Raw genomic sequence first — 72089 nt, forward strand, 5'->3', positions numbered from 1 at the left:
TCATAAATAATAATAATAGTCTATTGCATCTTCTTTCTTCATAGTCAAGATGTCCTCGAGCAAAGTCAAAAAAAAAAGTATCAAACTAAATACAAGTCCATTGTCACCAAAAGTCAGCAAAAGAAGAAGAAGAAAAAATGAAAAATCAAAAGTAATCCACAATCGAGTTCTTGAAGTGTCTATAAGATCCAAAGACTAAGGATAGTTCATGTTCAGTGAGCCTCAGCCTCCTGCAGCATACAGACTTTCGTAATAGGCCGATCCAGGCAGCTGGTCCGGGTTTTAATACGTACTCTGCGTACAAGTCCTCTCCTGTCTGGATAGGTTTCAACAACTCTTCCCATTGGCCATGAGTTTCTAGGCGCTGTGCTATCCACGATGAGCACAAGATCTCCGACATCGATGTTCCTCCTCACTCCTGTCCATCTCTGCCTCGCCTGCAGCTGGGGTAAGTATTCTTTTACCCATCTTTTCCAAAACAGATTGGACATGTATTGGACTTGTTTCCATCTTCTGTGTGTATACGTGTCTGCCGGTTGGAACACTCCTGGTGGTAAGGATGGTGAGGTTTTCAACAACAGCAGGTGATTAGGAGTCAATGCTTCCAGGTCATTCACATCCATAGAGGCCTTAGTGATAGGCCGGCCATTAATAATAGCCTCAGCCTCGCAAAGCACTGTATGCAAGCCATCTTCATCCAGGTTTTGTGCCCTTAAAGTGGAATTCAGTACCTTGCGGACAGATCTTATAAGACGTTCCCATGGTCCTCCATGGTGTGAGCCAGCAGGGGGATTAAAGTTCCACGTTATTCCTTTCTGCAGCATGACATCCATAATCTGCTTTCTGTTCCACTGCTCAATAGCAGTCCTCAGTTCACGCCCTGCTCCAATGAAGTTGGTGCCATTATCGGAGCGGAGTTCCCGAACTTGGCCTCTTCTGGGAATAAAACGTCTGAGTGCATTAATAAAAGAGTCAGTATCCAGTGATGGTGCGATTTCAAGATGGATTGCTCTGATGGCCACTGGCCAGGCAGGTAAAAATCACTCCATACCTCTTAACCACACTTCTTCTGCTCTTTACTTCAAAAGGCCCGAAGTAGTCTACACCAACACGGCTGAATGGTGGTTCATCAGGCACGATTCTTTCAAGTGGTAAGTCAGCCATCTGCTGGTGAACGGGCACAGCATTCAGGCGGCGACAAGTAGTACATTTAGATATCACCTTCCGTATAGCTGTCGTTACACCAATTATCCAGTATCTTTCTCTTAGTTTTGACAACATGTAGTTACGACCACCATGTCCTACTTGTTGATGTATATGTCGAAGGAGAAGCTCTGAAACGTGAAGATCCTTTGACAAAATCACAGGATGCTTCACCTCCATTGGCATAGATGATCTGCTGAGTCGACCACCAACTCTGAGGACTCCATCTTGAAGTTGTGGGCAGAGCTTGCGAAGATGACTGGACATCTTAATTGACTGACCTTTTTCCAAACTGGATATCTCCTCAGGGAACCGTTTCCACTGGCAGTATTTGACCATAGCCAGCTCAGCCTGGTCCATCTCTTCCACAGTGAGACTCTTGGCTGGAGTGCTCCTTTTAAACATGATCATCTCCTCATCCAGTTGCTTCCTGAGGAGATCTGACTGTGCCAGGGTCAGAAGTAATAGTCTCCTCTTCTTCACACAGGACAAAATCCAGTCTTTTATTCTCAGGATCCAAGCCACGGCTCTCTTGAGGCGTGTCCAAGAAGAAAAACATTGTAGCAGGTACAAAACCGGCTCCTCATTGGCCTGAATTAGACTGATTATGGCCGTTTTCTTAACCTCAGGATCTTCGGGGGAAAGGTGACTGCTTTGTGAGCTGACAGGCCACTCATTCTCAGGCTTCAACAAGAAGTGTGGTCCGGAAAACCATGTAGTATGTTTAATGAAGGCCTCAACTTTCACCCCTCTGGAGGCGATGTCTGCTGGGTTGTTTGCAGTGTTGACATACCTCCACTGTGTGGTACAGGAAGCCTTGAGGATTTGTGAGACCCGATTAGCCACAAATACTTTATAGCGTGAGGTCTCATTCGTGATGTACTTGAGTACGGATTCACTGTCTGTCCAAAATACAGAATCCACAAGGTCCATCTGTAGCTCCCTTCTCCAAAGTACATCCATGCGACTGGCCATAGTTGCAGCTATCAGTTCCATCCTAGGAATAGTCACAGGTTTTAAAGGAGCAACTCGAGATTTTCCCATCACAAACGCACAATGTGCCTCAGCGTTCTTGTTCTTTGAAACCAGATAGGTAACTGTTCCATACCCATGCTCGCTTGCGTCACAAAAGTGGTGCAGCTGGGCTGCACAGGTTTCTCCAAACTGACTTGGCTTCATACACCTGCTAACCTCCAACTTGTCCAGCATATGGAGTTCCTGGGTTAGCTTCAACCATGCCCTGGCAACTGATTCCGGTACGGGTTTGTCCCAGCCTATCTCTCTCCTGCACAAGTCTCTCAGGATTATTTTTTTGCTGTCAAAATCACAGGGCTGAGCATACCAAGAGGATCATAGAGGCTATGGTGGATAGCATTCCTCTTCTGGTGAGTGGCCTGTCTTTAAGCTTAACCCTGAACCGAAATGAGTCGGATTGAATAGACCATTCAAGTCCAAGCACTCTTTCCATAGGCAGGTCATCTAATGCCATGTCCAGCTGCTCAATCCCCTTTGCTCTCAGTGTCACAGGGATGGTTTCCAACACACTTGCTTTATTGCTCATCCATTTTGTGAGAGTAAATCCTCCCTTGGAGCATAAAGAGACCAGTTCCTGATGTAATGACGCAGCCTCTTCCTCTGTGGATACGGAAACAAGACAGTCATCAACGTAAAAACAGTGAAGGATCTTGTGTACCGTTTTCTGATCATAGTGATGTCCGTAGTCATCTGCACACTTTCGAAGGGCAAAGTTGGCACAACTAGGAGATGATGTGGCCCCGAATATGTGCACTTTCATTCGGTACTCAACAGGTTGCGTTTCCAAATTTCCATCTTGCCACCAGAGGAATCTGAGCAAATCTCTGTCATCAGGGGTTACTCTTACTTGGTGAAACATTGACTCAATGTCTGCCATCATCACCACAGGTTCCTTCCTGAAGCGTGTCACCACACCAATCAAGGAACTTGTCAAATCAGGGCCTTGGAGAAGTTGTGCATTCAGTGATGTTCCTTGGTAACTTGCTCCGCAGTCAAACACAACCCTGAGTTTTGCTTTGGTGGGATGGTAGACTCCGTGGTGTGGAACATGCCACACCTTTCCATCCGCACGGTCCAGGTCCTCCTCAGGCACCTTCTCAGCATAGCCTTTTGCAAAAAGAGTGTTTATAAAGGTGACATAGTCGTCGTAGAATGTTGCGTTCTTCTGAAACCTCCGTTTCAGATATTGTAGACGCTGCTCCACCACCTTTCTATTATCAGGCATGCAGATGGCGTCTCGTTTCAATGGAAGGCTAAGCTGGTAGTGGCCATTTACATGTTTTACAGTGTTGTTCACTGAATCCAGAAAACGCTGATCTTCTCTTGACATGGAAGGTTGTTCATCTACAGTGCACTCTGGGAAGTCATTCTTGAATTGTTGTTGCCAAAGCTCCTCTAGAGTCACAACAGCGATCCTGTTGACAGAAACCTGTGGTTGTTTACTGTGGTTTTCAATGCTGCGTCCTAGAGGTCCATTCACTGTCCATCCCAGCATAGTCCTTGTGGCAAACGGTCCTCCATCTACACTAGACACCACTTCCAATGGCTCCAGGGCTCTTGGGACATTAGTTCCAATCAGGAGCTCGATTCCTGCATCGATTTGTGGTAGGTGAATGTGTTTTAGATGAGGCCCATTTTTTAATATCCCTTTTTGTGGGAATATTTCCTTCATATACTGGCATGGATTATTGTGCGTAAACCTTGGGCAACTCAATAAACTCGTCCCCATGTAGCGCAGCCACCTCCAATCTCAACAATGTGTTGCTGCTCACAATCTTTTGCTGGCCCATAGTGCGTAAAAGAATGCGTCCTTTTCTTCCTGTCAGTTGCAATTTTTCCATTAGACTTTCTGTGCAAAACACCGCTGTGCTCCCTTGATCCAGAAAAGCATAGGTGTTGACTATTTTGCATCCCTTTTTTGATTTCACCTGGACAGGCACAATCGGCAGCTTACAGTCTTGCTCTCCAGCCCCTGTAAGACCACTTGACACCATCCTATCGACACCAACCTCCGCCCCTCCCTTAGCATGCTCTGAATCCTTTTCTCTGTGGAGTAAAGTCGGGTGTTTCAGGCTACACTTTAGACAGGAAATCCTTTTGACAATGCTTACTGATGTGTCCTACACACAAACAGCCAAAGCAAATGCCATTTTCCTTTAAGAATTCAATTTTCTTCTCATGTGCCATTCTACCCAACAGTACACACGTGACTAGTGTGTGTCCTGCACCACAGAAAATGCATGTATTAATTTCTGGCGTTTGGATTTTTTTAACTGCCTCCACAGGCTGAGGTTTTTTATCAATAGGTCCAACGGTGGTAGCAAAACTTGTTCTTTTGGAATGAGGTGGTAAGCTTTGTTTGTACATTCCTTTATTTGTCATTATAGGAGAATCTTGTATATTGCCAAAAACAGGGTCTGATAGAATTCTGACTTGTCTTTCAATGAAATCCGTAATGTCGCTGAATCTTGCTCTTCGTTGCTGTTGTTCTTGAAGCTCACAAGCTTGGCTTCTCCATTTGTCTCTGAGCTTGTATGGCAACTTTTTTATGATGTTTAGCATATTCGAAGGCATGTCCAAATCGTGTAGATACTGTACATCCTCCATAACATTACAGCATCCTCTGAGAAATAAACTGTAATCTTGCAGTGACTTCACATCTTCTGGTTTTATTGCAGGCCATGACAGTGCTTTATTCATGTAGCCAAAGGCAATCTTTTGTTCATTACCGAACTGCACTTTCAGTAATGTTTTGGCTTTTGGATATCCATAATCTGGATGTATGTATTGACAGCTCCTCACAAGTTGTTTTGCATGTCCTTTAGTATGCTGTTCCAAATAGTACAGACGATCTGAATTATTTGTGGTATTTCTTTCCACTCCATTTTCAAATGCTTTAATGAATGCATGATATTGTAATGGTTCACCATCAAATACAGGGATCTCTTGCTTTGGTAGAGCTGCGAGGCATTGCTGTTGTATAAGCAGAGTTGTTATTTCATTTTGCTTTCTCATAATACCAAGAACTTCATTTCCCACATTAGGTGTGTTTCCATTTGAGATGGGTTGTTGAGAAACATACTGCGTATTGGTTGGTTCTGTTTTAAACGCAGGTTGTTGAATTTGGTTATATGAAGATGTTTTATCAATTACAGTAGGATGAACCATTTTTTGTTTTCCATCGTTGTTTGTTTTCTGCTTTGCACCAGTTGCTGGATGGAATTCATCTGCATTTGCATTAAGTTGCTGTTGAGACTTGTCTTTTTTCAAATATGAATTCATTCCATCCGAAGCCTTTGAGCTTTCCCTACTTGTGGTGCATTGTGTTTTGAGTATGCTTAACTGTGCCATTTTCTCCGCAATTTCTGTATTTAGTTGTAATTGTTCCTTCCTTTTACGCAGTTGCTGTTCCTCTTCTTCCAAGGCATGTTTCTCATCCAATAGTCTTTGTCTTGTGGCTAAAGCAGCCAGCTCAGCTTCAGCTCTTAAACATGCAGATGAGGTTGTAGAGCGCATGCTACGAGAGGTTTCATGGGATCCAACATTGGAGATACTGTCACTTGGTTTTATGTCGTCTTCATGTGCATCACAAACATTTGACACAGGTTGGTTTGTTTCTGTTTGTTCCACAATGAACTTGCTCTCATTCATTTCAGCGGTTTCCTGTTCAATTTCTTGTATCCAGCGTTTTGTTTCATTTTGAAATGTTTGAGCATATTTCATTACACTCGACAGCCATTCCACTTGTTTGTCCATTTCATCTTGTGGCAGAAGTGGTAACAATTCATTATGAACACTGTAAGCACATTCACAAAGTCTATTCAATGTCCCCAATAATTCCTTTATTTGAAAAGCATTTTCCTTTTTCCTCATGAGTTCTTTCATATCTGGTATCAATCCTTTTATCTTATTCACAAATCCTTTTCGTTTATTTTGCAATGTTTCCAACTTGTTAACCAACGCCTTTTCAGTGAGTTTACTTTCTCTCTTTTTCCTTGTTTCCATTTCAGAACACGAGGCTCCACTATTTGTTTGACTCATTTTGACCTCCTTATTAATCAGCTTTCCAAAAATGCATCAAATAAATCCACAGTGTGTGACGTTAGGGCTTTTAATTTCAACAAAACGGCGTCATCATCATCATCATCATCAACTCCTTTGAAACTCCAATCGCATCGCATTATTTAATCCACAACGGACTTCATTCCAGCGCGCATATAACAAGCGCACGCATGGGCCACTTTATCCGATGAGCATTTATTCATCCAGCTACTTCCCAGCAGGAGGAACATTAAACAAACATTAAATGTGCACAAGTCGGATTCCTTAACCACAAGCAAGAAACAGGTGGCTTACCTGTTCTTAGGGTGGCGTTTGGGTGTGGCACGGTGCTCCGCGTGAACGACGTAAATGTGGCAAGGTCGCACTTATTTTGCGATGTCCGAACTCCTTCGTGGCTTGTATTGCGAGTGATGTCTTTCCTTAGATGCCATTTTTTGTTGACAAAAATGTAGCGACTCCAAGCAGCCTTGTCGCTTCCGAGAGTGAGACGGCGGGTCCTGTACTTGGTGACGCGCTGTGTTGCGATGTCCGGCTTGTTGGGAAAAAAGAAGAGGCACGAGTCTCGAATGCTCTTTGGTGGATTTAATCAACTTTTTATGGGCAATGGTGCAGAATCGCCATACAGGTTAACGTGCCTGTCTTGCGTTTTGCGTTGCATCTTGCGCTCTTGCGGTCAACAAAAAATACGGCTACCCAGCTCGACTCACTACTAACTGACGGGAAACACGTCTATTTGAAGCTCCCGGCAATCACCACCCGTCATGTGACCAACACACCCACACATCACCATAGCAACCACACACACACCAGGTGACATATACTATGGCGACGACACTGTTTTTTAACGTGCGAAGGAATCAAGGAGACTCTCTGACTTTCATTTTTAAAAAATCTGTTGTTTTTGCGCCACAAACCTTTTTTTTGGTCTGTTTCATATGTGCTACCTTTGTGAAGGTTTGTGACTTTGTGCAATAAAGATTCGTTTGTCATGGCCATTAATAGACTCGGTTTTCCCTTATTAAGTTGCTATTCTGCCTTTTGTCCTTTCAGACTACCGTAGCCTGGCGGGGGAGAAATGTTCCGCTTTGGCGGGCGGAGTGTTCTGTTGCCGGGGGGAGGAGTGTTCCGTTCTGCGGTATGAACTCAGATACAATTGGTCCCGGTAGCAAACACAGAGTCCTTTCGCACGTGAGGCGAATGTGATAACCGCTACACCATGGAAAAGTCACTGGCATTGTCTTTGTTGGCAGGGTTGGCAAACATCATAGCTTGCTGGCATTCGATTTTAGAGACAGTTTCCCCTCTACACATGTCCTAGTAGCAACAACAGTCCTTTCCTCTTTAGTATAGTGGATAGTATCTCCGCCTGTCACGCGGAGGACCGGGGTTCGATTCCCCGACGGGGAGGTGGATGGTTGTGCAATTCAGTTTTTGGATACTCAGTTTTCTAGCCAGGGACCTAGTGACAGTTTCCCCTCTACACCTGTGCAGGTAGCAAAAATAGAGTCCTTTCCTACTTAGTATAGTGGATAGTATCGCTGCCTGTCACGTGGAAAACCAGGGTTCGATTACCTGATGGGGAGGTGGATTCTTGTGCAGTTCACTTTTTGGATACTCAGTTTTCATTGCAAATACAAAGAAAACTGCCCTGTTTCCACCCGGTTTCGATCTTGGGACCTTCCGCACGTGAGGCGAATGTGATAACAACTATACCATGGAAACAGACGCTGGAATTGTATTTGTTGGCAGGGTTGGCAAACAGCTTAGCTTGCTGGCGTGCCTGATTATAGAGACAGTTTCCCCTCTACGCCTGCCCAGGTAGCAAAAACAGAGTCCTTTCCTCATTAGTATAGTCGATAGTATCTCCGCCTGTCATGCGGAAAATCGGGGTTCGATTCCCCGACGGGGAGTTGGATGCTTGTGCAATTCACTTTTTGGATACTCAGTTTTCATTGCAAATACAAAGAAAATTGCCCCATTTCCACCCAGTTTCAAGCAAGGGACCTTTCGCGCGTGAGGCTAACGTGATAACCACTACACCAGGGAAACAGTCACTGGCTGTTATCCTGTTGACAGGTTTGGTAAACGGCATAGCTGCCTTGCTTAATTTTAGTGAGCATATTTGGAATGAAAACTGAGTATCCAAAAATACAATTGCACATGCACTCACCTCCCCGTCAGAGAATCGAACGCCAGTCTTCCGCATGACAAGCGGAGATACTATGCACTATACTAACGAGGAAAGGAGTCTGTGGTTGCTCCCTGGACAGCCGTAGAGAGAAAACTGTCACTAAAATCGGGAATGCCAGACAGCATATGCTCTTTGTCAACCCTGTCAGCACGTGAAACTCCAGTGTCTGTTTCCTTGGTGTAGTGGTTATCACATTTCCCTTAAACGTGAAAGGTCCCTGGCTCGAAACCTGGTGGAAACAGGGCAATTTTCTTTGAATATGCAATGAAAACTGATTATCCAAAAAGCAAAGAGCACAGGTAGCAACTCCCTGTTGGGGAATCAAACTCCAGTCTTCCACGTGACAGGCGGAAATATTATCCACTATACTAACGAGGAAGGGACACTGTGTTTGCTACCTGGACAGGCGTAGAGGGAAAACTGTCACTAAAAATGTGAATGCCAGACAGCTATGCTGTTTGCCAAGCCTGCCAACAGGGTAAATGACAGCATCTGTTTCCATGGTGTAGTGGTTATTGTAGCAAACCCAGCCAGAAAATGGTGAAGCGTACTGGTGTTCCTTAAAGTTGTTTATTCCTTCCTTGTTCTGTTCTTTGACACACCGTAAGAGCTATACAGTAAACAAACAAATAAACATAAATAACAGTCCTTAGATATAACTTCAACACACTTTTAGTTGTACAAATGAAAAGTTAGCAAAAACAAAAGACTACTAGCATAAATCAACCACATAGGAGAAGCTGTCGTTAGCTTCAGTTCAATAGAAAATAACAAAAACAGCTCCTTTTCACATCATGAAAAATTACAATAAGCAAAACAAAATACCTTGTCCCCATTCCAGCTAGGTGCTTAGACAAAACGATGTAAATTGGCGATTCAGTCATCAACATGTTGAATCACGGTCCTCTTTTTTTCTTTCTTTCTTGCGTCTTCTGTTACGTGTAAAGAGACCTCTAGTGGATAACACTTCCTACACTACCGGAAGTGCACCAAAATAAAAGCACGTCACATAGAAAATATCCAAAGCTTGTCAAATAAAAGTCTTATGAGTTCGTTACACTCCCACCAAATCATGAGTAAATAATGTTAAGGGGGAATGGATGGTGTACCATGTACATTAAGTACGAATGATTTCTAACTAAATCAACTTGCTGAGAACCAAGCCAAAGGCAAATAACAATTGCAGTGAATGAGTGAGTCTAATCACTTTCTAACAGCAGAACTAGCTTCTGAACTGGGCGCTCCACTTCAGACAGCTTGTGGAGACGCTCCCCTTTCTTTCCAAGCTCCTTGTCACCAACACAGACCTTAACTCTCCTCACTAGTCCATCTTCGTTGGCAGTAGTTTCTGATACCCTGCCCAATCTCCACTCATTCCTGTGTGAGTCCTCTCCTTTCATCATTACAATGTCTCCTATTTGCAGATTCCTCCTTGGTGTATGCCAGCGCTGTCTGAGAGCTATGTTGGCCAGGTATTCTTGTCTCCATCGACTCCAAAACTGTTCGGCCAGGTACTGAACCTGTCGCCACCTCTTCTTGCCATAAATGTCCTCTCTCACAAATGCACCAGGTGGGGGTAAGGCTTTGTCAATTTTCATAGTCAAAAGATGATTAGGGGTTAGCGGTTCAAGACTTTGAGGGTCGCTGAGATTGTCAACAGTCAATGGTCGGCTGTTGATGATTGCCATAGCCTCATAGAAGAAAGCCCGCAGCGAGGCATCGTTTAACCTGCCAGATGAAAGGGCAAGTGTGGACCTTAGAACACTTCTCACTGATCTGATTTGTCTTTCCCAAACTCCACCAACATGACTTGAATGAGGTGCATTCATGGAAAAATCACATTGTTTCTCCGAAAGAAACACAGCCAGACGATCTGCATTAACTTCCCTTAAAGCCTCCTTGAGTTCATTTTTAGCTCCTACAAAGTTGCTTCCTTGATCGGACTTGATCTGTCTAACAGCACCTCGTATGGCAACAAAGCATCGGAGACCGTTGATGAGAGCATCAGTAGACATGTCGTCGAGCATCTCAAGATGAACTGCGCGGGAGCTGAGGCAAGTAAAGAGAAGACCATACCTCTTGATTTCCTTCCGTCCCTGTTTCGTAAGGAATGGTCCGAAGCAGTCCATTCCACAGTAAGTGAAGGGGGGTGATGGTTCTACACGTTCAGGAGGCAGATCAGCCATCCTTTGCTCCTCAATTGGTCTCCGGTGCCGTCTACAGGTGACACACTGACGAATATATGAAGTTACTGCCCTATTGATTCCTGGAATCCAGTATCCGTTTGACCTTATTTCATTAAGAGTGAGACCTTTGCCTTGATGTTTTGTCATTTTGTGGTAATGACCGATAATCATCTTCGTAATGTGATGATTTCTCGGGATGATCGCCGGATGCTTGATGCAATTGGGAAGAGAGGACTTACATAGCCGTCCTCCCACCCTGAGGACACCATCCTTGTCAAGAAATGCATCAAGCGAGTATAATGAATTGTGAGAGGGTAGGGAATTTCCTCCACTCAATAATTTCAACTCTGCTGGATACACGCTTTTCTGCAGGTTCTTAACTATGCAACATTCTGCCTCTTCACGTTCTGTTACTGTGGTAAGGGTATTCGCTGTGTTGTTGCGAACGCGCCTTATGATGCGTGCGACTGCTCGAGTAGCCAGTGACCAAGAGGAAAACTTGGACAAACGATCAATCAGGCTTACTTGTTCCGTAGTTCTTGTGCTAAATGTGAGGACATTTCTGACCTCTGGATCTCCTACCGTTAATTCGGGGATTTCATCCATTGGCAATTTAATTTCCTTGTTCCACAAGAATTTGGGTCCAGTGAACCAGATGGATGACAGAAGCTCATTCGGACTCAACCCCCTGGAAGCATGGTCAGCTGGATTTTCACTGGTTGGAATGTGCCTCCATTGTTCAGGGGATGAACTGAGGTGAATCTTCTGAACTCTGTTAGCCACAAAGGTGTGGAATCGCCGAGCTTCATTTTTGATGTAGCCCAAGACGACCTTGGAGTCAGTCCAGAAAAATTCCTCAGTAACAGCGTATCCCAGCTCCTCCTTGAGCATGTGGCTCATTTTCACAGAAACAACGGCAGCCGCCAGTTCTAACCTTGGAACAGTTGTGACCTTTAAAGGTGAGACACGTGATTTTCCTACAACTAATGTGCAGTGAACATCTCCATGTTCATTTTGAAGCCTCAAGTAAGAACACTGACCATATCCTTTCAAGCTAGCATCTGAGAAATGATGCAACTCCGTTTTGAAGACCTTTCCAAATCCCACAGGTGAGTAAGCGCGGGGAATGGTGACATTATGCAATTGCGCTAGCTCACTTCTCCATTGTATCCATTTTGGTTGAAGCTCCTTAAGAAGAGGATCATCCCAGCCTGTGCCTCGCCTGCACATCTCCTGAAGAATGATCTTTGCTTGGAGTAGAACTGGCGCCACAAACCCAAGGGGGTCAAACAGGGAAGCGACTGTTGAAAGAATGCCTCGTCGAGTTGCGGGCTGATCCTTCAAGCTGATACAAAACTGAAAACAGTCAGACTCCACATCCCACTGGATCCCAAGCACCCTCTCCAGTGGTAGGCTATCAAATGAGAGATCCATATTAGTGACATTGACCGCCCGTTCGGAAGGAGGTATGCTTTCTAGGACATCTCTGTCGTTTGACACAAACTTGTGGAGTCTGAGGCCGCTCATTGAACAGAGTTTGCGAGCTTCTCTGGCGAGCTGAATGGCCTCTTCTGTGCTTTCAATACTTGCAAGTCCGTCATCAACGTAGAAATCTCTCATGATGAATTGTGAACCCCTAGGATAGTGGTCACTGTTCTCCTTAGCAAGATGTTTTAACCCAAAGTTTGCACAACCAGGGGAAGAGGCTGCACCAAACAAATGAACCTTCATACGAAACTCAGAGGGAGGTGAGTTCAAATCTCCCTTCTTCCACCAAAGAAAGCGCAGGAAGTTACGATCAGCCTCATCCACATGAAATTGGTGAAACATTTTCTCGATGTCACATGTCAATGCAACAGGATGCTGACGAAATCGAATGAGAACCCCACTCAAATTATTCAGCATATCAGGCCCTGAAAGGAGGTGGTCATTCAAACTGGTTCCTTGGTATCTGGCAGAGCAATCAAACACGACACGAAGCTTATCAGGCTTCTTTGCATGGCGAACGCCGTGATGGGGAATGTACCATTTCTCACCTTCAATCCCATCATCCTTAATCTCCTCTGCATCTCCCCTTTCAATAACATCCTCCATGAATTCCACGTACTGTTCCTTATACCTTTCATCCCGCTGCAGTTTTCTTCTGAGGTGGTTGAGGCGTATTTTAACAGAGTTTTTGTTGTCTGGTAAACTGGGCCTATTTTTAAAAGGCAGGGGTAGTTCATAGTGGCCGTGTATGTTTTTCCGTATTCCCTTCTCCAGCTTTTTGAGGAAGATAATATCATCCTGTGACACTGTCTTGCTATCTTCGCTGCCATCCTTGAAGTCAAATTCCAGAGTTCGAATAACATCAGCTGGCGTTACTGGAGGTAGCTCCTTCACTGTTATCCTGTGACACAGACGACTCGTGCTCTGTGAATCATGGTTTTGAGATGATCGCCCTACAATACTCCATCCTAAGTCTGTCCTTACAGCATAGGGTTCTTCATCGCCTCCTAAAATGACTTGCCTTGGTGCCATGGCTCTAGAGCAGTTGTAGCCAATTAGAAGCGCTACCTCACAGTCCTTCATTGGTTGAAGCTCATCTGCTATTTCTCTGAGATGACTCCATTGCTTAGCGGTCTCACAAGTTGGAATGTGAGCACGATTCATCGGTATACAGTCCTTTGTGTAGGTGACTGGAAGATCAACCTGAGTGGCAGAGCTGTATCCTCTTACACAAAGGCCAATAACGGTCTCACTCGGAACGATTGTGTTTGTTCCACTCATGGTTGTCAATTTCAACTTCACTGGATGCTTTTGAGCACTGAGACTGTCACTCACGTTTTGGTTAATAAAAGTAGTATCACTTTGGGTGTCCAGCAAGGCGTACACAAGTTTCTCCACATTTGGATCAGTTTTAGAAGACACCCACACTGGTACCACCATTGATGTACACGATGCGCCATCGCTTGTGATACTGAGGGAGGTTGCAGCAGCATCATGATTTGACTCCATCTCAGAAGACGACCTTTCCTTGTCATAGTTATAATCATGAAGTACCGTAGGATGTTTGCCCTTGCAGTTGTCGCAGAAGTGACGATGACGACACTCCTTTGCTGCATGGCCAGATTTTAAGCATCCGTAGCAGAGTCTCTTTTCCTTTATGTAATTCCGTCGCTCTAACAGTGACATCTCTGTGAACTTGGGACATGCGTGGAGCTGGTGCATAGTATCCTGGCAAAGCATGCATGGAGGCTTAAGGTCTCTCTGGTTTGAACTTGGGGAGATAACATCCATAACTGTATGAGTTGTAAGAACACTAGCCTTGTTTCTCTTTGTGTCTCTAGAACCTTTTTTCTCAGTGTTGTCTGATGAATGAAGTGCGTACAGGGACGTAATTGGATTGCAGGCAATCTCAGCTTCAGTTGACACAAACATTGCAAAGTCCTTGAAACTTGGGAATTCTTGCCTTTCATTTAGGCTTTGTGTGACTTGGCGGTTCCAACGTGAAGCAGCCCAGTCTGGTAGCTTATAGACGAGCTTCTGGTTTTCCTCACAATCGTTTAATATGTCGAGACCCTTAACATGAGGCATGGCATCTTGACAGGAATTCAGAAAATCTGAGAAGTCTCGCAGCCCTTCAGCATCCTTAGGTAGTATCCTAGGCCAATTAGCTAACTTCACTCTAAATGCTCTCTGAATGCTGAATGGCTGGCCAAAACGATGGTTTAACTTATTCCAAGCATCCTGATAAGCGCTATCATCATTTCGGAAGAAGGTTCCATTTAGTACCTGAAGTGCTGGTCCACCAACATATTTCTTTAGGTAGTACAGTTTTTCCGCAGGAGTGATAGCTTTTTGGTCAATGAGAGAAAAGAATGACGCTTTCCATTCTGTGAATTGAATAGGATCACCGTTGAAGACGAATGGCTCGGGAACAGGGAGCTTATTCAAAGCTAAGCTGTCTTGAAAGACCTGAGCAAGAGAGGAAATGTCTGTATGAGAGGTTGTAACAACAGGTAGTGGCGGAACTGCAGATTCAGGCGGCCTTCTGACTTCTTTGTCCTTCTCAGTGCTAGTGCAGTCAAGATCGTCACATTCCATTTCCTTATTGTAAACGTTCAACTTGACCCTGGCTACTAGTACCTCCTTCTCTGCTTGCAGACGATCCAACTCACGCCGTTGTGCCTCTAGAGCTTTCCGTTGTTCCTCTTCTAGCTCTCTTATCACTTTCTTTTGTTTTTCTTCTGCAATCATCATCTCAAATTGTATCTCTTTTGCTGCTAGTTCAGCGGCTGCCTCTGTGCGTTTAGCTGCCATGAATGAAGCCACAGAGTGGTGGTCAGACTGACTGTAATTGGTCAAGGAAGCAGCAGATCCATAAACAGACCTTGCATAGTCACGATGTAGTAGTTCATGGAGGCGGTGCTTCTCTTGGTCCTCATTGAAATCCTCTTCATCGTATGTTGCTCTACTGTAAGAAATGGTGATGATTTCTGTAGTAACTGATTCGCACGTATCAACTCGTCTTCTCAACTCAGTGGATGGTGTGGAGAGATCTCGAATTTCAAAGTATATATACATTATATCATCTTTGGCTTTCTTAAGTTCTTCAATTAGAGTCCAGAGCTCATCATCTTTCATATATGACTTCAGTTCATCTCTTGCTCTGCGTATCTTTAGCTTCCATTTCTCATACATGGAGAGCAGCCTTTTCTCCTTTTTCTTAGCTTCTTCCATTTGTAGTACAAGCATTTTCTCCGTAGGGATCCGTGCACGTTCAGATCGCCGAGGACCAGCAGATGAGCCATCAAGTTCACCTGGTTTATCAGACTGTCCTTCTTTTCTCATTTCCTTTGGTTCCTTTAAGTGTGTTCCCTCTGGTGCACCTGCAGCAGCATGGGGTTCACCCTGGAGAACTGGAACTTTAGGTTGGGAGGCATCCATCTGCTCTGTTTCCTTAACGTTACCTAACTTTGACATTACTGATATAATTTCTGAATTATTAAATCAAAAGAAAGATGCAGAACTGACTAACCTTACAATAAAGAGCATTAACTTATTCTAAACGTGAGCCTATATAAAGCACAGCTTTCAAATAACTGTTAATGTTCAAGCACAAACCACAGAATATGAAAATCTAAGTAACAAATTGGTCACACACACAAATTGGTAACTCGACAGGCAGGAATGTGAAGGTAAATACCATTTTCAATTTGAAATGCCAAATTACATTGAGTCAAATGAGAACAATGACCTTAAATAAAGAGTCTTCAAAACCATCCGTTATATACAAAAATATCAAAAGTCTCTCTACTTTGATGTAGATTTGAAGATGTGTAAATGTTCAATATTCCAGTTGAAGAGGCTGTTCACGTGTTGTTCATCTTACCCGTAGTTTGGCATCAATGTCTGTGAGTGTGACTGTACGTAACCGTTGCGTGGAGTTGATGAGAATGTTGCCCAAGTTGGCGAAGTGGGTCATCCGTTGATATGCTGAGTTACGCGCTGCTTGATGACTCTGGGTTGGGAGCACGTGGTGACGATTCAGCAGCAGCGCCAGGCGTAGAGATGTAGATCCTCCATCATAGCCAGCCGTGGAAGCAACAAGTCATCAGCTCAGTGTGGATAAAGCTCTTACTGTAGCAAACCCAGCCAGAAAATGGTGAAGCGTACTGGTGTTCCTTAAAGTTGTTTATTCCTTCCTTGTTCTGTTCTTTGACACACCGTAAGAGCTATACAGTAAACAAACAAATAAACATAAATAACAGTCCTTAGATATAACTTCAACACACTTTTAGTTGTACAAATGAAAAGTTAGCAAAAACAAAAGACTACTAGCATAAATCAACCACATAGGAGAAGCTGTCGTTAGCTTCAGTTCAATAGAAAATAACAAAAACAGCTCCTTTTCACATCATGAAAAATTACAATAAGCAAAACAAAATACCTTGTCCCCATTCCAGCTAGGTGCTTAGACAAAACGATGTAAATTGGCGATTCAGTCATCAACATGTTGAATCACGGTCCTCTTTTTTTCTTTCTTTCTTGCGTCTTCTGTTACGTGTAAAGAGACCTCTAGTGGATAACACTTCCTACACTACCGGAAGTGCACCAAAATAAAAGCACGTCACATAGAAAATATCCAAAGCTTGTCAAATAAAAGTCTTATGAGTTCGTTACAGTTATCACAGTCGCCTTACACGCGAAAGGTGTAAACAGGGCAATTTTCTTTGTATTTGCAATGAAAACTGAGTATGAAAAAATTTAATTGCACATGCATCCACCTCCCCTTCAGGGAATCGAACATTTAACGATAAACTAGTAGAAATTCTTCGTTATACAAATGATAAAAAAATGCGAATAATGTGTTGTAATTTTAACATTGACCTGTTGAATCCAAATGGACACCAGAAAACAACTGATTTTATAAATATGATGTATAGTAACAGTTTATTCCGTGTCATTACGAAACCAAGTAGAATAACAATTGATTCAGCTAAACTAATAGATAATATATTTACAAATAAAATAGATCTTAAAATAGAAAGTGGACTCCTTATTGATGATATAAGTGATCATCTCCCGGTTTTTGCAGTTCTCCATGATTATTTTGATAAAAAAATGAAGCCGTCAACTTACACAATTGAAAAAAGATTAACAACACCTAGGTCCCTGGCTGCCTTTAAGCTGGACGTAGAAAAGCACAACTGGTCTGAGGTCTATTTAAAAAACGATCCTAACACTGCATATAGTGAATTTCAGTCAACAATTAACTTTTTATCCAATAAAAACTGTCCAATAGTTCAAATTAAAAGGAAGTATAAAGGTCCAAATCAGGCATGGATGACAAAGGGGAGAGAAAATGCATGTAAAAAGAAAAATATTTTATATAAAAGATTTCTTAAAACAAGAACAATGGAAGCTGAAACAAAGTATAAGACCTATAAAAATAAATTATTAAATATTATACGTATAAGTAAGAAAGATCATTACCATGCATTATTAGAGCAGAATAAAAGCAATACTCAAGAAATATGGAAAATACTAAATGATGTAATTAAAAATAGATCTAAAAAAAACAAACTATCAGGAATACTTTATAAAAGATAAATATATTGTAATTGATAAAATTTCAGACATAGCCAATAACTTCAATGAATATTTAGTTGATGTGGGTAGTAATTTGGTAAATGAAATCCCAGAGACAAGAAATAAACATGAAATAGATAAGTACGGCGTAAATAATTCATCCACTATGTTCCTTAATGGTGTTAATGATATAGAAGTATTAAATGTTGTAAAAACATGAAAAAATAAAAAGTCCACCAACTTTTTTAATATTGATATGACACTAGTAAAAAGTATTATAGAATATATTGTAAAACCTCTTACATATATTTGTAATTTGTCTTTCCAAACTAGTATATTTCCATCAAAAATGAAAATAGCAAAAGCCATTCCTATTTACAAAAGTGGTGATAGACATATATTTAGGAACTATAGACCAATATCATTGTTGCCACAGTTCTCAAAAATTCTAGAAAAATTATTTTTATACAGACTGGATAATTTTATTGAGAAACATAAGCTTTTGAGTGAAAATCAGTACGGGTTTAGAGAAAAACGGACCACCTCAATGGCAGTCATGGAACTTGTAGAAGCAATAGCTGCCAACATAGACAATAAAAAATGTACTGTTGGGATATTTATGGATCTAAAGAAAGCATTTGACACGATAGACCATTCTATATTAATGAATACATTTGTGAAATATGGTATAAGAGGCTTAGCATATAAATGGATAAAAGTTATTTGGATGATAGATATCAGTATGTGCAGTTTAATAATACAAATTGAAAACAATTGAAGATTACTCATGGAGTTCCTCAGGGGTCTGTGCTGGGCCCTAAATTATTTTTATTGTATATGAATGATCTCCGTTGTGTCTCGAAAATATTCAAGAGTGTCTTGTTTGCGGATGATACAACTCTCTACTGTTCTGGAGACAACTTGAAGCAGCTTCTGACTACTGTGGAGTATGAATTAAATACAATCAAAAATTGGTTTGACATGAACAAATTATCATTAAATTTAAATAAAACCAAGTTCATAGTTTTTGGCACTAGACCAATCACTCATCAAGTCAAAATTATGGTGAACTTGATTGAAATAGAAAGGGTGTATGAAAATAAATTCCTTGGAGTAGTTATTGATGATAAATTATGTTGGAAACCACACATAGAAAATGTTAAAAGGAAAATGTCAAAAATCATAGGGATACTCTATAAAACCAAGGAGGTCCTGAACATGAATTCACTATATACATTATATAATACATTATTATTACCATATTTGACCTATTGTGTGGAAATTTGGGGAAATACATATAAAACAAATACCGACGCTGTTTTTAAATTGCAAAAAAGAGCCATAAGGATTATTAATAGATCAAAATATACAGAATCAACACATCCACTATTTATTACATTAAATACAATGAAATTTTATGACTTGGTTGAGTTTAAAATAGCACAAATAATGTACAAAGTATACAATAATCTACTCTGCCATAGTACTCAAAAGTTGTTTGAAATTAGACACTGTCCTTATGAGATAAGGGGTACAAGTGTGTACAAAAAACCCAAAACAAGAACAAATATTAAGCAAAGGTGTGTCTCCGTTAAAGGAGTTAATTTGTGGAATAACTTGGGAACTGACCTGAAAAGATGTAATTCACTTGTTGAATTTAAAAAAATGTTTAAAAGTAAAGTTCAATATTATTATTTAAATCAGATATGAGTTAAGAAGATTGTAGAAATGATTTATTTACTTATTTTTCTTTGATGTATCAATATGAGTGTAATGAAATTTGTATATATGTGTGTTACTATTGCGTATTTTTTTATTTTGTATAGGAGTAGGATTATATATTTTCTTTTATTAAAATGTAATTTATTGTAAATAAGTGATAGGATACGGAGAATAAGGGGTAGGACTGGATAAGTTTTCAACTTCTTCCTACTCCCTTGAACATATACATCGATATTTATTGGATGTTTCTTTTATTTTTTACTTTTAACTTTCTTTATTTGTTTATGTGTTTATATAATTATATATGTATATATGCATATGTTCAATAAACTTCAAACTTCAAACAAGTAAAGTTTCTGTTTTCATCTAATAATTTATTATAATGATGTTTTCTACAGTCCCTTAAAATAGCTTATTTCTATATCTTTTATATCTGTCCTCTGCCTGTTTAGTTCTTTGGTTAATACATATCTTGTTTAAGTTATTCTTTTTTCTGCAAGCATTTATTAATGACTTACTCATCCATGGTGTCATGTTTTGGTTCTGTTTTGGGTGGGTTTTGCTTTTCTTTTGTTGGGTTTTTAGTTTGTCATGTTTTGATTTCCTGTTTTTCCTAGTATCGTTAAGCCTCTCCATGTCCACCTGTGTTTTCCTGCCCATCCTCATGTTCCATCCAATCAGCAACCCCTTCCACTTGTGTCTTGCCCAGCTGTGTCTCGTCGTGTGTAATTAGTGTGTGTATTTAGTTATCGGTTTTTGTGTCAGAGTTTGTCGGTTCATTATTCTTGTTGTCCCACGTTCATGTTGCCAGTGTTTTCGTCTGTTCCTGTATAAGTTTTCCCTCCGGTATTTTTGTATTCGTTGTCACCCAGCCCTGTTTGCTACGTTGGTTTTTGTTGGATTAAATTTACTTCTTTTTTCCGCACCTCTGCCTCCCTGACTCGTTCGCCTCCTGCTTTTGGGTCCACCACCACGCTTCCTAGTTCCCGACACATGGTTTAGATTGTAAATGTTGTTTCAAATAAAGCTTCTTTACTGGACAGTGTTTATCATACAATTGTTGAAGTAAGCCAGATAAGCCATATTCACATTTATTGCATCATAAACACAACTCCAGTTTTGAGTCAACAGTTCATTTCTTAATGCAATAATATTCTCCTCTGTCCTAAATCTTTTATATATAGCTTGTACTTGTCTAGTACCATTTTGATACCATGTATAATTAGCAAATATTGGCAGATGATCCGTTATATCATTAATCAGTATACCACAATTGATTTCATTTAACAAAATATTTGTATAGATATTATCTATTAGAGTAGCACTATGGGTCGTAATTCTTGTAGGACATGTAATTAATGGATGCAGAGCTAGTGAGTACATTGTATCAGTGAAGTCTTCAATATGTATGTTTTTGTTGGGGTTTAACAGATCTATATTTATGTCACCACGGAAGAATATTTGTTTGTTGTGGATTGTTGACAAAAGTTTTTGTACACATTCGGTAAACATTTCCACCTTAGAGTCCGGTGTGCGATAGATACAGCTTACAATTATATTTTTACCTTTTATCACATTAATTTCAATCGTAATACATTCCATGAGATTGTCAACCTGTACCGACATATTATGCAAAATATCAAACTTGATGTTACAATCCACAAACAAGGCCACCCCTGAGATTGCAATAATATTTATTTTATTGTTGAACTTCTGCAGGTATTCTTTAATATGTCCAAAGTTTGTATATAGGCTCCTGCTGTTGAAATGAATTATTGAGAGCTTACCAATGAGATTAATTGATTTGTTGAATTGTTCATCAGTATAGTAGTGGCACTTGTCCGCTTTGTTGTTGTAGAAGTTTGTGTCAGGGTCAAATATTCCATTTGGATCGTTCAAGGCATATTCCACATATTGATCATCTAAGTCTGTGTAGTTTGGTGATATGGGGTCAACTTTTTGGGACATGATTAATTATCATAGACTTCCAGCTCCTGTATTCTCTTGATAACCCTGGTTTTAATCTCCTCTGGTGAGCTCCCTTGTGTCTTGATAAGGACTTTGCAGTTGGCGGTCCAAGTTGCAATAATTTTGCCATCTTTCTTCAGTTGACGTGCCTTTCTTGCAATTTCAGCATTCTTTTTGGTCAGGTTTTCATTTAGAAAGACATTCGCCTTTCAGTTTTGGGCCTTGCTTGAGGAGTGCGATCTTGCTTTTTCTGTCAGTAAGTTTCATGAAAACCATTGGTGGTTTTCTCCCTCCAGATGGAAGTGTGCAACACTCTTGGATATGCTGCGATTCCACCATTATTTCAAATTCCCGAAGTTTGGTTATCACCTGTTGCTCCACTGATTCATTGTCAGGATTTAGATCAAATACTCCGGTCTCCTCCCACATTCCAAAGACATGCATGGCAGGTTAATTGGGCGCTCCGAATTGTCCCTAGGTGTGCGTGTGAGTGTGGTTCGTCTCTGTGTGCCCTGCGATTGGTTGGCAACCAGTCCAGGGTGTCCCCTGCCTACTGCCCAGAGCCAGCTGAGATAGGCACCAGCAGCCCCCGCCACCCTTGTGAGGAATAAGCGGTGAAGAAAATGGATGGATGGATGGATTTAGATCAGAATCCTCATCACTTCTTCTGGCCGCGGCTTGTGCATATGTGCGCGGCCTGACTTTAATGCCGGTGATAATGACATCGTTGATACAAGATTTTTGATCAAGCACATCTACCTGTTCTTGCAAGTTGACAATTTGCAGATCTTTCTTTTTCATCTCCTCCTTCTGGGCTTGAACCACATCCCGCAGTTGCATCACCTCTTCCAGCAGTTTCTGCTTGGTTTTAGCCATTTTTTCCATGGCTTTCTCCATGGTTTTATCCATTTTTGGGATAATAGTCTTCAGCTCCTCAATTTCTTCCGTTCTTTTCCCACAAGGCATGTTGTGTTGGAAAAACAAAAGAGGTGTTGTTACAGCTGCGCCACAGGGAGTGAATCGCAGAGCGATAAGTTGCGTCCTTCTCAATCAGAGTCAGGAAGCAGAATGAGTGATTCCCGGCGGATTTTGTATCGGTTGACAAGTCTGCTACCGATACGGCCGTTTAGCTCCCCTTGACGACGGATGGTTCGGTCGAATCGGTTTTTTGTCCCACCCCAAGCGTTTACCCTGTTGGCAGGATTGGCAAAGAGCATCGCTGGCTGGCTATTCCCGATTTTAGTGACAGTTTTCCCTCTACGCCTGTCCAGGTAGCAAATACAGAATCTTTTCCTCGTTAGTATAGTGGATAGTATCTCCGCCTGTAACGTGGAAGATTGGGGTTTGATTCCCCAACGGGGAGGTGGTGCCTGTGCTGTTTGCTTTTTGGATACTCAGTTTTCATTGCAAATTCAAAGAAAATTGCCGTGTTTCCACCCGGTTTCAAGCCAGAGACCTTTTGCATGTAAGGCGAATGTGATAACCACTACACCATGGAAAAAGACTCCAGAGTTTCATGTGCTGACAGGGTTGGCAAAGAGCATAGCTGGCTGGCATTCCCGATTTTAGTGACAGTTTTCCCTCGACGCCTGTCCAGATTACAAGCACAGAGTCCTTTCCTCGTTAGTATAGCGGATAGTATCTCTGCCAGTAATGCGGAAGACTGGGGTTCAATTCCCTTACGGGCAGATGAGTGCATGTGCAATTCCACTTTTGGATACTCAGTTTTCATTGCAAATACAAAGAAAATTGCACTGTTTCCACCCCGTATCGAACAGGGGACCTTTCGCATGTTAGGCGAATGTGATAACCACTACTCCATGGAAACAGACACTGGAGTTTCACGTGCTGACAGGGTTAGCAAAGAGCATAGCTGGCTGGCATTCCCAATTTTAGTGACAGTTTTCCCTCTACGCCTGTCCAGGTAACAAATACAGAGTCCTTTCCTTGTTAGTATAGTGGATAGTATCTCTGCCTGTCACGCGGAAGACTCGGGTTCGATTCCCCAACGGGGCGGTGGTGCCTGTGCTGTTTGCTTTTTGGATACTCAGTTTTCATTGCAAATACAAAGAAAATTGCCCTGTCTCCACCCGGTTTCGAGCCAGGGACCTTTTGCATGTTAGGCGAATGTGATAACCACTACCCCATGGAAACGGACGCTGTCACTTACCCTGTTGGCAGGCTTGGCAAACAGCATAGCTGTCTGGCATTGGTTGTAGTGACAGTTTTCCCTCTACGCCTGTCCAAGTCACAAACACAGAGTTCTTTACTCGTTAGTATAGTGGATAGTATCTCTGCCTGTCACGCGGAAGACTGGGGTTCAATTCCCCGAAGAAACTGCCCTGTTTCCACCCGGTTTCGAGCTAGGGACCCTTCGCGTGTTCGGCGAGTGTGATAACCACTACACCATGGAAACAGACACTGGAGTTCCACGTGCTCAGAGGGTTGGCTAAGAGCATAGCTGGCTTGCATTCCCGATTTTAGTGACAGTTTTCCCTCTACGCCTCTCCAGGTAGCAAACAAAGAGTCCTTTCCTCGTTAGTATAGTGGATAGTATCTCTGCCTGTCACGCGGAAAACTGGGGTTCGATTACCTGACAGGGAGGTGAGTGCATGTGCAATTCAATTTTTGGATAGTCAGTTTTCATTGCAAATACAAAGAAAATTGCCCAGTTTCCACCCGGTTTCGAGCTGGAGACCTTTCGCATGTGAGGCGAATGTGATAACCACTACACCATGGAAACAGACGCTGGTGTTTACCCTGTTGGCAGGATTGGCAGAGCATAGCTGGCTGGCATTCCCGATTTTAGTGCCAGTTTTCCCTCTAAGCCTGTCCAGGTAGCAAACACAGAGTCCTTTCCTCGTTAGTATAGTAGATAGTATCTCTACCTGTCACGTGGAAGACTGGGGTTCGATTCCCTGATGGGCAGGTGAGTGCATGTGCAATTTAACTTTTGGATACTCAGTTTTCATTGCAAATACAAAGAAAATTGCCCTGTTTCCACCCGGTTTCGAAAAGGGGACCTTTCGCGTGTTAGGCGAATGTGATAACCACTACACCATGAAAACAGACACTGGAGTTTTACGTGCTGACAGGGTTGGCAAAGAGCATAGCTGGCTGGCATTCCCGATTTTACTGACAGTTTTCCCTCGACGCCTGTCCATGGAGCAAACACGGAATCCTTTCCCCCTTAGTATAGTGGATAGTTTCTCCGCCTGTCACGTGGAAGACTGGGGTTTGATTCCCCAACGTGGATGTGGTACCTGTGCTGTTTGCTTTTTGGATACACAGTTTTCATTGCAAATACAAAGAAAATTGCCTTGTTTCCACCCGGTTTCGAGCTGGAGACCTTTCGCGTGTTAGGCGAATGTGATAACCACTACACCATGGAAACAGAAGCTGGCGTTTACCCTGTTGGCAGGATTGGCAGAGCATAGCTGGCTGGCATTCCCGATTTTAGTGACAGTTTTCCCTCTAAGCCTGCCCAGGTAGCAAACACAGAGTCATGTCCTTGTTAGTATAGTGGGTAGTATCTCCGCCTGTCACGTGGAAGACTGGGGTTCGATTCCCTGACGGTGAGGTGAGTGCAGGTGCAGTTCATTTTTTGGATACTCTGTTTTCATTGCAAATACAAAGAAAATTGCCCTGGTTCCACCCACTTTCGAGCCAGGAACCTTTCGCATGTTAGGCGAATGTGAAAACCACTAAACCATGGAAACAGACACTGGAGTGCCACGTGCTGACAGGGTTGGCAAAGAGCATAGCTGGCTGGCATTCTCGATTTTAGTGACAGTTTTCCCTCTACGCCTCTCCAGGAAGCAAACAAAGAGTCCTTTCCTCCTTAGTTTAGTGGATAGTATCTCTGCCTGTCACGCGGAAGACTGGGGTTTGATTCCCCAACGGGGAGGTGGTGCCTGTGCAATTCAATTTTTGGATACTCAGTTTTCATTGCAAATACAAAGAAAATTGCCGTGTTTTCACCCGGTTTCGAGCTGGGGACCTTTCGCATATGAGGCAAAAGTGATAACCACTACACCATGGAAACAGACGCTGGTGTTTCCCCTGCTGGCAGGATTGGCAAACAGCATAGCTGTCTGGCATTCCCGATTTTAGTGACAGTTTTCCCTCTTTGCCTGTCCAGGTAGCAAATGCAGAGTCCTTTCCTCGTTAGTATAGTGGATAGCGTCTTTGCCTGTCACGCGCAAGACTGGGGTTCAATTCACTGACAGTGAGGTGAGTGTGTGTGCAATTGAATTTCTGGATAGTCAGTTTTCATTGCAAATACAAAGAAAATTGCCCTGTTTCCACCCGGTTTCGAGCTGGTGACCGTTCACGTGTGAGACGAATGTGATAACCACTACACCATGGAAACAGACGCTGGAGTTTACCCTGTTGTCAGGATTAGCAAACAGCATAGCTGTCTGGCATTCACGATTTAAGTTTTGCCCCTACGCCTGTCCACGTTGCAAACACAGAGTCCTTTCCTCGGTAGTATAGTAGATAGTATCTCGACCTGTCACGTGGGAGACTGGGGTTCGATTCCCCGACGGGGATGTGGATGCATGTGCAATTCAGTTTTTGGATACTCAGTTTTAATTGCAAATACAAAGAAAATTGCCCTGTTTCCACCCGGTTTTGAGCCAGGGACCCTTCGCGTGTTAGGCGAGTGTGATAACCACTAAACCACAGAAACAGACGTTGGTGTTCACCTTGTTGGCAGGATTGGCAAACAGCATAGATGTCTGGCATTGATTTTTAGTGACAGTTATCCCTCTACGCTTGTCCAGGTCGCAAACACACAGTCCTTTCCTCGTTATTATAATGGATAGAATCTCCACCTGTCACGTGGAAGACTGGGGTTTGATTCCCCAACAGGGAGGTGGTGCCTGTGCTATTTGCTTTTTGGATACTCAGTTTTCATTGCAAATACAAAGAATATTGCCATGTTTCCACCCAGTTTCAAGCCAGGGACCTTTTGCGTGTAAGGCGAATGTGATAACCACTTCACCATGGAAAAAGACTCTGGAGTTTCATGTGCTGACAGGGTTGGCAAAGAGCATCGCTGGCTGGCATTCCCGAATTTAGTGACAGTTTTCCCTCGACGCCTGTCCAGGTAACAAACGCAGAGTCCTTTCCTCGTTAGTATAGTGGATAGTATCTCTGCCAGTCATGCGGAAGACTTGGGTGCAATTCCCTGACGGGCAGATGAGTGCATGTGCAATTCTACTTTTGGATACTCAGTTTTCATTGCAAATACAAAGAAAATTGCCCTGTTTCCACCCGGTTTCGAACAGGGGACCTTTCGCGTGTTAGGCGAATGTGATAACCACTACACCATGGAAACTGACACTGGAGTTTTACGTGCTGACAGGGTTGGCAAAGAGCATAGCTGGCTGGCATTCCCGTAATCGGTGACAGTTTTCCCTCTACGCCTGTCCAGGTAGCAACCACGGAGTCCTTTCCTCGTTAGTATAGTGCATAGTATCTCCGCCTGTCATGCGGAAGACTGGCGTTTGATTCCCTGACGGGGAGGTGAGTGAATGTGCAATTGTATTTTTGGATACTCAGTTTTCATTGTAAATATAAAGAACACCGCCCTGTTCCACCCAGTTTCGAGCCAGGGACCTTTCACGTGTTAGGCGAATGTGATAACCACTACACCATGGAAACAGATGCTGGTGTTTTCCCTGTTGGCAGGATTGGCAAACAGGATAGCTGTCTGGCTTTGATTTTAGTAACAGTTTTCCATCTACGCCTGTCCAGGTAGCAAACACAGAGTCCTTTCCTCGTTAGTATAGTGGATAGTATTTCCGCCTGTCACGTGGAAGACTGGGTTTCGATTCCCTGACGGGGAGGTGAGTGGATGTGCTATTTACTTTTTGGGTACTCAGTTTTCATTGCAAATACAAAGAAAATTGCAGTTGCCTTTTTGGAAACTATCGAGAATACTATAGAGAAACAAAGCTGAGTATGCCATCAAACGGACCAATCACGAGCAATGTTATGAGCCACCAGTTATGGCGTTCAATACTTGGCGACGTGGGTGCAGCACCCGGCCACGAGCAACGCAGTACTTGACTTTAATTACTGGTGTCAATCACGTGATGTACGCCGGTCTTTAACGCAAGGGAAAACGTATAAGTATAAACCAGGCTTAACCCTGAACAGCTAGTTGACCTACCCTGACGTCGGGAATGCTGTGTTTTCAGTTCCAGGTAGGCCGTGGGGTGAACCCCAAAAAAGTGCCTAGAAAATGAGTTTCGCTCCACTGTCTGGGCACTCGTTCAATGCATTTTTTGATAGATAATACCCTTCTGAACTTTGAGTTAAAAGTTCACCCAATGTTTTCCTGCCCCAATTTTGTCACAAGCCAGAAATGCATATATAGGTAAATAACAAAAAAAACGAAAATCTTGTGCTGCAGTTTTTGGTTGTAAAACGTCTTACATTACATTTGGCAACAGAAAATCATTCCCAGATATTATGAATGCATGTACCTAACATCAGAAACAGATTGTTGGTTTGGTGCAATCATGTGAATTTAGATCATTAAATATATTAAATTTGTGCCAAAAAAAACAAAAAACCCTTCAACTAGAAGTGACACCAGCACATGAATGTTACATTTAGCTATGTTTATGTTTCATATATGAAAACAATTCACAACCTACTACGTAATGAAAGGTACACAAGAAGCAGCATACATCGGCCAAAAATACTACCATTCACCACAAACCTGGAACAAGGCAAAATGGACTAGATGGAAATAGATGCATTCAGAGCCCAGATTATTGTAACATAGAATATTTATTAAAGTATCAGATTATGTCACAGCATGTCATTTATTACCCCCCACCCCATCCCCATACACAAAAATATTAATAAGAATAAAAAATCAAATGTGCATTCACAATAAAACCATGGAACTTCATTGGAACAGCTCTTTTTTTTGGTAGACCAATTTAACAAAGGTCTGTGTTGTGGAAAAATGGAATACAGACATTTTTATTTTTGCCTGAAAAGTGTTAAAATGGAGAGTTAACATCTTGATAATGAAACAAACAAAATGGCAGATTTTACATGTACATATTTTACAGCCCTGCACTGTAAAGTGTCCTCGTATGCCCTGTGATTTTCCAACCTGATGTTGTACCAGCTATGTGTTAGTGTCACTTTCTTGGCTTACGTCCGAAGACTCAGTAGTTGATGTATGATGAGTGAGGTACCCTGTCTAAAAGTTTGTCAGTTGTTGATAATGTCTCTACAAAAAACATTTCAGAGGTGTTGCTGGAAAGGGGTGTGAAAAACCAGCTGGGGGAAATCACACCTCAATCTTCGTTTCAGTATATCCTACCTGAAATAGAAAATTAAAGGGAAAGATGAGCACAAGATACACATATTCACATCACACTAGGGCTGCTCTATTATGGAAAAAATATATAATTGCAATTATTTTGGTAATAATTGAAATCAAGATTATTCAAAACAATTATAATTTGTTCAAATCAAGAAAATATTTAAACATTTGAAAATAAGACAAATACAATCATATGAAACTATAATTATGTAAGTTGCTTTTGGACCCAACAAAATGTATAATATATATTATTATTATTATTATTATTATTATTATTATTATTATTATTATTATTATTATGCAAGCAAAAATTTCAAGTTGGGGTGCAGCGTGTGCAGTAAGCTAGTTTTGACACGGGTGTGTGGTAAAAGAACTCGTGTGGGCGTGCCACAACTCAAAATTTGTATTATTAGTGCTGCAGCTATCGAATATTTTGGTATTCGGATATCCTACTGAAAATTCTAGTGAATAATCGTATATTTGGATAGAAATAAAAATATACCTATAGGCCTATATACTTTCTTGGTCAAAGAACAATTATAAATACAGAAGACAAAAAAACACATTTGCATGAAATAATTAACCAACTGGTTTTCATTTTTAGACAATCAATTTTATTTGTTTATTTATTTTTTTAACTTAAATTGAGCTTGTCAGCAAGCTATTTTTCTCTGAAACAGTGAGATTTTAGACAAATCTCTCCCCATAGATTTCGGTCAATGTTTTTCAGTGTGAAGATTTATACGTTAACTGTAGTCTGAAGCATCAAGATCCCCGTGTTTCTTAACACTGTTCACAAACCTCTTAGCTTGTCCATTCTCCTCACATCTTTGTCAACTATAATCCTTTGACGGATTACTTGTTCACAAGAGTTTGTAGCTCTCAGCATAGGGTTGTCTGAAACACACACACACACTCACTTAACATGTGCAAAGAGTCATGCTTTCGAATTAATGCTGTCTCTAAATGAATATGCAGAAGAATGGAACAGTCTTTCTTCATCTCAGCTGCCTGCAGCAACCCGCCTTTACACAAAAAAAGAATTACATTATAAGTGTTATTGTCATATCAGCTCTTTTTACAGTATATGCACATCACAGATTGACAAGTAAAGTGTTTGTTGAGGTTGGTGAGAGAGAGTTTGGGGGAAAGGGAGGGTGTAGCTGTGACTCTCTATTATGACTGATGAGTTTGTTAACCACTGTTGGATTCACTCGATAAATCATTCAGCAGCTCGCATTTTTACTAAGCTATAGCCTTAAAACTTAACCGAGCAACAAATTATTTTCAACCCAAAACTAAATATCGGTCACAATGCCAGACAGCTATGCTGTTTGCCAATCCTGCCAACAGGGTAAACACCAACGTCTGTTTTCATGGTGTAGTGGTTATCACATTCGCCTAACACGTGAAAGTTCCCTGGCTCAAAAACAGGTGGAACAGGGTGGTTTTCTTTATATTTACAATGAAAACTGAGTATCAAATATACAATTTCTCATTCACTCACCTCTCCGTCATGGGAATCAAACCGCGGTCTTCCGCGTGACAGGCAAAGATAGTATCCACTATACTAAGGAGGAAAGGACTCTGTGATTGTTAACTGGACAGGCGTAGAGGGAAAACTGTCACTAAAATCGGGAATGCCAGCCAGCTATGCTCTTTTCCAACTCTGTCAGGACGTGAAACTGCAGTGTCTGTTTCCATGGTGTAGTGGTTAGCACATTCGCCTTACATGCGCAATGTCCCTGGCTCGAAACTGGGTGGAAACAGAGCAATTTTCTTTGTATTTGCAATGAAAACTGAGTATCCAAAAAGCAAATAGTACAGGAACCACCTCCCCATTGGGTAATCAAACCCCAGTCTTCCACGTGACAGGCGGAGATTCTATCCATTATACAAACGAGGAAAGGACTCTGTGTTTGCTACCTGGACAAGCGTAGAGGGAAAACTGTCACTAAAATCAATGCCAGACAGCTATGCTGTTTGCCAATCCTGCCAACAAGGTAAACACCAACGTCTGTTTCTATGGTATAGTGGTTCTCGCATTCATCTAGCACGCGAAAGGTCACTGGCTCGAAACCGGGTGGAAACAGGACAATTTTCTTTGTATTTGCAATTAAAACTGAGTATCCCAAAACTGAATTGCACATGCAGCCATCTCCCCGTCGGGGAATCGAACCCCGGTCTTCCGCATGACAGGCGGTGATACTATCCACTATACTAAAGATGAAAGGACTCTGCGTTTGCTACCTGGACAGGTGTAGAGGGAAAACTGTCACTAAAATCGGAAATGCCAGACAGCTATGCTGTTTGCCAATCCTGCCAACAGGGTAAACGCCAGCGACTGTTTCCATGGTGTAGTGGTTATCACATTCGCCTCACTCGCGAAAGGTCCCCTACTCGAAACCGGGTGGAAACAGGGCAATTTTCTTTGTATTTGCAATGAAAATTGAGTATCCAAAAAGCAAATAGAACAGGCACCACCTGCCCGTTGGGTAATCGAAACCCAGGCTTCCGCATGACAGGCGGTGATACTATCCACTATACTAACGAGGAAAGGACTCTGCGCTTGCTACCTGGACAGGTGTAGAGGGAAAACTGTCACTAAATTCGGGAATGCCAGACAGCTATGCTGTTTGCCAATCCTGCCAAAAGGGTAAAAGTCAGCGTCTGTTTCCATGGTGTAGTGGTTATCACATTCGCCTCACACGCGAAAGGTCCCCAGCTCGAAACCGGGTGGAAACCTTGCAATTTTCTTTGTATTTGCAATGAAAACTGAGTATCCAAAAAACAAATAGAACAGGCACCACCTGCCCATTGGGAAATCGAACCATAGTCTTCCACATGACAGGCGGAGATACTATCCACTATACTAACGAGGAAAGGACTCTGTGTTTGCTACCTGGACAGGCGTAGAGGGAAAACTTTCACTAAAATCAGGAATGCCAGAGAGCTATGCTGTTTGCCAATCCTAGCAACATGTTAAAAATCAGAGTCTGTTTCCATGGTGTAGTGGTTATCACATTCGCCTCACATGTGAAAGGTCCCCAGCTCGAAACCGGGTGGAAACTTGGAAATTTTCTTTGAATTTGCAATGAAAACTGTGTATCCAAAAAGCAAACAGCACAGGTACCACCTCCCTGTTGGGTAATCGAACCCCAGTCTTCCGCGTGACAGGCGGAGATACTATCCACCATACTAACGAGGAAAGGACTCTGTGTTTGCTACCTGGACAGGCGTAGAGGGAAAACTGTCACTAAAATCGGGAATGCAAGACAGCTATGCTGTTTGCCAATCCTGCCAACAGGGTAAACAACAGCGTCTGTTTCCATGGTGTAGTGGTTATCACATTTGCCTCACACGAGAAAGGTCCCCAGCTCGAAACCGGGTGGAAACATGGAAATTTTCTTTGTATTTGCAATGAAAACTGAGTTTCCAAAAATTGAATTGCACATGCACTCACTTCCCCGTCAGGAAATCTAACCCCAGTTTTACGCGTGACAGGCGGAGATACTACCCACTACACTAACAAGGAAAGGACTCTGTGTTTGCTACCTGGACAGGCGTAGAGGGAAAACTGTCACTAAAATCGGGAATGCCAGACAGCTATGCTGATTGCCAATCCTGCCAACAGGGTAAACATCAGCGTCTGTTTCCATGGTGTAGTGGTTATCACATTCGCCTCACACGCGAAAGGTCCCCAGCTCGAAACCGGGTGGAAACATGGAAATTTTCTTTGAATTTGCAATGAAAACTGTGTATCCAAAAAAATAAACAGCACAGGAACCACCTCCCCATTGGGGAATCGAACCCCAGTCTTCCGCGTGACAGGCGGAGATACTATCCACTATACTAACGAGGAAAGGACTCTGTGTTTACTACCTGGGCAGGCGTAGAGGGAAAACTGTCACTAAAATCGGGAATGCCAGACAGCTATACTGTTTGCCAATCCTGCCAACAGGGTAAACACCAGCGTCTGTTTCCATTGTGTAGTGGTTATCACGTTCGCCTCACACGAGAAAGGTCCCCAGCTTGAAACCGGGTGGAAACTTGGCAATTTTCTTTGAATTTGCAATGAAAACTGAGTATCCAAAAATTGAATTGCACATGCACTCACCTCCCCATCAGGGAATCGAACCCCAGTTTTACGCATGACAGGAGGAGATACTATCCACTATACTAACGAGGAAAGGACTCTATGCTTGCTACCTGGACAGGCATAGATGGAAAACTTTCACTAAAATCATTGCCAGAGAGCTATGCTGTTTGCCAATCCTTCCAACTGGGTCGAAGTTGGAATCTGTTTCCATGGTGTAGTGGTTATCACATTCGCCTCACATGCGAAAGGTCCCCAGCTCGAAACAGGGCAATTTTCTTTGTATTTGCAATGAAAACTGAGTATCCAAAAAGTAAACAGCACAGGCACCACCTCCCCGTTGGGTAATCGAAACCCAGTCTTCCGCATGACAGGTGGAGATACTATCCACTATACTAACGAGGAAAGGACTCTGCGTTTGCTACCTGGACAGGTGTAGAGGGAAAACTGTCACTAAATTCGGGAATGCCAGACAGCTATGCTGTTTGCCAATCCTGCCAACAGGGTAAAAGTCAGCGTCTGTTTCCATGGTGTAGTGGTTATCACATTCGCCTCACACGCGAAAGGTCCCCATCTCGAAACCGGGTGGAAACTTGGCAATATTCTTTGAATTTGCAATGAAAACTGTGTATCCAAAAAGCAAACAGCACAGGTAGCACCGCCCCATCAGGGAATCAAACCCCAGTCTTGTGTGTGACAGGCGGAGATACTACCCACTACACTAACAAGGAAAGGACTATGTGTTTGCTACCTGGACAGGCGTAGAGGGAAAACTGTCACTAAAATCGGGAACGCCAGAAAGCTATGCTGTTTGCCAATCCTGCCAACAGGTTAAATGCCAGTGTCTGTTTCCATGGTGTTGTGGTTATCACATTCGCCTCACACGAGTAAGGTCCCCAGCTCGAAACCGGGTGGGAAGTTGGCAATTTTCTTTGAATTTGCAATGAAAACTGAGTATCCAAAAATTGAATTGCACATGCACTCACCTCCCCGTCAGGGAATCTAACCCCAGTTTTACGCGTGACAGGAATAGATACTATCCACTATACTAACGAGGAAAGGACTCTGTGTTTGCTTCCTGGACAGGCGTAGAGGGAAAACTGTCACTAAAATCGGGAATGCCAGACAGCTATGCTGTTTGCCAATCCTGCCAACTGGGTAAACATCAGCGTCTGTTTCTATGGTGTAGTGAGTATCACATTCGCCTCACATGTGAAACCTTCCCCGCTCGGAACCGGGTGGAAACAGGGCAATTTTCTTTGTATTTGCAATGAAAACTGAGTATCCAAAAAACAAATAGAACAGGCACCACCTGCCCATTGGGAAATCGAACCATAGTCTTCCACATGACAGGCGGAGATACTATCCACTATACTAACGAGGAAATGACTCTGTGTTTGCTACCTGGACAGGTGTAGAGGGAAAACTGTCACTAAATTCGGGAATGCCAGACAGCTATGCTGTTTGCCAATCCTGCCAACAGGGTAAAAGTCAGCGTCTGTTTCCATGGTGTAGTGGTTATCACATTCGCCTCACACGCGAAAGGTCCCCATCTCGAAACCGGGTGGAAACTTGGCAATATTCTTTGAATTTGCAATGAAAACTGTGTATCCAAAAAGCAAACAGCACAGGTAGCACCGCCCCATCAGGGAATCAAACCCCAGTCTTGTGTGTGACAGGCGGAGATACTACCCACTACACTAACAAGGAAAGGACTATGTGTTTGCTACCTGGACAGGCGTAGAGGGAAAACTGTCACTAAAATCGGGAACGCCAGAAAGCTATGCTGTTTGCCAATCCTGCCAACAGGGTAAATGCCAGTGTCTGTTTCCATGGTGTTGTGGTTATCACATTCGCCTCACACGAGTAAGGTCCCCAGCTCGAAACCGGGTGGGAAGTTGGCAATTTTCTTTGAATTTGCAATGAAAACTGAGTATCCAAAAATTGAATTGCACATGCACTCACCTCCCCGTCAGGGAATCTAACCCCAGTTTTACGCGTGACAGGAATAGATACTATCCACTATACTAACGAGGAAAGGACTCTGTGTTTGCTTCCTGGACAGGCGTAGAGGGAAAACTGTCACTAAAATCGGGAATGCCAGACAGCTATGCTGTTTGCCAATCCTGCCAACTGGGTAAACATCAGCGTCTGTTTCTATGGTGTAGTGAGTATCACATTCGCCTCACGTGAAACCTTCCCCGCTCGGAACCGGGTGGAAACAGGGCAATTTTCTTTGTATTTGCAATGAAAACTGAGTATCCAAAAAACAAATAGAACAGGCACCACCTGCCCATTGGGAAATCGAACCATAGTCTTCCACATGACAGGCGGAGATACTATCCACTATACTAACGAGGAAATGACTCTGTGTTTGCTACCTGGACAGGCGTAGAGGGAAAACTTTCACTAAAATCAGGAATGCCAGAGAGCTATGCTGTTTGCCAATCCTGCCAACATGTTAAAAGTCAGAGTCTGTTTCCATGGTGTAGTGGTTATCACATTCGCCTCACACGAGAAAGGTCCCCAGCTCGAAACCGGGTGGAAACTTGGCAATTTTCTTTGAATTTGCAATGAAAACTGTGTATCCAAAAAGCAAACAGCACAGGTACCACCTCCCCGTTGGGGAATCGAACCCCAGTCTTCCGCGTGACAGGCGGAGATACTATCCACCATACTGACGAGGAAAGGACTCTGTGTTTGCTACCTGGACAGGCGTAGAGGGAAAACTGTCACTAAAATCGGGAATGCAAGACAGCTATGCTGTTTGCCAATCCTGCCAACAGGGTAAACACCAGCGTCTGTTTCCATGGTGTAGTGGTTATCACATTTGCCTCACACGAGAAAGGTCCCCAGCTCGAAACCGGGTGGAAAATTGGCAATTTTCTTTGAATTTGCAATGAAAACTGTGTATCCAAAAAGCAAACAGCACAGGCACCACCTCCCCGTTGGGGAATCGAAACCCAGTCTTCCGCGTGACAGGCGGAGATACTATCCACTATACTAACGAGGAAAGGACTCTGTGTTTGCTACCTGGACAGGCGTAGAGGGAAAACTGTCACTAAAATCGGGAATGCAAGACAGCTATGCTGTTTGCCAATCCTGCCAACAGGGTAAACACCAGCGTCTGTTTCCATGGTGTAGTGGTTATCACATTCGCCTCACACGAGAAAGCTCCCCAGCTCGAAACCGGGTGGAAACATGGAAATTTTCTTTGTATTTGCAATGAAAACTGAGTTTCCAAAAATTGAATTGCACATGCACTCACCTCCCCGTCAGGGGATCTAACCCCAGTTTTACGCGTGACAGGCGGAGATACTATCCACTATACTAACGAGGAAAGGACTCTGTGTTTGCTAGAGAGGTAATAGCTGGTTATTTAGTCCGTCGCGATCAAAACGATGATTTACGACCTGATTCGCTTTGATGTCCTTTGATGTCCTTTGATGACGTAGGATGAAACGATAAAAATGATCGATCGGAGGTCAAGAGGTCACGATCAAAGGCCTGTTATGACGTAGGATGAAAGGGGACGATAAAAATGATGGATCGGAGGTCAATAGGTCACGATCAAAGACTTTTTTTGTTTTTGATGTAGGAAAAAACGATAAAAATAATAGAATTTCAAAGAGAGACGTGCGCCTGTATGTGCCTGTGTGTTCCTGTGCAACATGTGGAAGAGGGGAGGGGTGGTGTTGGTGGGAAGGAAATGGCCGGCGTGGAGGAGGGCACGTCCGGCTGGCTGGCTACATTTCATGTGCAGCATGATGAGAAATGAATCGACCGTGATAACCCTCTAGGGTGGGAAGAGACCTCCCGTAGATTATAGAGTACCGCTTTTGATAAAAATGTAAGAAGCGCCGTGGTAGGCCGATATGATTGATTTATCCCAAGAGAGAGGAATTGGGGGTGTCAAGGTCAAAAGATCTTTGTAATATTTTAAAAAGGAGCTGTGACTTACCTCTTTGTACGCCGCATATGGTCAGGAAAGCGATAGAAAAACAAAAAATAGGTGGGGGTGACGATTGTTTTATGTCTTTAGACTTTGGGGCGATGAGGATGAGCTTTTTTTTTTTTTTTTCCTTCCAGATGTTAAAAAACATATGCGCGCGCGCATATACACAGACTCAATAACAGACTTATATTGGAATAAGATGTATGAATAAAATAATAAAAAAAGAATGACGAAGGCTCGACTCTTTCTTTTTTTTAAAAAAAAGAAAAAAAAAATATGTAGGAGGGGCTTTTTGACATTTTTGTAAGTGAATTTGACGTGAACACATTCATACCTTGAGGTCTGGAGATAGAGAGACGGGCGAATCATGATTATGGAAAGTTTTGTGACATTACAAGTGAGACATGTTTTAAAACCAAGAATTGAACCGCAGCAGCTCTTTTTACGGAGATTTCAACGCCCTACAAAGGAGACGCTGGAAGTACGCTGGGCCCTGGATGAAAAAACTTCTTGGGGGTATCGATTTTATTATAAAATCGGAGAGGTTTCCTTTTTTATGGAATATGATGGGAATGATAATATTTTTCCCAAACGGCCCGTTTACGCTGAATTCTAATGACTGGGCCGTGCTGAATGAACTTATCCCGAAAGTCATAAGAGATTTTATTCTTTCTTATACAGAAGGTGGGGAATTAATATTTACTTGGCTATCACGTACCTCGAATTTTGGACGATGGTATTTTAGAGTGATGATTGAACATTGTAATATGCTGAATAGCGAAAACACCACACGACCTCGTGTAATGAAAACGTTGCAAGACGAAGACGAAGGATATGACCATCAAGTAATGAAACAACATCAAGATGAGAATGGGGAGTTTGGTTGATGAGGAAGAGGAGAAAAGAGGGATTTGCATGGCCCCTTTAGATAAATGTAAGAATCCTGATCATTTTTATTTAACGCTAGAATGCTTTAATACTGAATGCGGGGTGTTCTATAGACTCCTTACCATCCCATTATGTGAATGGGATGAGAAAATACGTTTTAAGGAATCTGCAAAGATTACTGAGCTCTTTTATTCTTGTCGTCAATGGGTTAATTTTGTAGGTACGAAAAAACCCTTGATATTTGAATAGCGGCCGTTTTAGGAAAAAAAAAAAAAAACTCCTCCTCCCCCATTCACCCCTCCTCATCCTCCTTCTCTCCCTTCCTTATGGCATTTGAAGCCCACGGCCCCATGCCTCCCCTCCCCCCTCCTCAATACCCCACCTCCAAGATCCCTCCCACCTTTCTTCTAGCTGTCTTTTCACTAATATAAGGAGAGACGCATCAACTGTTGCTGGACAGAAAACTTTGTTCTCCGAGAAAAAGGTTTTTTTCTATCTCCATTTTTTTTTTAAATGTCTCGACCCGACGCCCTGCCTTTGAGACGCGCGCTGTTTACGGACAAAGTATCCGTTGCTGTGCAAACAGATGCTTTGCAGGCGGACAGAGTATCGGTTGGCGTCCAGACAGCATACGAGGATCCGATTCTTATTGAATCAGGTCCTGAATGCTCGGATGACGAAGGCTGCGAGATGGACGACGCATGCGCCGGGGGATCATCAACAACATCACAAGATGGCGGAGCGACTCCCGGAATGCTTATTATGGAAGGTGTTTTGGAAACTTCCCTCAGCGAGCCCGCACCGACTGGTGAAAAGGAGACGCCCTTTGTGGAAGCTGTTTTGCAATGCTGCTACCCCGACTCCGCACCAAATGGTGAAGAAGCTCCGTCGGAATATGACGGAGAAGATATCGATGGGATTATAGCGTGTGAAAATGCTAATTTTGCTACCGGTCATTCGATTGATGACAATCGGTCGAATGCGTGTGATGGAGTACCAGCTGCTGAAGGCGCGACGGTGGAGTTTGACAGAGAGGATATCACGACGCATATGGAATACGGACGGGCTAATTTAGCCGCCGGTCATTCGACTGATGACGAGCAGTCGAGGGCGTATGATGAAGGAGCGCGCATGGAAGATGTTGCTGGACTGATACCTCCGATGACGCCTCCCAACTCACCCGCTACTACGGATACCTCTTCTCCAAGGGATGCGATGCTCAGACCCTGTCACCTGCATATCTCTGATGAAGATTTGACAGCGGTGATCGCCGCTGCTGACGCGATTCCGCATAGATCGGCCCAGGAGGAGAAGTTATTTTGGAATTATCCGCCTGGCGAATGGGTGAATGATGCTTCGTATGATTGTATCAAGCAAACAGTTAGTTACATGTTGAGGTTTGCGATGATACAATATGCTAAAGAAATCTGTGTAGGTTGTAACACCGAGCATTTTATGCAGCCTAGACATTCATGCATCTTTTCTGAACAAGAATCTTTCTATCTCGCTAGAAATTTTTCAGGAATCGAAGCTATACTGTTTAACGGCCGATTCATCTCTACCATCCAACGTGTGCTGAAATTGATGAAATATCCCGGAAATATCACCACGATTACATCAGCAACACGACACATCTTGATTGATTATGCTAATGAGTCTGATGTGTTCGACCGTATTGAAGAAGTAACACACAGAGGCTGGAGAGGTTCTCTGCTCCCTAGAACAATAGATCTGATCTACACCTGGTATACTTTGTAAAAAAAAAAAAAAATGGGGAATCTTTTCCGAAAGTTGACTATTCGCTATTATTACGGCGTGCATAACTGGGCAGAAATTTTAGAGAGATCGATTCTGTACGCGCCCGATAGCGATGTGTCTCTTGAAAAAATGTCATCTGTTATGCAAAAAGTGAGATCTTTGTCAAATGCATTGTTTAATGAGCCGTGGGATTCTGTTGTACGAAATGTGATCGAAATGAACCATTCCAATATATCTTTAACAATTGAATCGATTTTAAATGTTTGGTGCAGCGATGATGTGAATGTGGGGCATTTGGCAGCGATTATGACCTTGTATGTTGATTGTGCAAAGTACAAAATAGAAAAAAATCTGCCCTTTAACCTGTCTGAGGATTTGAATAAATTTCAACGTGTTATCGAGTTAAAAGTACAACCCTGTGTGTTATTCCACTTCCTTAGTTATATTAATTCTTAGCTAAAGTTGCATGTTTTTTCTTTTTACGGAGATTAGTGTTGTATATCTTCATATGTAACCGTTTTGCAAATTAAAAAAAACAAAACAAAACATTTTTTATATGAAAGTGTTGTATATCTTCATATGTAACCGTTTTGCAAATTAAAAACAAAAAAACAAAAAATGCGTCTGTCTCGTTACTTTTCAATATGTATTGGTTTACAAAAAAAAAAAATCTTACTATCAGGCTCTGACAACAGGTTTGTACAACCACACGCACACACACAAAGGTCACCCCGAGGCCACGTCGGCCATTTCCTTCCCCCCACACCCCACCCTACCCCCTCAGACAACCGCAACTTTGTACAAAAGCACACCACTCCCATCTATTGACAAATAAAGGTATAACACACACGCACGCACACACAAAGGTCACCCCGAGGCCACGTCGGACATTTCCTTCCCCCCACCCTCCCCCCTCAGACAACCGCAACTTTGTACAAAAGCACACCACTGCCATCTATTGACAAATAAAGGTATAACACACACACACGCACACACAAAGGTCACCCCGAGGCCACGTCGGCCATTTCCTTCCCCCCACCCTCCCCCCTCAGACAACCGCAACTTTGTACAAAAGCACACCACTGCCATCTATTGACAAATAAAGGTATAACACACACACGCGCACACACAAAGGTCACCCCGAGGCCACGTCGGCCATTTCCTTCCCCCCACCCCCCACCCTCCCCCCACAGACAACCGCAACTTTGTACAAAAGCACACCACTGCCATCTATTGACAAATAAAGATATAACACACACAAAGGTCCAAATCTCTGCTGTTTAAAAAAAAAAAACTAGCCGATCGCGTCTGTCTATAAATACCAAGCTGTACCTAGCTATAAGTTATTTAAAAAAAAAAAAAAAAAGATGGCCTTAAATAAACATATGCAGAAGCTATATTACGACCCTAAGCATGCTAGCTTTGGAGGAATAGATCGTCTTCATAGAGAATTACAGGATAAATTAACTAAAAAAATTAATCGGAATATAGTAAAAGAATATTTAGCCGGTGAAGATACATATTCTTTACATAAACCAGCGCGGATTCATTTTCCTAGAAATAAAGTTTTTGTATCGCGCCATATGAGACAATTTCAAGCGGAGCTATGTGATATGCAAGCATTGGCCGAATTTAATGATGGCTATAAATATTTATTAACAGTTATCGATGTCTTTTCAAAGCTCGCTTACGTACGTGTATTGAAAAGTAAGATGGCTGCTGAAGTTACAGAGGCATTTAATTCCGTCTTGAGAGAGTCCGGAACTCCGGCAAAATTACAAACGGATAAAGGAAAAGAATTTTTTAATAAAAAATTTAGTAAATTAATGAAGGATAAGAAAATCACACACTTTGCAACGCATAGCGACAAAAAAGCCCAGGTGGTGGAAAGGTTTAATCGAACTTTGAAAACGAGGATGTGGAGATATTTTACGGCAAAAAATACACGAAGATATATCGAAGTATTGCCAGATCTTATAAAAAGTTATAACGCAAGCTATCATAGTAGTATTAAAATGCGGCCTATAGACGTAAATTCAGCTACCGCTCGACAAGTTTTCTAGAATTTATATGGAAAAATGAGTTTAGACGGAAGTAAAGTTAAAATAAATTTTAAAATCGGAGATGTAGTCAGGATATCTAAATTAAGAGGGGTGTTTGATAAGAAATATGAACAGAGCTTCACCGATGAGTTATTTACAATAGTGGATTGTATCCCAAGAGCGCCCCCTGTCTACAAACTAGCAGATTACGACGGGGAGAAAATAGAAGGGTCATTTTATGCGGAGGAACTACAGAAAGTGGATGTGTCTAAAGATCACGTTTTTCATATCGAGAAAATTATAAAAAGACGTACGGTTAACGGACGGGGTGAATATCTAATTCGCTGGAAGGGATGGCCGGCCAAGTTTGATAGCTGGATCGACGCTTCTCAGATTATAGACGTTTAAAAACAGAGTTATAAATATAATTCGCATCATTTCATATTATGGATCCTTTGCATAACGATGGCTTCTATGTCACGCTACCTTCTAACGCTAGCGCCGATGTGTACGCAGACAACACAATTTCACAGTTTAGAGTGAATTTGGCACAACATATCGATCTCCAAGGAAGCTGGCAAGTGGCTCTGACTGAGATTTCATACCCTCGTAGCTGGATAAACGTACCGGAAAAACAGACTACTTTTTTTATAAAGGATATAACGGCTGTCAAAACCAAAGATGGGAAGACCTCAGAGACAGGGAGAGGAGGAGGAGGAGGAGGAGAATCTATATCATACAACTTAGATATTCCGGCTGGGGAATATGAAGATCTTGATAAGCTACGAGATGCGATTTTGAATATTATAAAACAAAAAATCGGTAATCAAATTTTACTCTATTACGATACTAATATGCGGAAATTTCTTTGGATGACGACGAATGGAAGATATAAGATTTGTTTTAACGCGCCTTTGGCTTACATACTCGGTATGAAGGAAGGACAATGGTTTCCTATAAAATCTAATTGGTCGGAAGCCCCGCATTCTGCGGATATAAAGGCGGGTCAGTATCATTTATACGTTTATACTGATGTAGTCCAACATCAAACGGTTGGTGATACGTACGCTCCTTTGCTGAGAACTGTTCCGATTGAAGGTAAATACGGGGAGTTTATATTTAAAACTTTTAACCCCCTATACTACCTACCTATTAGCAGGAGACATATTGAAGATATAGCGATTGATATTAAGACGGATCAGAATCAACCTGTTAATTTTAAATACGGAAAGATAATTATTACCTTACATTTTAAACCGAGGTAAATAAATAAATAAATAAATATGGTCATGATGGAAACACATCCGGACCCGTATCGTTTTGTTAATTATTATGAATCTCAAGCAGGGGGGTCGCTTCCGGGTTTTCACGGCGCCCCCGTACAATACGGACGCGGAATAGGATCTATTTTTGCAAAATTATTTCGCTTTGTCGCACCTCTAGTAAAGAGTGGTTTTACAGTAGCAAAACCTCACTTGCAATCGGCTGCTAAAAATATTGCTATGGATGTAGCCGGACGTGCTATAGAAAGAATACAGAGAAGAGACAAAACTCAAGACGGATCCGGTTTAATGGTTTTGGCTCGAAGACCTTCGAGAAGACCGATAGGTCAGAGACTAACGATGCATAAAAAGCCTCGACGGGGTACAAAAAGAAAATTAGTCGCTAAAAGAAAATCAGTCCCGAGGAGGAGGCGTCGGAGAAACATCGCTGATATTTTCTCTTAAATAATCTGACGAAAATGGCTCTTTTACATCACAAGTCGCAAGAATGCACTCTATCGGAATTAGACTTGTTCTCACCACCGTTGACACAACTTTCAATCGATCAAAGTCAATATATCGAAATCTCCCCGATATCGGCTATTACAGAACAGGGTCCTATTGAATTTTATCTCCCTGGTGAGGGTATGAAATATATGGACCTCTCGGCTACAATGCTGCACCTGCGTTTGCGGGTGACGCACAGAGACGGCTCACATCTGGCACCTACCGATCACGTAGGCATTATTAACTACCCGTTAAACACAATCTTTTCCCAAATAGATGTTACATTAGGGGATCGGCTCATCTCGCAATCGAGTGCGACTCATCCTTATAGATCTATGATTGAAATGTTATTAAACTTTTCAGAGGATACTCTCAAAAGCCAATTTAGTACGGCCATGTTTTACAAAGACACAGGAGGACGGATGGATTCAATAACTCTCACGGGAAACGATATAAACGAAGGCTTATTTCATAGAGCAAAACTAATTGAAGGATCGAGAGAGTTTCATCTTTTAGGACCTATTCACTCCGATATTTTCTTTTGCGAGAGATACCTCATAAATAATGTAGATCTAAGGCTAAAGCTAACAAGAGCTAGCGATGATTTTTGTTTAATGGGTCCGCCTGATACTAATTGCTGTCTGAATATATTGGGAGCCTCTCTTTTTGTAAAAAAAATAACGGTGGCGCCGGCCGTTTCTTTAGGTCACGAAGCGGCTCTCCGCAAAAATAACGCTCTTTATCCCATTTCGCGAATTAATGTAAAGACTTACTCCATCCCTCAGCTCTCAAGGATCTGTCACCAAGATAATCTTTTTTTGGGGCATACGCCAAAGTATATAGTTTTAGCGCTAGTCAATCATAACGCTTTTGTAGGCCGGATGAATTTAAATCCTTTTAACTTTGCCCACTTTGATATCGAATATCTAGCTCTTACTCAGGAAGGCCGACAGATTCCGGCTAAGGCGTTTCAACCACAATTTAACGCAGGAAATGCCGTACGAGAATTTCATAGCCTGTTTTCATCTACGGGGAGGTTTTTAAAAGATTTACCATTGAGTATAAATCATGAAGACTTTAGACAGGGCTATACTCTATTTGCCTTTAATTTAAACCCGAATGATGATAACGGCGTTCTATCTGCCGCTTCCAGCGGAACACTCAGGCTCGAAATGCGTTTTCGAGCTCCAATCCCTTTCACGGCAACTCTAATAATTTATGCATGTTATGACACTATTTTAGAAATTAACTCGAAAAGGGAGGTATTGATGGACTATTACTGAGACGATGAACGGCAGGGAGTTGGACGTTATGATGAAACGCCTACAAGGAGATTTATTTCAAGGCGTTTATGCCTCGGATGAGTTGATACACATAATAGCGCCCTCTATCCCGTCTTATTATATCGTTAACACACATCCGCGAAGCAAATCGGGGGAGCACTGGTTAGCGCTGTCTCTGGAAGAAAAAGGAACTGCTACTTTTTTTGATTCATACGGATTTCCACCTAATTTTGTATATTACCCCAAAAGTATATACTCTTTTTTTAAAAAAATATTCAGATCGTATAATCTATCACGATCGTCAATTACAGCACGAACTATCTACCGTCTGCGGTCAACATTGTATTTTCTACCTAAGTTTAAGAGGATGCGGTAAATCTTACACGGACGTATTAAAGTGTTACACCGAGGACGTAGCCGGAAATGACGCACTCGTTTCCGCATATTTTAGAAGACGCTCGACGGTTACCATGACGACGCGGCACGGCGGTCTAACGTGCTCCCTCAGCGAGTTTAAAAAATGCCATTGTCTGTAACGTCTTTTTAAAAATATTTTTATTTAATAAAATTCATATAAAAAAAAGATACAAAGTCGTACGTTTTTTCTTTATTATTGGTATACATTTATAAAATAATAACAACGTATTATTAAAATCCCTCCCATGTTATCGTAGTACGATTCTTCTTCTTGTTTTTCTTTTTTTTAACGTCATCACTTTCGGCTTTTATAGCAGGATTGTTTTTCAGACGTTTTAACTGTTCTCTGGCATAATGGTTAGAAATTGCAGTTTCGGGTATATTGAGTTTGTAAAGCAGATATAAAAAATCTATCCATCCTCGCGGCTCACGTCCGGTGATTTTCTTACCGTTTACGGTCAGATAGCTGAGTAAATCGCTCATATGAGATCCGCTAATAGCCTGACCCTTCAAAATAAACTCGCCTCGCTGGTTCCATACCTTTTCTTCGCGAGACGATATTTTTCTTAAAACATATTCAGCGTTTTTACGATGACGTAATGGGATGGCTTGTAACATCTCATTCCATAACCACTCCTCCCCTCCCTCCTTCTTCTTTTCCATATCTCCTTCTTCTCCAAAAGCATCGCGTTGATTCTTCTTTTTATTTTCCATCTCTTCTTCTTCAAAAACATCGCGTTGATTAGGGAGAGTCAAAGTGAGCGGAACCAACTCACGATCTCTTTGTTTAAGCACCCCTAAATAACGTTGCATTAGCGCTTGATACATTTTAAGTTTTTGATATTGGTCCAACGAAACATCTTCTAATATATCTCTCATCTTTGCGTCTAAATCATGTTCCGCTTTGTCACGGATGGTCGGCGCGGGTCTGCTGAAACGTTCCATTTCGCGAGGGGATACTAGAAACATTTTCTGAGTATTTTTCAAACTCATAACGTATTATTTATTGACTAAACCCCCTACTAGACTTCCAAGGATGGGTGCGATTGCGGCCAGTAGAGGGAGCAAGAATCCACCTTTTTGAATGAGTGATGCTCTTTTATGTCTCAGACTCTTTTTTTTATCCGCTAATATCCGGATAAACTTCTTTTGTCGCTTCAATTTCTTATACTGAGAAGGATTTAGAGGTATGTGCCCTTTTAATAGATTCAAAGCGATCTCGCAGAGCGCTTTAATTAGACTATCGGGGGCTTTGCGTAGTATAATAATACGTTTCTTAGGGATCGCTTTACAGAGAGATTGCAATAGCGATTTATTTTTTTTTAAAAGCTTCGACATTTCAACTTTTAGCGATATACGTTACAGGGAATTGATGAGGTAGTATTTGAGCACGCAGGCGAAGCGATTCTGAACACGTTGGCGTTAAATCTACTAATAAATAGCCGTGAGCTTCTCTCGTGGCGTCTTCAAAACTTTCTAGAAAATATTTTTTCTTTGTAGGGAATATTTGATTAGCCAGTATACTAGCTTGTAATTTATCACGAGGATTTTTAAACAATACCATATAATTGGTATTGAGGCTGATTGTTCTACTGTATTTGCCTTGATGGAAAATGTTTTGCGTCAACAACATAACGCTCATATCTTTATTATGTCTATACTGTGTAAATATTTTTACCACCTCGGGATTGTCGGATGCCTGGAAGATGAGATCGTCGAGGATAATCAGATGACTCTGATGGCTGGGAAACAGATTCTCATCATCAAACGACTCGGGCAAATCACGCACAAATTTAATCTTTTTATTCACTTTTGCAAGGTCATCATACATCGTTTGGTTAGATGAAAAAAAAAATACAATATTCTCAGGGGATCTTTGCATCACATGTTCACAATTTTCCAAAACACTTTTCACCAAAAAAGTCTTCCCGCACCCGCTTGGGCCAGCAATTAAACATGAGAATGGAATTTGCAATCTCGGATCAAAATCAACTTGGGTCATTTCCATTTTTTTTTTTTTTTTTTTTTTTTTTTTTTTTTTTCCTCCTCCTCAAATAAAACACAGTATCGCTTTAATAACCGAATGGAAGAGTATAACCATCGGATAGCAGACGTCGTTTGTCGTACACCACTTTGAACTTTTTCATAAATGAGCTGTTTCTCAGATGAAACCCCTTCTTATTACGTACAATGTTGAATTGGGGGGTGGTGATAACATCTGACCGCGCCCCCTCGGAACTAATGTATCCCTCCACCAAATCCTTGACGCTGTCAAAATTAATGCGTTGACACGCGTCGACATTTTGGGTAATACCTTTTACCTTCATTACAGTTTTCCCGCTATCCCGGGTTCTGTACGCGTAGCTCTTTGGTCCTGTTGAGACAAATTCTTGGATACTATCGCCGCAAAGTTCATCCGTCAATTGCCCTAGTAAATCGCCTGTAGGAAGCACGTCCTCATCCTCTTTTACCGAATAGATTAGACTATCTGTATCTGTATATAATACTCTAGCTTGTAGCTTTTCTAGATACGTGTACATTAACATGCGAGCGTACGCAGTGGTCATGCATGCCACAAAAATATTAGCTGACTTGGCAGAAGGTATTTGACAGTTTTGGTTGTAATTGTACTGTATCAGTGAGACTCGTTCATTGAGGAAATGGAAAAACTTAACTTCGTACACCCCCGAAAATAATAGATTGAAAAAACGATCAGAATTATTAACAATTTCTGTTTTATTTAAATTGTCACGCTGTCCGCATTTGCCCCAGAGAGAGTTCATACATAATTTAGACACCTGTCTTTTTGCCGGATTAAATGCTATTTTAGTAGCTTCGAGTTGAATACCCTGATTTTTATGATAGTCGGCGATATACTGCTGTTTATCCTCTTCACCGATGACGTGAGAGGGAAAGCCGGAAGCCTCCTGTTTTCCCTTGAGAAAAGTGTGCATATATTGTTTAAAAATGTCATTACTCGTCTTATCAAAATGCCATACTTCGTCAATTTGTGACACTGTGTACCCTAAATCGAGCGCTTTGATAAATTCGAAACTCACCCACACGCCCGACAGCGCTCTTTGCTCATCGTTATGCTTACATTCGCTTTTTTGATTATTTATTTCTGCGCAGGTGCGACATAGTGTAAACATTAATTTACCTTTAGTAGATTTATAGGGCAGTACCGGAAAGTATAGCCCTCTCGGCGGGTTGACTGTGGCTTTGATAAAACCAAAGTATTGCCTCGGATCTCCAAAATCTTTATAAATAATGCGAGGATGACCCAGAGGGTATGAACAGGTGCTATTAACAAAAGGGTACAAAGAAGTAACATCCACGTACAAAACGCGCTCGTTATCCGCGGCTGTATAACGCAAAACAAAGGCGTTTGTTCTCCCCCCAAAAAGCCCGTCGCGTGCTACAAGAGGTTCAGGGAATTTTGAATTACGCAAGAACTCTCTTATCTCAGGATCGGAACGCTTCATTTCCTTCCATACGTGTTCGCGCATAACAGTAAGATGTACGTCGTGTTTGTAAATCAGATTGCGCATTTTCTTTTCACACGCTTCTAATTTTTCTGCGAAAGGTTTCTTAGTCATCGGACAAATCTTGGCACGGTCAAAACATTCATGACATCCGTGATAAAAACATCCGAGGTATTCAAATACCCAGGCCTTACCGTTTATATTTGCATAACCATCAACATAATATTGGCCGATCTTAACTTCGCCTCCGTTTAAAGCGTGTCTTCTGTCTATATTTTGACTATGCATTATCCACATTAGATATTGGATCGAGTCGCGCGAGAATGTCTTAACCCTTTGATTATAATGATCTGACGGACTAATCGCTAGAGTTTTAGGAAGTAGAAATTTAGTTCTGAAAACCTTCATACACGCCGACGCGATTGTTACAGCGTTAAAAGGGTCTACACCCGTACTATTTAAAAACTCCTCCCTAAATCGCTCACAGCCCATCTCTAAAATTTTTACATAGTTTTTGCAGTACATTAAAGATTCCTCCGCGAAATTAAAGACGCCTTTAGACGCTTTCTCGTACCATTTTAAAAATTCTGATCTTTGGGAGGTTGTCATGCGCTCTATACCATAATATTTTGGGTCTGGATAAACGCCTACATAATCTAAATGCTTTAGGGAACTGAATGAGTGGGGGAAGTACCCCTTCATTTGATCCTCAAACCCCATAGAAGTAGGCATTTTATTAAGGGCCATACTAAGAAAAGCTATTGAATCGATATATCGTAGTTTGTAATGTACATCTGTAAAACAGATAATTTTGCTACCTTGCATAATAATTTCGGGGGTAATAGCCAACTCGATCATTTTGTTAATTAAGATGTATGAATCAAAGGCTCTAGCATTATGAGCGATAAAGGTCGAGTTCTTAAAACGCGGATTTCTAAAATAGTCAATAAATCGTTCAACGCAATCTGTCCCTTTCCAATTTTTTTTCGAAAACTCCCGATTTTGTACAGACTAAGTATGCTTTATGGTTTCCGTCCTGATCTATATAAGTTTCAAAATCATAGTAGATTATTATTTTACACGCGGGGACCTGTTTTAAAGTCGGCATAAAGCATTCATGAGGATCGTCATTATCCGACAGGATCTCCTCACACACCACGCAGCGGGTTGGAGGACAAACATGTTTTGAAGAATTATCGTTTAATTTATGGTACATAGAAAATCCGCATTTAAGACATTTTTTGTACGTGTCGCAATTACTCTTACCCGTTTCCTTCAGCTTTTTATGTTTAACATAACAGTCGTTATTTAAACAAGTTTTATTGCAATCTTGGCAATAGATAAGTTTTATCGGCTGCTGTTTACATAATGAATTAAGACATATATTACAATGCCCAGCGCAGTTATGAGTATTCCAGTTTTCGTGCCCTTTGTAGCAGTGTCTGCAGAAATATGTATTTCCGATAAAACCTTCGATTCGTTTTATTCCGTAAAAATGCTCCCCCAACAAAATCACAAACAAAGCATCCTCTGATTTCGGATATTGAGTTTCAAAAAAAGATAATGGTTTACAGCTATCATTTCTATACAAGACTACAATCTTGCGTTTAATAAATGATTCGAATTTATGTACGTCCGATAGACTAACGGCCGTTTGACAGCTTAGACCGACGCTTTCGTGTAAAAAGACAGCCCTTTGATTCGCTTGATCCGTCGTTAATGTTTCATCTAATAAGTATGCTATCGCCAGGGCAAAACACACCTTGTTATCTTTATTGAACGTTACGTACATGTGTTTCTTCTTTTTTCTTAGAATTTCACCGTTTGTAGATTGTAGCAGTTTTCGTTTAGACCCGCCACGCATATTGGAAACAATTTGAAATATAATTTCTATATTATTATTCGTTAGGTTTTCGCCGTTAGATTGTACGAGTTTTTCTAGTAAATTATAAACCTCATTTACAACAATATCTGGATTATTTGTACGATGTAAAAGACAATTTATATTTCTATTATCGCTTATAAGCTCCGTCTGAATGATGTCCCCTTCTACGGTAGACCTAAGAACCTCGTTGATTATCTCGTTCAAATTATCATCAATATTTAAATAGAAATCTGCAAAATCACGGGGTCCGTCGGGGGTGGGTGAATATAAACGTCTACGAAATTCTATATTATTAAATAAGGGCCTTCTAACAATACCCCCACCCCCCTCTTGAGCGATATTGCCTATCGGATATTGTGATACAGATGGTAAAACGTGACTGTTTGATGTCATTTCATTATAAATTTGTAGCATTTCATGAGGAGGTATTGTTACTCGTTCAATATTTTCATTATCATTATATAGTATTGTTTGTATACTATTTTGCGTAAATGGGGGCGGCGATAATGCTAATTCATCCCCTAGGTTTAACGTTTGAAGCATCAAATGACCGGTTACTCGTTCAATATTTTCATTATCATTACATAGTATCGTTTGTATACTATTTTGTGTAAATGGGGTTGGTGATAATGCTAATTCATCCCCTAGGTTTAACGTTTGAAGCATTAAATGATCGGTTACTCGTTCAATATTTTCATCATCATCAATACATGGTATCGTTTGTATACTATTTTGTGTAAATGGGGGCGGCGATAATGCTAATTCATCCCCTAGGTTTAACGTTTGAAGCATTAAATTATCATTAGGGTTTAAAATAGGACGATCGAGGAGGGATAGCATAGATTCTAGAGGGTCGGAAAAATTTTGAAAATGATCCATCTCACCCCTTATATTATCATTTAAATTCCCCTCACGACGTTGCGATCCGATGTTATAATCTTCCATTAAAAAAAAAAAAAAAAAAAAGGTTTACCGTTTAATATTTGAGGAGGTTTAAAACAGTATATTACACATATTCAAGAAGATCACATATAATACGTTTAAGTTTCATCGTCTTAGCCTCATAGACACCCCGCCTCCTTACGCGCCTGTTTTCCCTTGAGAAAAGTGTGCATATATTGTTTAAAAATGTCATTACTCGTCTTATCAAAATGCCATACTTCGTCAATTTGTGACACTGTGTACCCTAAATCGAGCGCTTTGATAAATTCGAAACTCACCCACACGCCCGACAGCGCTCTTTGCTCATCGCTTTTTGGATTATTTATTTCTGCGCAGGTGCGACATAGTGTAAACATTAATTTACCTTTAGTAGATTTATAGGGCAGTACCGGAAAGTATAGCCCTCTCGGCGGGTTGACTGTGGCTTTGATAAAACCAAAGTATTGCCTCGGATCTCCAAAATCTTTATAAATAATGCGAGGATGACCCAGAGGGTATGAACAGGTGCTATTAACAAAAGGGTACAAAGAAGTAACATCCACGTACAAAACGCGCTCGTTATCCGCGGCTGTATAACGCAAATCAAAGGCGTTTGTTCTCCCCCCAAAAAGCCCGTCGCGTGCTACAAGAGGTTCAGGGAATTTTGAATTACGCAAGAACTCTCTTATCTCAGGATCGGAACGCTTCATTTCCTTCCATACGTGTTCGCGCATAACAGTAAGATGTACGTCGTGTTTGTAAATCAGATTGCGCATTTTCTTTTCACACGCTTCTAATTTTTCTCGAATCGAACCCCAGTTTTACGCATGACAGGCGGAGATACTATCCACTATACTAACGAGGAAAGGACTCTATGCTTGCTACCTGGACAGGCGTAGATGGAAAACTTTCACTAAAATCAGGAATGCCAGAGAGCTATGCTGTTTGCCAATCCTTCCAACTGGGTAGAAGTTGGAATCTGTTTCCATGGTGTAGTGGTTATCACATTCGCTTCACACGTGAAAGGTCCCCAGCTCGAAACCGGGTGGCAACCTTTCAATTTTCTTTGAATTTGCAATGAAAACTGAGTATCCAAAAAGCAAACAGCACAGGCACCACCTGCCCCTTGGGGAATCGAACCCCAGTCTTCCGCGTGACAGGCGGAGATACTATCCACTATACTAACGAGGAAAGGACTATGTGTTTGCTACCTGGACAGGCGTAGAGGGAAAACTGTCACTAAAATCGGGAATGCCAGAAAGCTATGCTGTTTGCCAATCCTGCCAACAGGGTAAATGCCAGTGTCTGTTTCCATGGTGTTGTGGTTATCACATTCGCCTCGCACGAGTAAGGTCCCCAGCTCGAAACCGGGTGGAAAGTTGGCAATTTTCTTTGAATTTGCAATGAAAACTGAGTATCCAAAAATTGAATTGCACATGCACTCACCTCCCCGTCAGGGAATCTAACCCCAGTTTTACGCGTGACAGGAATAGATACTATCCACTATACTAACGAGGAAAGGACTCTGTGTTTGCTTCCTGGACAGGCGTAGAGGGAAAACTGTCACTAAAATCAGTAATGCCAGACAGCTATGCTGTTTGCCAATCCTGCCAACAGGGTAAAAGTCAGAGTCTGTTTCCATGGTGTAGTGGTTATCACATTCGCCTCACACGCGAAAGGTCCCCAGCTCGAAACCGGGTGGAAACTCGGCAATTTTCTTTGAATTTGCAATGAAAACTGTGTATCCAAAATGCAAACAGCACAGGCACCACCTCCCCATCAGGGAATCTAACCTCAGTCTTGCGTGTGACAGGCGGAGATACTACCCACTACACTAACAAGGAAAGGACTATGTGTTTGCTACCTGGACAGGCGTAGAGGGAAAACTGTCACTAAAATCGGGAATGCCAGAAAGCTATGCTGTTTGCCAATCCTGCCAACAGGGTAAACATCAGCGTCTGTTTCCATGGTGTAGTGGTTATCACATTCGCCTCACACGAGAAAGGTCCCCAGCTCGAAACCGGGTGGAAACATGGAAATTTTCTTTGAATTTGCAATGAAAACTGTGTATCCAAAAAATAAACAGCACAGGTACCACCTCCCCGTTGGGGAATCGAACCCCAGTCTTCCGCGTGACAGGCGGAGATACTATCCACTATACTAACGAGGAAAGGACTCTGTGTTTGCTACCTGGGCAGGCGCAGAGGGAAAACTGTCACTAAAATCGGGAATGCCAGAGAGCTATACTGTTTGCCAATCCTGCCAACAGGGGAAACACCAGCGTCTGTTTCCATTGTGTAGTGGTTATCACGTTCGCCTCACACGAGAAAGGTCCCCAGCTTGAAACCGGGTGGAAACTTGGCAATTTTCTTTGAATTTGCAATGAAAACTGAGTATCCAAAAATTGAATTGCACATCCACTCACCTCCCCATCAGGGAATCGAACCCCAGTTTTACGCATGACAGGCGGAGATACTATCCACTATACTAACGAGGAAAGGACTCTATGCTTGCTACCTGGACAGGCGTAGATGGAAAACTTTCACTAAAATCAGGAATGCCAGAGAGCTATGCTGTTTGCCAATCCTGCCAACTGGGTAAAATTTGGTGTCTGTTTCCATGGTGTTGTGGTTATCACATTCGCCTCACACGCGAATGGTCCCCAGCTCGAAACCGGGTGGAAACCTTGCAATTTTCTTTGAATTTGCAATGAAAACTGAGTATCCAAAAAGCAAACAGCACAGGCACCACCTACCCGTTGGGGAATCGAACCCCAGTTTTCCGCGTGACAGTTGGAGATACTATCCACTATACTAACAAGGAAAGGCCTCTGAGTTTGCTACCTGGACATGTGTAGAGGGAAAACTGTCACTAAAATCGGGAATGCCAGACAGCTATGCTGTTTGCCAATCCTGCCAACAGGGTAAAAGTCAGAGTCTGTTTCCATGGTGTAGTGGTTATCACATTCGCCTCACACGCGAAAGGTCACCGGGTGGAAACTTGGCAATTTTCTTTGAATTTGCAATGAAAACTGTGTATCCAAAAAGCAAACAGCACAGGCACCACCTCCCCATCAGGGAATCAAACCCCAGTCTTGCGTGTGACAGGCAGAGATACTACCCACTACACTAACAAGGAAAGGACTCTGTGTTTGCTACCTGGACAGGCGTAGAGGGAAAACTGTCACTAAAATCGGGAATGCCAGACAGCTATGCTGTTTGCCAATCCTGCCAACAGGGTAAACGCCAGCGTCTGTTTCTATGGTGTAGTGGTTATCACATTCGCCTCACGAGAATGGTCCCCTGCTCGAAACCGGGTGGAAACTTGGCAATTTTCTTTGAATTTGCAATGAAAACTGTGTATCCAAAAAGCAAACAGCAGAGGCACCACCTCCCCTTTGGGGAATCGAACCCCAGTCTTCCGCGCAACAGGGGGAGATACTATCCACTATACTAACGAGGAAAGGATTCTGTGTTTGCTACCTGGAGAGGCGTAGAGAGAAAACTGTCACTAAAATCTGCCAGACAGCTACGCTGTTTGCCAATCCTGCCAACAGAGTAAATGCCAGCGTCTGTTTCCATGGTGTAGTGGTTATCACATTCACCTCACACGCGAAAGGTCACCAGCTCGAAACCGGGTGGAAACAGGGCAATTTACTTTGAATTTGCAATGAAAACTGTGTATCCAAAAAGCAAACAGCACAGGCAACACCTCCCCGTTGGGGAATCTAACCCCAGTCTTCCTCGTGACAGGCGGAGATACTATCCACTATACTCACGAGGAAAGGACTCTGTGTTGGCTACCTGGACAAGCGTAGAGGGAAAACTGTCACTAAAATCGGGAAAGCCAGACAGCTATGCTGTTTGCCAATCCTGCCAACTGGGTAAAAGTTGGCGTCTGTTTCCATGGTGTAGTGGTTATCACATTCGCCTCACATGCCAAAGGTCCCCAGCTCGAAACCGGGTGGAAACTTGGCAATTTTCTTTGAATTTGCAATGAAAACTGTGTATCCAAAAAGCAAACAGCACAGGCACCACCTCCCCGTTGGGGAATCAAACACCAGTCTTCCGCGTGACAGGCGGAGATACTATCCACTATACTAACGAGGAAAGGACTCTGTGTTTGCTACCTGGACAGGCGTAGAGGGAAAACTGTCACTAAAATCGTGAATGCCAGACAGCTATGCTGTTTGCCAATCCTGCCAACAGGGTAAACGACAGCGTCTGTTGGCATGGTGTAGTGGTTATCACATTCGCCTCACATGTGAAAGGTCCCCAGCTCGAAACAGGGCAATTTTCTTTGTATTTGCAATGAAAACTGAGTATCCAAAAATTGAATTGCACATGCACTCACCTCCCCGTCAGGTTGACCCCATATCACCAAACTACACAGACTTAGATGATCAATTTGGGGAATATGCCTTGAACGATCCAAATGGAATATTTGACCCTGACAAAAACTTCTACAACAACAAAGCGGACAAGTGCCACTACTACACTGATGAACAATTCAACAAATCAATTAATTTCATTGGTAAGCTCTCAATAATTCATTTCAACAGCAGGAGCCTATATACAAACTTTGGACATATTAAAGAATACCTGCAGAAGTTCAACAATAAAATAAATATTATTGCAATCTCAGAAACATGGATGAAAGAAAACAAGGACTTGGATATTGAGTTACCTGGATATAACATGGTATGTACAAATCGAATTGGTAAAGGAGGTGGAGGGGTGGCCTTGTTTGTGGATAGCAACATTAAGTTTGATATACTACATAATATGTCGATACAGGTTGACAATCTCATGGAATGTATTACGATTGAAATTAATGTGATAAAAGGTAAAAATATAATTGTAAGCTGTATCTATCGCACACCGGACTCTAAGGTGGAAATGTTTACCGAATGTGTACAAAAACTTTTGTCAACAATCCACAACAAACAAATATTCTTCCGTGGTGACATAAATATAGATCTGTTAAACCCCAACAAAAACATACATATTGAAGACTTCACTGATACAATGTACTCACTAGCTCTGCATCCATTAATTACATGTCCTACAAGAATTACGACCCATAGTGCTACTCTAATAGATAATATCTATACAAATATTTTGTTAAATGAAATCAATTGTGGTATACTGATTAATGATATAACGGATCATCTGCCAATATTTGCTAATTATACATGGTATCAAAATGGTACTAGACAAGTACAAGCTATATATAAAAGATTTAGGACAGAGGAGAATATTATTGCATTAAGAAATGAACTGTTGACTCAAAACTGAAGTTGTGTTTATGATGCAATAAATGTGAATATGGCTTATGGCTACTTTATAAACAAACTTGAACAATTGTATGATAAACACTGTCCAGTAAAGAAGGTTTATCTGAAACAACATTTACAATCTAAACCATGGATGACTAAGTCATTAATAAATGCTTGTAGAAAAAAGAATAATTTATACAAGATATTTATTAAACAAAGAACCAAACAGGCAGAGGACAGATATAAAAGATATAGAAATAAGCTAAATTCTATTTTAAGGGACTGTAGAAAACAGCATTATACTAAATTATTAGATGAAAACAGAAACTTTACTTGTAAATTATTGGACATTATGAATGAAGTTATAAGAAAGAATAAAAAGGATAAACTATCTTATCCTGAATATTTTAATGTCAATAATAAAAAAGTAGTGAATAGAGAAATTATTGCAAATAATTTTAATGAGTTCTTTGTAACTGTATGAGCTGATCTCACCAAGAAAATTCCAGAATCCTCCTCTCACTATGATAACAGTTATACAGGAAACCTACACTCCATGTTTTTGGAGCCAGTCATGGACACTGAGATAAGACACCTGGTTGCCAAATGCACAACAAAAAACTCTTGTGACACAAATGGTTTTGATATGAAGTTAATCAAGAATATAATAAATGAAATCCTGCATCCACTAACTTATATATGTAATTTATCATTTCAGACTGGGACATTCCCAGATGAAATGAAAATTGCAAAAATTATTCCTATATACAAAACTGGTGATGTTCATGATTATGGTAATTATATACCCATCTCAATTTTGCCACAGTTGTCAAAAATATTAGAGAAACTTTTCAATAATAGACTTGATAAATTTATAACTAAACACAAATTGTTAGATGGTAGTCAATATGGTTTTAGAAAAGAACATTCTACGGCCCAAGCCCTGACTGAATCCATGGAAATAATCACAGATGCTATTGACCGAAAATTATATACTATTGGAATATTTCTTGATCTAAAAAAAAAAGCGTTTGACTCTGTAAATCACAAAATATTATTGAATAAATTAGAGAGAATGGGGATCAGGGGCACTGTATTAGATTGGTTACAAAGCTATCTAGCCAAAAGATATCAGTATGTGACATTTGGAGGGAGTACTTCTAATAAAATGGAAGTTTTATGTGGTGTACCTCCGGGCTCGGTTTTGGGCTCTAAATTGTTTATACTGTATATAAACGATATATGTAAAGTCTCCACTGTGTTAAATATGGTACTATTTGCTGATGATACAAACATTTTCTGTACAGGTGAGGATATTCAGAAGCTAGTGCAAATAATAAATGAGGAATTATATAAACTACAACAATGGCTTAATGCCAATAAATTGTCTATTAATCTTAACAAGACTAAGTTTATGTTATTTGGTAAAAAAGGAACAAAAGAAAATATCAGCATACACATTTCTAATGTAAATATTGAACGGGTAAGCCAACACAATGTGTTGGGAATAATTATTGACGAGATGCTTTTCGGATTCCTCAGATAACACAGTTAAAAAAAAAAAAACTTGCAAGAAGTATATCCATCCTCTACAGAACCCAAAAAATATTGAGTCAAAAGGCACCATATAATGCACACACACACAAATTGTTTATTGAAGCTAAACTATTGAAATTATATGATTTAATAAACTACAGAACTATTCAGATAATGTATAAGGCGGCCAGACACTGTCTCCCTTACAACTTGCAAATATGCTTCCAGGCCAAGGAATCGAAATATGATTTGAGAGAGAAACTTGTGTTTGTACAGAGATGTGCTAGAACTACACTGAAGTCATTTTCGATCTCCTGTACTGGTGTAAAATTATGGAATTCACTAGATTGGGCACTAACTGGAACACAGACACTAGCTGGATTTAAGAAAAAATATAAAGAATTGGTATTAATTAGTTACAGTGAAGAAAATGTTGAACCTGTCTTTTGTCCAATTTATATGTGGGAGAGCAATAACTCTTGTGTTATCAACAAGGAGGGAGCTTCAACACAGAAATGTAAACACGTCTGACTATGTTGTTGAAGTGCAAGGACATTCAATCTTGAATCATTTGAAAACAGCATCTGTGCTGAGTGCTGAGAAAAGGACACTCTGCTCCAAAAACTTTCAACAAACCAGTATGGATCTAATTAGCTGGTCTCTAAGTGCGTGTGACAAAATCTTTTCGACGATGAGACCTGGACCTACTCAGCGTTCATGTCCAAGTGGAACTCACATGTCCGGATATGCTGAAGATTCCTGGGCTAAGTGGAGACCATTGTGTCTGACTTCTCTGGACGTTGAAGATGTGAGGACGTATACCTGCTTGCTGTGCTGGTGGTTATACTGATGCTGCTGGCTGTTTCGTACGCTACGAAAAATGTCTGATCGCCAGAAGAATGCAGAGGAAATGGCTGCGGCCACCCTGAGAGCCATCACTGGCGTGCAAGCCGGCCGAACTAAGGCCTGTGATGACACTTCTCTGGTGAAAAACGACCTTGCACCACTCAACCTTGCCATGAACAGAATGAGGAGAGACATGGCCACAAGGTTGCTTGGACTGGAGAAAAAAGTCGGACTGGAGACTGCGATGAACCGAAATCGTGATGAAGACGGATCTGACTGAAGGAGGGGTCGGACACATGGCTTTCACTATGCCCAGTTATCTAAAGCTACTGGACTGAGACAATCTACATGGTATTAATCAACAAGTGATCAACAAACTATTGGAACGAATCTTCTGTCATGAGCTACATGCGATCAAATCACTGGTGAAGATGAACTGATTGAACTTTTAATAATCCATTTGCCTGAATCAAAAGACTCCGAATGTAATCAACTGGATAACTAACTTCATGGACACGATGAACTGAGTGAAATTTTATCATCTCTGCTGACTTTTAACTATAATTGTTTGATTTTCTGCGTCCTAGTATAGGATGGGGGAGGGAATTTATAAGCTTTATGCTTCTTCCTGCCAGCCCTTTTTCTTTTCGGTTATTATATGTTAAAATTGTATGATGAAATGTTTGATTGTCAAAATGCTATCCGAAAGGAAAAATGAACAAATAAAATCAAAATCAAATACAAATAAAAATTTATTGTCAATGAATAAGAAGTAGATGTGTAAAAAAGTATCCATATATGAACATAAAATAAATCAGACACCTCAAAATGATACAAAGTAAACCAAATAACTTAAAAATTGATAAATACCATAAGTAGGTAAATATTCAATTCAATTCAAAAACACTTTATTTGTCCCCGAGGAGCAATTCAATGGCATACGAGCAAGTAAAAAAAACAAAAAAAAAACAGGCATTAAACCAATGAACATAAAAAAACATGATAAATTCTAAAAAATAATAAATAAATAAATACTAAAAACAATTCCAGCTAACTAACAATAAAAAAACAAAGAAAGTGCTCTGGGGACAAATGTAGTCCTCCTCCGCTGTGTTCGGCAGCGTGGGCGTCTCAGCCTGCTGAGACGATGGGAGCCACTCAAACATTGGATGAAGTGAGTGAGAGGGATCGAGCAGGATTCGGTGGGCAGAGCGTAAAGTTTGTCGGTCATGAAAGGAAGATAATGTTGTTTCGTCGGCCCGGACGAGAGGCAGACGGCCGGACCGAGATTTACGTCCCGGCGGAGGCCGTCCTCACCCTCCCGCCGGGCCGACGCTCAGGGGAGGTATGCCGGGGAGGGGGGGCGGCTCCGATTGCCCTCTCCAAGAGTGATCGTATGTTATGCATCCCGGGTGTTGGAAGGAGAGTCTTCGCCTGTATTCGCTTTAAAGGAGAAGTTCAACAACTCAGCATCTAGAAGGAAAAAAGTAACAGAGTGCCGGGCCGAGATTCAAGCTGTAGACAAAAAGATTTATTTGACACAGACATACAAAACAAGACATATATTCTGGCCAGAAGGGATTAGAAATCCGTCGGACAACGGGATGCACTGGTTTATATAGCCTGACTAGAGTCCACCCCCAAACTTTTTCCTTGGGCGTAACATCTTAAGGTAGCTAACGGTATTGGACAACTACAAAATGCAGTACTGGGTGCAGTACTATTTTGTGACCATTGGGGGCACTGTTACTCCACGTAAACTTAGGCTCGCAACCTTTGGCCTAATTTAAAGCTGACCTCTGCATGAACTTCATGGTTACGCAAGCTCATGTGTACCGTCGTGCTCATAAATCTTGCGGACAAGACATTTTTATTGCCCGCACCTGGTGTTTGGCTCACTCACTCACATGTAGCACATGTAGCTCACGTGTTCGGAAAACCCCTATCTCACAGAATGCCTTCAAGGCCAGCCAGAGCACACGTGATCGGAAAACCCCTACATATGTCTGCTGGGTCAGAAGAAAGGAAAATGTGTCAGAGCAGGTTTGGGCCAAACAAGGTGGCTTTTTTCAGGGATGGGGCATGAATCTACATAGATAACTAAAATTATATACGTCAATAAGGCTCTGACAGGGTGTCCAATGATTTTTGAACAGACTTTAGTGATATTAAGTAGACGTGTCCGGTCTCGCAGGGTGATGGAATGGAACCAAGAAGTGAATGAGAAAGTTAGAAGATACACTAATATACAAGTAACTAACATACACTTAAAATTAAAAGTAGGTAAATATACGAGTAAAAATTGATCAATAATCAATAAGTATCCATATATCATTTGCACAAAATACATCAGGCACCTTAAAACGATGCAAAGATAGATGTTGCCTTCTTAGCATAGAGGGTGTGAGATCGAGTCCTGCCTCCGGCCTTGCTGGGTAGACTTTGCGTGTTCTCCCTGTGTGGGTTTTCTCCTCCCAAATTCCTAAAAAAAAAAAAAACTCGCGTGATAGGTAAATTAAAGAGTCTAAATTGTCCCGATGTGTAAATATGCGTGTAAAAAATTGTTTATCTACGCGTACCTTCGGAAAGAAAACGGGGTTCGTAGGGAAAAAAAATAAATCGTTCAATCAAACGTTAAATCTCCCATAGTCAGACAAAATACACATTTGTTCACGATATGTTTAGGTAAATTGTTGCAAAGAGCAGCTTTAAGATGAAAAAGATCCTCGCGGTAGATTGCTACGCTCTGATTAAATCTTGTAGTTTTGTGTTTTAGCCCCAGGGATGATTTAGCATAGCTAATCTTACAGACTATCATATTCAATAATATCTTATAGGCTAATTTAACAAGGGGTAATTATAAATAATTAAAAGAAAAAAAAAAACTCCCAATGACTTAGGATCTCTTAGTTCGAATACGTCGGACAGCGATAAAACTATTTAGTGTTAAACGTACTACATCTTCGCTAGCTATAAGCCTAAACATGACATTGTCCTCCTCACCCCTCCTCCTTTACCTCTTCTTCATTCACCTTATCAGCAAAAACCACAAAGGTTTCGCTTTAGTTTAGTTACATTTTTGTAGAAAATAACGTGTGTTTTTTTTAATTCACAAAACAAGGCACTACTGGTAACAAAACAGAACAAAAAACAAAAAAAGTATCCTGATAGGATAACTTATAAATATATCTTGGAATCGTTACTGCCGCCTGCACCCCCTCTAAAAAACAAAACAAAAATAAAACTACATCACCCATCTTCACATACACACCATGTCCCGAACATAATAAAAACACATTTCATACCCGAATACTTTCTAAAAAAAACTACTATCCTAAGGCTTACAGGGGTATCCATTGAAACAAGCCAAGGTGATAATTAGAAGATATTTCATTCATACATAGTCAAATAAAAAGGCTAACAATATTTACTCTTTCAAACAGCTTAAAGATTTCAAAAAGTATTATCCTTACAATACATTGCCCCAGTTAATTAAAGAATAAGGTCTAAATCAGACACCCCTACACACGCATGCACACGTTGAACCAGCCTCCTCCCTTCTCCTCCTCCGAAATCAGTTACTGCTTAAAAGGTTTGTGATTACAATGCCTTCTCCTTTCCCTCATCATAAAGTAGTTCCTGCTTCAAAAGTTTGTGATTACAAGTCCTTTTCATAAATCAGAAGAAGAAAAACAAATAAACCAGTATATTTGGTTGTTTTTTTTTAATATTACAAAAACGTTAGAGGGTAAAACCCTTTTTCACACAGTGCATTCGTATATACAAAACCTCATAAACAAAAGAAAAAAATACATAGAGACATCCGATAAAAATCGTAGAGACACAAATTATAACACGTAGCACTAGCGGTAACAAAACTAGAAACAGAAAAATAACCATTTATACAAGTACATGCAGAGGAGCTAATACAACTTAGCACTGTGCTAATGAGTGCCACCAACACCTTCTATAACCCTAATCCTTTTTTTTTTTTTTTTTTTTTTAAATCAGTACATTTATTAGTTTAACAACAAAAATGTTAGAGAGGGTAAAATTCTTTTGTACAACGCATTCTTATATACACAACAGCTCAATAACTTAATAACAAAAAATACATAGCTAGACGTCCATCTTGCAAATGTGAAGGATAATTGTTTGCTTTTTAAATCATTTGGACAGAATGTTTACTGATCAAGACTACTTTTGTCACTATCTCACGGAGGTCTCAGAGAAACTGGTCGTGCGTTTAGTCAGCAGAGGCGGTGCAGGGGGGTGGGTCCATACCTTATGATGCCAACAGCTTGTTTTCTCAGGTTGGGAGGGGGTGGTGCTTGTAGAGCAGAATTTCTCAGAGTGTGGCGAATGGAGGAAAACTCCAGTTCGGTCATGTGTTTGGTGAGGTATTTGTTGCGAGTGCAAGTCATTTACTGGACCCCAAAGCAGACGAAGACCGAACAGGTGAGTTGGCAACAATGATTTAATAACAAAAGGAGCACAGTGAGAACGTGAGGGAATAATGCTATACAAAAGCACAACCAAAATGGAACAAAAGGAGCACCAAAGGTGATATCAATTAACTAGCAAAAAAAGTACAACAAAAATCCAAACAAACTGAACGGCTGGACGGAGTCCCAGCTGAAAGACGGCGTCGGATAAAAATACTAAGAATCAAACAAAAGGCAAAAATGCATACAGAGTAGTTGTCTCGGGAGTAGCAGTCATAACTCGGAAGAACACGGAGTAACAAGGACAAGAATAATCCGACGGCGTCCTTCAGCTCCTGCTGCACCTAAATACTGAGCTAATTGTGATGCCTGCCATGGTGAAGCTGCATTTAGCTATTATGCTGCACACAGATGGAATAGGCTACCAACAGAAGTGAAGTCAGCCCCGAGTGTAAATGCTTTTAAATCCAGGTTAAAAACTTTGCTTTTTTTCTTATACCTTTGATTAGGGACTTTTAAACAGCTTTAAGTGTGTTGTTTTTTTTTTGTTTTTTTTTAAACTTCTTTATGTTAAATGTTTTCAAGTTTGTTGAATAATGTTTTAAGATTGTTATTGTATGTTCTTTTTAGTACATTTTGTAACCTATTTTCATTTATTTTTCTTCCTCTGAATGTTAACTACTGTTTCTTGATGCTTATGTGTTGTCTTTCCTTGTGTAAAGCACACCGAGTTGCCTTGTGTATGAAATGTGCTATACAAATAAACTTGCCTTGTGTTAAGTATCGACTCTGTCAATAAAAAAGTGGATATCAGAAGCGCAGACTCAGAGGAGGAAAATACAAGCCGAACAAAAAAGCTTGCTCGCAGGCAAGAATATACAAGTAACAAAAAACACTTGCAAAAGGCAAGGAGCACTAACGTAACGAAAAACACTTGCAAAAGGAAAGGAGCACTAACGTAACAAAAAACACTTGCAAAAGGCAAGGAGCACTAACGTAACGAAAAACACTTGCAAAAGGCAAGGACCCGAATAGAAAACACAAAACGCTTGCAAAAGGCAAGGACTACACGCACAATAACACGGAATAAATCAAAACAAGGTAAAACAACAAAAAGCGACGTGGCTACTCACGCGTAAGTAACAGAACCAAAACAAGGACGATAGCAAATCAGAATATATCAAAGGAGGACGCAGAGAACACTTGGACACGATGGTGAGCAAGCAATAATCTGACACCTTCATGTTGCTCCTCGGAGTCCTTTTAAAGTCCTGATTACAGACGAGTTGCAGGTGCGGCGCTGGGGAACGCCCCCCTCGTCACTGGCACTGCAATAACAAAAACACAACAGGGCTGAGATCCGAACCATGACACCTTGCCTTGCCTTGCCTGCCAGGTGTGCAGCTGGGGACTCCGCCCACCCAGAAGAATGGCAGCATCTGTGGGAGAAGGAAACATGTGACCCAGCAGCCTGACATAATACACAAACATGACAGTATTAGCATTTTGACACAGCTAAAAGCTCCAAAAAGGTTATTTTTCATGTTGGTGCCTCTTTAATATTTTATTTACAAGCTAGTAAATATTCTCAGTGGTACATTTGTAGAAAATGTATATGCCAAAAGTAGGTTTATAACTAGAACACGAGCAGAGCCCGCCGTGAGGTTCCTATTTTGTTTTGTAGGAATTATTTGTCTTTTCGTGATTTAGTATCATTAGTATTATTATTTTGTACAGTGAATCACATTTTTGGGTCCTAAATATACACATGTAATATGTACATACGCAAAATCACTAACACTGTTAAAAAATTGATATTTTAAAGTTGTCACAGTTGCAAAAACATTGACACCTCCTACAGTGCTTTAACAAAATACAATCCTAGTAAGTTTGAACTCGGCCCCCCAAAAATCAGCCGGCACATGCATCCTGAGAAATACAAAAAGGGCCGTTATAGCCGTATGCTAAAATAAGTAGCGAGCGATGATTTGATCCCCCCGAACTTCCAGTCATGCTCCATTTTTTTATTATTATTATTATTTTTGCACATTTACGTTACACTTTTGTTCCCTTATCATCTGACAAGAGAGGCGTGGTTGCTGGAGAACTCTGTGAATGTGCTTAAGTGGCCCGCCCAGATCCCAGACTTGAATCTGATTGAACATCTCATCCAACCTGATGGAGCTTGAGCACAATGACGGGTCCAATCAAAATCGTATAAACAACAAAGCTAACACGTAGCACGAGAAGTAACAAAATAGAAAAATAATAAGATCAATAACTAAAAAACAAAAACAAAACTAAATGTATATAAATAATAAGAAAAATAAACATTTAACCTTATAGGAAAATTGTCACAAGTACACATCTGCAGAGGAGCTAATACATCTTGCGCGCTCTGCTAATAAGAGTGCCTCCCTCAACTTCTGTTTTCTTAAAATAAAATCCATCCATCCATCCATCCATCCATCTTCCTCCGCTTATCCAAGGTCAGGTCGCGGGGGCAGCAGCTTTAGGAGGGAAACCCAGACCTCCCTCTCCCCAGCCACTTCAACCAGCTCCTCCGGCGGGATCCCAAGGCTTTTCCACGCCAGCCGAGAGACATAGTCTCTCCAGCGTGTCCTGGGTCTTCCCCGGGGCCTCCCGCCGGTAGGACATGCCCGGAACACCTCTCCAGGGAGGCGTTCAGGAGGCATCCGAACCAGATGCCCGTGCCACCTCAGCTGGCTCCTCTCAACGCGGAGGAACTCTGAGTCCCTCCCGGATGACTGAGCTTCTCACCCTATCTCTAAGGGAGAGCCCGGACACCCTGCGGAGGAAACTCATTTCGGCCGCTTGTATCCGGGATCTCGTTCTTTCTGACACGACCCACAGCTCGTGACCATAGGTGAGGGTCGGAACGTAGATCGACCGGTAAATCGAGAGCTTCGCCTTTTGGCTCAGCTCTTTCTTTACCACGACAGACCGATACAGAGTCCGCATCACTGCAGACGCTGCACCGATCAGCCTGCCGATCTCCCGCTCCATCCTGCCTCACTCATGAACAAGACAAGATACTTAAACTCCTCCACTTGGGGCATGATCTCATCCCCGACCCGGAGAGGACACGCCACCCTTTTCCGACTGAGGACCATGGTCTCGGATTTGGAGGTGCTGATCCTCATCCCAACCGCTTCACACTCGTCTGCGAACCGTTCCGTTTTTTTCTGACCCTTTTTTAAATCCATCCCGGCAGGAGCATGTACCACAAGGGAACTCAAAGGTAATTAACAACTTAGTTGGGGCTACGTGTCTGATTAGTGTGAAACATGTTAGGCTGCCGGCAGCACATTAGCACGTCCGCCTCCCAGTGCTGAGGACGCAAGATGGAGTCCAGGCTCCGGCCTCCCAGGGTGGAGTTTGCATGTTCCCCCCATGCCTGCGTGGGTCTCCTCCCACATTCCAAAGACATGCATGTGAGGTTAAGTGTCCCCCGCCTACTGCCCAGAGCCAGCTGAGATAGGCGCCAGCACCCCCCCCCCCCATAGTGTTACTATAGCAACAACATAAAAACTACATCGTTCTTCAAACACAGCACTTTTATCTTAGTGTCCCCCTGATGAACCCAAGAAAGTAGCGTACTGGGAAACAAGTAAGCTCACAGAGGAAAGCAATTGTACATTTGGAAGGTTGCGCTGAAACTTATAACAAAATGAGGGCAGGAGGTTGGGAGACTTTGCGATTGACTAGGAAAAACACACAAAGAAAGAAAATCGAGTTGTGTTTGATTTTGGTTTTCATTTAGGTTTTTCACTGTCACGATTTTCTTGTCTTCATACATACATTAGACAAGCATAAGACAGTTACGAATTAAGGTGTAGTGGCGAGCACAGGTGCAGGGAAACAGGGGGTGGAGGCAGAGGTGAAGGGAATTTAACCACACCAAAGCGAAATCCAAAAAGTAAGCAAAAAAAGGCATTTGGGAAAACACAGCAAACGGCAGCATGATGGGGTGAAAATAATGAACCAAAAGGAAATGAAGGGAAAACAGGTGACTAAATACACAAACTAATTACACAACAAGGGACACCTGGACAAGACACAAGTAGCAGAGGGTGCTGATTGGTTGACACATGAGGAAGGGCAGGCAAACACAGGTGGACAAGACAAGGCTTGACAATCCTAGGGGAGACACAAGGAAAGCAGAACATAACAGATCCATCAAGGAACATGACCAACTCAAAACTAGAACCCAGACAAAAGCAAAAAACAAGCCAAAACCCAGCCCAAACCATGACAGTCCCTTGTTGTCTTTCCTTCACCCTTTTGTTGATGAAGTTGAGATACCTGACAGTGAACCAACAATGAGAGGGATGGTATCACTTAACCTCTTCAGCTTTTTTTTTTTTTTTTTTTTTGACAAATTCAATGCTGACCGCAATGAAAATACAAATGAGTTTACAAAATTTATTTAATTGAGGTTTGGAAAAGATCTCTAAGTCTAGAGATGTGCATTCACGCGGCCTCATGACCAGAAAAGTTCACGTTCAGTAGAAGTCACTTGCGCATTTGCTATCATCTTTTATTTTAACAAAAAATTCTTACTCTGAAACAGCTTCTTTATTACATTGTTGTGTAGGGACGTTGAAAGCTCATGAAAGATAGTCACAACATGCCAACCGCTTCACACTTGGTTGAGAACCGCTCCAGTGAGAGTTGGAGATCACGGCTTGTTGAAGCCAACAGCACCACATCATCTGCAAAGAGCAGAGATGCAATGCTAAGGCCACCAAACCGGACTCCCTCAACGCCTCGGCTGTGCCTAGAAATCCTGTCCATAAAAGTTATGAACAGAATCGGTGACAAAGGGCAACCTTGCGGAAGCCAACCCTCACTGGAAACGAATCCGACTTACTGCCGGAAATGCGGACCAAACTCTGGCAACGGTTGTACAGTGACCAAACAGCCCGTATTGGGGGGTTCGGTACCCCATACACCCGAAGCACCCCCCACAGGACTCCCCGAGGGACACGGTCGAACGCCTTCTCCAAATCCACAAAACACATGTGGACTGGTTGAGCGAACTCCCACGCACCCTCGAGGATCCTGCTGAGGGTGTAGAGCTGGTCCACACTTCCACGGCCAGGACGAAAACCACACTGCTTCTTCTGAATCCGAGATTCGACTTCCCGACGGACCCTCCTCTCCAGCACCCCCGAATAGACCTTACCAGGGAGGCTGAGGAGTGTGATCCCTCTGTAGTTGGAACACACCCTCCGGTCCCCCTTCTTAAAAAGGGGGACCACCACCCCGGTCTGCCAATCCAGAGGCACTGTCCCCGATGTCCACGCGATGTTGTAGAGGCGTGTCAACCACGACAAAATAAAATCAAAAAAAATAAAAAAAAAACAGCTACTCTCCTATTCCCAAAATTAAAACTACACCCTACTTCACATACGTAATATAACCATAACATAATAAATACGTATTTCATACCCGAATACTTTCTAAACTCTACTATAGCCAAAGGTTTACATGAGTACCCACTAAAACCATCTTAGGAATTAATTATAAGATAATTCATTTATACGCAGTCAAATAAAAAGGATAATATATTTAATCTTACAATTATATATTTTATAGATCGTGCTCACAGCAACGTCCGACCGCTGGTTCTACGACAAAGAAAGGTAAAAAAAAAAAAAAAAAACGTTTTCAATACACCGCAACAATAAAAGTAAAGTCTTTCGATAGTATTGTAATTGTATATGTTTCTTTCAGCTCCTCCTCATAGGGCCCAAAGTGACCCTTCTCACAGTGAGCAGAACAAAGGTAAAAAGAAAAGATTCTCCACAGCACTAATAAAATATTTGATGGTAAACGTCTTCTATAATTTACAGAATGTGCATCAACCAATACACCCAAGAAAAAAAGGTAAACATATGCACACACACACACATTGCATCACAGTGCTCTAAAATAATATGATATTGAAATGTATATTTGCAGATCCCAAAGATTCTGGCTGGCCTGAAGTTGATGAATTCGGCTGGCAGCCAACCATCTTCCCCTTTGCTGCAAAACCAGGACCAAGGGATGCTGCAGCAGAGCTGAATTCCCACCTGCCAGCTGACATCCTGGAGCTCTTCATCACGGATGAACTTCTCCAGCACATCGTTCATCATACCAACCTCTCCGCAAATCAGTCCATGCAGAAGCAGACTGACAAAAACTGTTGCGCACGTGTAAATAGTTTGCAAAGAGTTTCCCAAATTGTTTGTTCGGATTGCTACTGTTGCATGTAAATAAACTGTTATTTTGCAATCCAAAAACATTTTTTATTGTTGGGGTAGTGTTTTATAGAAGTTTAGGTGTTTGTAGAATCACTCATGCAAAAAAAAAAGTGCCAAATTCACTAGAGTGCATGAAATAACATCGTTTCACAAAAAGTTTGATTTCTCTGTATTTTGGAAGAAAATAGAGGATTTGAGTGAAACGAAGCTGTTTTCTATTGTTGATTACTGAAGATCTGAATAAGGTAGAAACAAACTTTTTTTTTAGATGAAAGATATGAGACTTCAATCTTTCATTTGGTAGTATCCGCGTTTCCATAGTCCTAACACATTTTCTGTGGAGCTTGAAAATCGGTAAAATTCTGTAAATCAGCTGGCACTATGGGGTTACCTTTTCCGAAAATGGCTGGCAGTCAAAGAGATAAGGAAGTGAAGTGTTTAGCAAAGTGACTAAACAAAACAAACACACACAAAAAGCCTCAAAATCCATTTATAAATGCATACAATGAGTAATGGCAGCGGCACCAAGTCGAATGGAGTCGCGACATGTCCGCGAGAGAAAGAGGAAAGGCAACGGCAGCACCGATGCCGCGGCATAAGCGGAAGTGACGTCACCGAAGCCACGACAGCTGCCGCTAAATGCGCTAACCCTTTCTCTACTGTGAAGTACAACATATGTTCAGTATTTAAGACCATCAAAATTATTAAATGACACGACGAGAGGAGGTAGGACTCAGACGCAGATAGATAGTTGGCCAACAAGGCTGCAGTTTTAATGACAGGAAACTTAGGACGCCTCTTAAAGAGGGAAAAAACGCTGAACAAAAAGAGCTCCAAACTGGAGAGACAAAAAGGGCACTCAAAAACAGGGACAACAAAAGGCGCTCCGCTAGGGAGGAAAACAAGGGGCAAACTAAGGGCGCAAGGCAAGGCAAGGCAAGAACAAGGACTGTGGCTCAAGGGCTCTGGGGACGCTTACATGCACTGAGATCTGACACTTCGGCAACTGTAGGTGGTGGCTGATGGCTTTTATAGGTGTGGTGATTGGTGGCAGGTGGAATCAATCAAGGGCGTGGACCGGTAATGAGCTGTGCAGGAGGAAGGGCAAGTGACCTGAGGTGAGAGGGTGGTTACTGATTTCAAAATAAACCGGAAACATGACTATGAGAATAAAAGCATGGGCCGTCACGCCGGTGGCGGCGTGACATTAAAGAATTACAAATAAATACAGCAGCAAATTTATTGGGCACACATGCACGATTTAGATTGTTTGTTTGTTTGTTTTTTGCAGCGTCTTAATTTTTGGGGTGCAAAATGCCAACATTTAGGTGGCAGTGGTTGAGCCAAGGAACTGATTCTTTAGTGGACCAGTACTTAATTAATTTGCAACATTTGCACGTGTGAAGTGTTTTGTTTTTTTTTAAGGTCAGGTTCATCAATGCTGACACTTTTATAGTAATTTGACAAAGACACAAAAAGGAGAGCAAGACACCGTAATACCTTTTAACACGCTAGCGAGGAGAGCAGAGGAGAACTGTGACATACAATTCAGACCTATGCTTCTAAACCAGCCCCTCTGCCCCCTCTCTTTTTATTTGAATAATCTGGCACACAAAATGAAAATAGGGAGGGGAAGCGAAAGAGATACTGATTATCTTCTCCATCCAGGTTCTTCTTTGACGTTCGATCATGACCTTGCAGAAACTGAATAAACATCGCATTTCATGCAAGGCCACTCTCGATTCCGGGCGGTATGTTATTTCGGTCTCCCAGGCGAAAGGTCTTCGAAGGCAGTTCTGCCAGCCTGGCAAAACCCTTTCCCCAGCTGCAAACACTTCCCCTTTCTCACAGCAAACAGTTGATATGCAAAATGATCTTTTTATTACAACACAGCAAATATAATCTTGATAGCTATGATTATGAAACTTAACAAATGTATTATGAAACTTAGCAAATGTATGATAAAACAATGTTAGTTAAGTCAACCTTTCTAGTTCTACAAATCACAAGTTAGTTAATTAATCTTTATTCAACAATTATCCTATCATTCCCCCCTTTTTATCCTACATTTGCTCCCAAAAAAACATCATTAAAAAGGACCTCCCAATGGGCTTTATCCTCATAAATCATAAATTGGCAGCAAAATGAAACCTCCCCGTCTAACGCGCATTCATATAGACCGGAATATTATTGCAAACAGGAGATGTCTCAGAGAACAGGTCATTGAGAGGATACACGTCGTCACCACTGCTGGCCCGGTCCTCCGACAAGCCCGCGTTAACCCGAGATTCATCCTGTCTCACCAACAAAGGGAATAAATCATTGATTTTGGAATTTGTAGGGGCTATAGCGGCGGAGATAAGGCGGTTGAGGAGAAGGCGAATGCAAGGGATCATACAACATCCACACAATGCA

At 41.7% G+C, this 72089-nt stretch overlaps 1 protein-coding gene, 1 long non-coding RNA gene and 7 other non-coding genes across 9 annotated transcripts; 4 read left to right on the forward strand and 5 right to left on the reverse strand.

Moving 5' to 3' along the window:
* Window positions 1-9042: 9042 nt before the first annotated feature.
* LOC144007458 (uncharacterized) lies at window positions 9043-13355 on the reverse strand. Its single transcript, XM_077507125.1, has 2 exons — window positions 9317-13355; window positions 9043-9101 (listed from the first exon to the last, which is right to left on the reverse strand). The coding sequence occupies exon 1, from the start codon at window positions 13327-13329 to the stop codon at window positions 9691-9693; it is 3639 nt and encodes a 1212-aa protein (XP_077363251.1). The 5' UTR covers window positions 13330-13355; the 3' UTR covers window positions 9043-9101; window positions 9317-9690.
* A 2980-nt stretch (window positions 13356-16335) lies between these two features.
* LOC144007574 (uncharacterized) lies at window positions 16336-16695 on the reverse strand. Its single transcript, XR_013280226.1, has 2 exons — window positions 16610-16695; window positions 16336-16394 (listed from the first exon to the last, which is right to left on the reverse strand). It is a non-coding gene; the product is annotated as an uncharacterized LOC144007574 (long non-coding RNA).
* A 6501-nt stretch (window positions 16696-23196) lies between these two features.
* Window positions 23197-23269, reverse strand: trnav-aac (transfer RNA valine (anticodon AAC)). The gene has a single exon. It is a non-coding gene; the product is annotated as a tRNA-Val (tRNA).
* Window positions 23270-24436: 1167 nt separating this feature from the next.
* On the reverse strand, window positions 24437-24509 carry trnav-aac (transfer RNA valine (anticodon AAC)). Its single transcript has one exon. It is a non-coding gene; the product is annotated as a tRNA-Val (tRNA).
* Window positions 24510-26712: 2203 nt separating this feature from the next.
* trnav-aac (transfer RNA valine (anticodon AAC)) lies at window positions 26713-26785 on the reverse strand. Its single transcript has one exon. It is a non-coding gene; the product is annotated as a tRNA-Val (tRNA).
* Window positions 26786-31470: 4685 nt separating this feature from the next.
* On the forward strand, window positions 31471-31543 carry trnav-cac (transfer RNA valine (anticodon CAC)). Its single transcript has one exon. It is a non-coding gene; the product is annotated as a tRNA-Val (tRNA).
* A 253-nt stretch (window positions 31544-31796) lies between these two features.
* On the forward strand, window positions 31797-31869 carry trnav-cac (transfer RNA valine (anticodon CAC)). The gene has a single exon. It is a non-coding gene; the product is annotated as a tRNA-Val (tRNA).
* Window positions 31870-32449: 580 nt separating this feature from the next.
* On the forward strand, window positions 32450-32522 carry trnav-cac (transfer RNA valine (anticodon CAC)). Its single transcript has one exon. It is a non-coding gene; the product is annotated as a tRNA-Val (tRNA).
* Window positions 32523-52931: 20409 nt separating this feature from the next.
* trnav-cac (transfer RNA valine (anticodon CAC)) lies at window positions 52932-53004 on the forward strand. Its single transcript has one exon. It is a non-coding gene; the product is annotated as a tRNA-Val (tRNA).
* The last annotated feature ends 19085 nt before the right edge of the window (window positions 53005-72089 follow it).

This window comes from Festucalex cinctus, chromosome 19, assembly GCF_051991245.1.
Source record: "Festucalex cinctus isolate MCC-2025b chromosome 19, RoL_Fcin_1.0, whole genome shotgun sequence".
NCBI classification, from domain to species: domain Eukaryota; kingdom Metazoa; phylum Chordata; class Actinopteri; order Syngnathiformes; family Syngnathidae; genus Festucalex; species Festucalex cinctus.

What these genes read in the sequence shown, in the direction of transcription:
- LOC144007458 (XM_077507125.1), bottom strand. Translation starts at nt 13,329, where the DNA reads ATGAATCGTGCTCACATTCCAACTTGTGAGACCGCTAAGCAATGGAGT.